The 62,398-nt window shown below is 43.9% G+C and overlaps 2 protein-coding genes across 2 annotated transcripts; one reads left to right on the top strand and one right to left on the bottom strand.

Moving 5' to 3' along the window:
• The first annotated feature begins 26,171 nt into the window (after nt 1-26,171).
• LOC130123675 (dual specificity protein phosphatase CDC14AB-like) lies at nt 26,172-48,688 on the top strand. The gene is made up of 14 exons (XM_056292919.1): nt 26,172-26,655; nt 27,391-27,481; nt 34,861-34,936; nt 35,252-35,344; nt 35,694-35,773; nt 38,865-38,931; nt 39,706-39,768; nt 39,937-40,024; nt 41,745-41,975; nt 43,228-43,366; nt 43,729-43,942; nt 44,490-44,578; nt 45,232-45,366; nt 46,448-48,688. The coding sequence occupies exons 1-14, from the start codon at nt 26,610-26,612 to the stop codon at nt 46,494-46,496; spliced, it is 1,461 nt and encodes a 486-aa protein (XP_056148894.1). The 5' UTR covers nt 26,172-26,609; the 3' UTR covers nt 46,497-48,688.
• Nucleotides 48,689-50,154: 1,466 nt separating this feature from the next.
• bpnt2 (3'(2'), 5'-bisphosphate nucleotidase 2) lies at nt 50,155-61,794 on the bottom strand. The gene is made up of 8 exons (XM_056293335.1): nt 61,170-61,794; nt 58,496-58,568; nt 57,981-58,127; nt 55,715-55,874; nt 54,765-54,860; nt 53,868-54,029; nt 53,457-53,591; nt 50,155-52,849 (listed from the first exon to the last, which is right to left on the bottom strand). Exons 1-8 carry the CDS (start codon nt 61,286-61,288, stop codon nt 52,716-52,718), a joined length of 1,026 nt encoding a protein of 341 aa, XP_056149310.1. The 5' UTR covers nt 61,289-61,794; the 3' UTR covers nt 50,155-52,715.
• Nucleotides 61,795-62,398: the final 604 nt, after the last annotated feature.

Below are 62,398 nucleotides of genomic sequence, written 5' to 3'. Positions count from 1 at the left end.
AGCCATCACATTTATATAGCATTAAAACACAATGCTTTAATATTAACATTAAGTGAAAGTGCACAGATAAAAAGGTCATGGTAAAACTTTATTCATAGGTCAGTGTGCTAAAAAAAGAAAACATGCAGACAGAAAGAATGAATAAATAAATAACTGTTCGAATTAATAAACAAATAAACATCTAAGAGACCTGTAGAGTTAAGAAGGTATTTAAGAGATATAGAAGTTAAAGACATAAAGAGTTTAAGACATATAAAGAGAAGTAACTGTGCAGGCGGGGAAATGTATGGGAAACTGCTTGTAGTGAGAACACTTTCTCAGCCTAACACTTATTCACTGGCCCCTGCATTTAACCATAACTGAACAAATAAGAATGAGAGTTTATCATAATAAACTTTGTTCCCTAAATGTCTTGCCTGAAACTTCTTTCCCTCTCAGTTTCTTTTTCTGTCTCTCAACCTTTGTCTCTCTCTTGCTCTCTCTCCCTCCCCCTCTCCCTCTCTGTCTCTCTCTCTGTCTGCCTGTCTGTCTGTCTCTCGCTCACACACACACACACAAAACACCATGCATCTTGGCCATGGGTAAGTTCACTATAGAGCCACTCTGTAGTATTTATTAACAAAGGATAAGTGGAATCCTGGGTGAATATGTGTGTGTGTGTGTGTGTGTGTGTGTGTGTGTGTGTGTGTGTGTGTGTGTGTGTGTGTGTGTGTGTGTTTGTGTGTAACAGAAACATGGGTGCTAAATTCAACAGTAGTCAGAGTCAAAAGCACTTGGATAGCAACTGCACTCATCAGTGTGTGACGGTCTTCTTTTGCTCACATGGCGGTGACTACTGACGCTGAGAGTAACACATTCAAACAAATACGCACACACACATAGTAGCACGTATACTTTGTATAGCTTACTAAGGCCCCAGTCTGAGGTTCCACATTCCACACAGTCTTGGGAAGTTTTTTTTCGCAATTTCCCCTTGTAAAGTATTTCAAATCAGGGTTGTTTTTACTTTACTGTTTTTAAAGAATTGCCCACATTTACCGACCTTACCCTGACTTAAAATGCATTAAATTCCTATTTAGTACTCCCATACTTTCCATCTTGTGTCTGCAGTTCAGTCAGTCAGTCTGAGAAGTAGAACATGTATGTAATTGCATGCATATTCGCACATAAATAGAGAATAACTGCAAATACAACTTGAAACCTCTGATGCCCCGAGGGATAAATCAAAATGCACCTCACTTACTGAACTATGAGTCAAATTTAAATGTATATTTTTATTATTTGACCTATTTATACTTTAATTATAATGATTATTCTATAATCATTTCATAATTGAAATAATAATTATTGATTATTCTAATGACTGCAATTTAGATTTCATTTATATCATTTAGGGAAGTGTTACTATTTCTAAAAATGTAAACCACAATTCTGGAAACTGTCATTTTCTACGGTGATACGAGAAGTTGAATTGGTGTTTGACCACTCCAAATCCCAGAGGTGCATTTGAAATGCAGCAGGATTGCCAGTGCTGCAGAGTCGGCAGCTTCCCCACCGCTAAGCACAACATTATTCCACATTATTGCACCTGGGTCTTAACTATTTAAACACCTACTATGTTGTAATATTTGTTGGTAAAGGTCTTCTACAGGCTTGCTCTGCATGTGTGAAGCAAGTGAAAGGCTGGGTGAGTCATTCCACATGCCCCCCCCCCAAAAAAAGGGTCCAATATATATGACTGGGATAGTGTACAGAAAGGTGATTGAGAATGGCAGAGCTAAGATCCTGTGGGACTTCGAGTTCCAGACTGACAAGCAGGTGCTGGCTAACCAACCAGACAGACATTGTGATGGTTGACGAGGAACAGAAGACAGCAGTAGTGATCGATGTAGCAATCCCAAGCAACATCAACATCAGAAAGAAAGAGCATGAGAAGCAAGAGAAATACCAAGGGCTGAAGGAAGAACTAGATCGGATGTGGAAGGCGAAATCCACAGTAGTCCCAGCGGTAATAGGAGCACTAGGGGCTGTGACCCCCAAACTGGGACAGTGGCTCCAGCAGATTCCAGAAACAACATCTGAGGTCTCTGTCCAGAACAGTGCGGTCCTAGGAACAAAATAAGCTCATGAAATATTCACTATTTGGCAACCCGTTACAAGTTTAAGTATACTATAAAACATAGTGTAATTGTAGTCACAGTAGGTCAAAGGGCAGCTTGCATATGGTATCCTGTTCTCAGAATAGAAAGGTCCGCTTTTAGAGAGAAAAACACACCCATCTCTTTCAGTAGGCTGACTACAGCCCTGGTTGGTTTGTTGGCCAAACAACTGCTTCTTCATAGTCATACCTATCTGCATCTGTATCTGACTAATACGGAAAGTCTACCTGACGCTGTAGTTTCTGTTTCTATATGCCTCGGTCAAGTAGGACTGTCCCCAGATGGCAAAATTGCTGTGGCCCGGACCCGTCCCACACCCGCTTTCATCTTTCTTTCATCCGGCCCACATACCGCATGGAATGATGGCACTTGGGCGGTCTGCTCCTGTTTGCCAGATCTGGGCCAGAACCAAGCCATAGCAACGCCGCATGTGCCACATATTTGCCAGAGGTGGCCCATATTTGTTTTGTGATATTTGGGCCATATTCACCATTTACCACACGGGCCACTTCAGGGTAACATCCAGATTACATGTTGCCGAGAGCACCGCCTCTTTCCCAAAAAAGGCCCACATTTGATTTGGCATATTTGGACCATATTTGCCATTATACACGTGGGCCACTTCAGGCTCACATCCATTTTGTCAGGGCCAGAAGAAGGCCATCAGTGCCGCATCATTGCCTGAAGTGGCCCGCATCTGGATGCCGTCTGGGTCTTGCGCATGAAATTGCGCACCAAATGACGTCACGCCAATAAGGTACTTGTTTCAACAAGAAGAAAGAGCGAGGGAGTTGATGTGCCGAAGAGAACGAAACTCTAATAACACAGGTGACAACAATCAGTTGTGTATGGTTAAGCTGCTACACTCACACGCCTGGTAAGATTTCTATATTTTTTAAGAGTACTCCATTGATAAGGAGTCTAATATTGACATTGTGTACACAGAGGGATTTCACAGTATCACGAGTATATAAGTCAACCACATCTACTATGGGCAACAGAGGATATGCAGCTTATTCACAACTCTGGAGGAGACAGGGGCTCACTCGCGCGAGTTCTTATTTCATATTCCAAACCCTTCAACGTCCTCCTGACATGGCGCTCAGTCATTATATATTAACCTGTAGTGCCACCTAGAGGTTGAAACAACAGTTACCTAAAGGTCAGTTTGTTCGACGCTTATCCACCAACACACGCGCGCGCGCGCGTCCGCACACGCACACGCATGTGTGTTTATATAGTTCAGGGTGGTAAAGCAAACCAGACACTATGGCATATTTTCTGAACAGAATGTGAGTCTGTAGTAGAAAAGTGACGCTTTGAATTTCTGGGTAGGTATGCTAACTCCTCGGGAGTGTGCAGGAAGCGGAAACGCCGTTCTTCCTATTTCATTGGACGTCTTTTGAAGCGGCTTTTGTCACAGCTGGCGAACATGGCTGCTACTCATTATCACTGAGTTAATGTGGGCTGCCTGAACCCGAATCGATCGCCAAGTCACCCCGTAAGAAGAAATCCAATTCCTGAAAAGGTTTTTGGAATACATGAGCAGTTGGAAAGGTATGCTAAGCAACTGCAGGTTATGATGCCTGTGACTCGTGGTTGCATAAAGCAAAGCACCAAACATTACTCACCCAACTTCCCAGTAAAGTGAGGAGTAATGAAGAGCAAGCCTTCAGAGAGACTCTTCATACCGTATATGTGGACATTACACACTTAAGAAATATCCTGGCTTAGCTGCATTTATTCTTTTCTCTCTAGTTATATATATATATATATATATGGATGTATAGTTTTGTGACCTAATTCTTAAAGGCAACAATTCCATAACACAAAATTCTCATGGTTATAACGTCTAAAACGGATGCAATCGATGCATAAAATTGGATCTGATCAATGGTGAATGTGATCAATGATCTGACCACTGTCTGCATTATCTGCGCGCGCGCGTGTTGGGAGGAGCATCAAACACTACCTTGTAATAAAACAAAGTCATCTTTATTAAATGTAGTGCCTGACATGCTAATGAGACATCATGATAAGCCAGTGTATCTAGGGCAATCGTTAGAGGAGATTAGAGACACAGGGATCAGATTAGGTTAGCTTTGCCTTATATAACAGGACTGATGTGATGTAAACAAGATGGCGCTCGCAGAGCAGCAACAAACAGAAACAACCTTGTCCCATTAAGACGTCCTTATCTCTCGCTATTCTCCAGGGTTACAGAATAAAAGGTTTGGCCTTTGCAGTTCGGCAGCCATATTAGCCCCAGACCCTGCTTCATACTGTCTTTATGTTGATATACATTGTGTACGCATTTAATTCAACAACCTTGTAACCTGGTCGGCACCTATTTTCTTTATTCAGACAGAAACAAATTCCAGATTTTTGTTCCTTTTTGGCATTTTCCGCCTTTATTGGATAGTGACAGTAGAGAGGGGCAGGAAAGGCAGGGGAGAGAGTGTGGGATGACATGCAGCAAAGGGCCCGGGCCGAATCCGAACCCAGGCTGCTGCGGTAAGGACTCAGCCTTGTGCTGTACGTGCTCTACCAGGTGAACCACCAGGGGGCATCATTTCCACTTGAAACAGCCACCACATTGATGACGAACGTGAAACGACGTTAAAATTGAGATCACGCCACAAACAAGTTGGTTTTGTGGGGGCTCTATTCGCTGCCATTTGGCGGTTGAATGTCACAATAAACAACCAAATTAAGTTTAAAAATCCCCCAAATTAATTTTGGTTTAACGATTTTGTCCTTGCACAATAAACAGGTCAGACTAGCTCTTGCCACCGAAGACGGAGGACTACAGAATCTGAAGATATTGATCCCTGCCAGTCCAGGTTTAAGCTCAGCCGCTGAATATTGGGTTGTGGAAGCCTTGAATGATGTTTGATTCCAATAACAATGCTGCTATGGATTTGTAACCTTTTTTTTAATGTAACAGTGGAGAAATGAATAAAGATTCTCGGGAATGCAACAACTATAAGGCTCAGGTTTTCACTTTCCCTCCCTATAGTCTGGGGCTGCTACTGTCAGGGTTGATAAGAGGCCCTCAAGTGCACGGTTTCGGTGACATCTTCGTCCCGGTCACAAGCATGGTAATAAATAAACCAATGTGTTTGATGACCATCATCAGCGTCACTGGTAGATTTCAGATTGATCAGCTCATCATCTAGAAAGCACTCCAAGCCAGAAACTCAAGAAAAAGATGGGACTTGGAGTATGTCCTCCGTGGGACGGGCCGTGATTTCATTCATCATGGAGTTCATTCAAATAAATATTTCAAGCAGTCTATGATGGTCTGTACAGGCCTATCCAATCTCTCCTTTCAAGGAGAGGCACTGCCCTCCCGCCTACACCTCAGCAGAGGTATTGTAAAGCACATTGTCAACTGAAAGCCTTGTAAGAGGGATGCTATTACCGATGCCAAGGCTCCCTCTGTAGAGACGTGATGTGATTTAAAGCTGTTCTACATACAAGAAGCCATGTCCCAAACAGCGGCTTTATTGAATTCCTCAGAACAATAGAAACCTGACAACTGAATGCGGATGTAAGGATACAGCGCAAACAACCAATAACCACTATATATAGAGGTGATTACAAAGCACACACTACACGGTTTACTATAGTATACACAATAGTACTGTCAACAATACCATGGTAATTGTACCATAGTAGTACTTGATACCATGGTCATACATGGTAGTACCATGGTAATTATACCATGGATTACTACGGTACAATTACCATGGTAAACTTTCTTATGGGTAGTGATCGAGATCATGCAAGACCTTTCGCTCATCTCATCTCATCTCATCTTCAGCAGCAAAGTAGGGCACTCCAGACGTCCCTCTCCCCAGCAACGCCCTCCGGCTCCTCCTGGGGGATCCCAAGGCGTTCCCAGGCCAGATTGGACATGTAGTCCCTCCAGCGAGTTCTGGGTCTACCCCGAGGTCTCCTCCCAGTTGGCCGTGCCCGGTAAACCTCCAAAGGAAAGCGCTCAGGAGGCATCCTAATCAGATGCCCGAACCATCTCAACTGGCTCCTTTCGATGCGAAGGAGCAGCGGCTCTACTCCGAGCTCCCTCCGGATGTCCGAGCTCCTCACCCTATCTCTAAGGCTGAGGAGCCCAGACACCCTACGGAGGAAACTCATTTCAGCCGCTTGTATCCGCGATCTCACGCTTCCGGTCACTACCCAAAGCTCATGACCATAGGTGAGGGTTGGAACGAAGATTGACTGGTAAATTGAGAGCTTTGCCTTCCGGCTCAGCTCCCTCTTCACCACAACGGTCCGGTGCAATGTCCGCATTGCCGCTGATGCTTCTTTCGCTGATGTGCGGTTAAAGCAGTTGTTCTCCAGGACCGTCAGATGGAAAAGAAGCACAACGGTGTCAAGTGTATAGGGGCCTGTTGGACAGGTGCCTATCCAGGCACTGCTGGCATGCATGGAGGGTTTCCGTTGCAGGGGGTTGTGGGGAATTTGCAGTCTTTCTGAAGGGATTAAAAGTTGCTATATACGCCATTCACCAGCATCTCAGACAACCCCCCCCCTTCACGTTGTTATATTGATTTTTACAGGAGTAATTTTATTAAAATTAGCAACGTATTTAACTTGATAAGGAGCCATTTCTTCGATCTGCCGAGGGACCTACATCCATGCAACGTACGTATTAGCTGGCTAGCTACACTGCTAGCGCTAGCTACCGCACGTGCACTATAATGCACGCACGGCCGGACCGGCTTCCAAAACAGAGCAGAGAAACTCGGATTACATCACGCGCACACACGCGCGCGCGCACACACACACACACACACACACACACACACAGAGGGAGTGTGGCTTCATTCTCTGCACAGGACGCGATTACTCCATATCTCTTTACATAGCAAATAGTGGTTTGCTATTATATTATATTCTATTCATGTTCAAAATCTCATATATAGCACATTTAAAGACCCAGTGGTGTCTTCCAGCAATGACTGTGTGAACTGATTGGCTGTATTTGATGAGTAAACCCCCCAATGTGATGTCCAAGTGAGCTAATGTTGAAATGGCCTACATGGCTTCATGCCAGCGCTCCTGGTGGCAGGATACCAGGTATCTAAAGTCTTCTGGTAAGAGGAGCCTCGAGAATTCTCCACGTAATGTCTCACCGACCGCACGATCCCGCTCAAATGCTGCATCTGAAGTGATGAATCGTTCAGACCTTAAGCACGTGTGGCAGAAAACAGTGGCATGCAGATCACATCAACACCTAACATTTGATCACGACGTCTCAAGATCTATTAATACACAATGCCCTCCCAATCGGTACATGCTTGGTTAAAATGAATGAAATTTACTTTTCCTTATTGGCATTTTGAGGCATTAGCAGAAATAATTAATTTCAATTGTGCAATGACATTAAAGAACACTTGAAGATCTACAAAATTTTCATCAAATTATTGGATTTCATGCAGAGCTGATTGAGGTCCAAGTCAGTAGGTTGCATGGCAAATTTCCTTTTGACATGGTGTTTAACTGAGCGATAACGACTCATATACATAAACCTTGTTGACATCATCCTTATCAAGGGCTCCAACAATCATAGAGAGCATTGTGCAGATAAAGAAATGTACTTTCCCCAAAAACCACCCCTTCTGAAGTGTCGAGGCATCTCTCTTGGCATTCACCGCGTGCCTTAATTGATTCATTTTAAATCAAGGTCCACTGTGAACACTGAGAGAGCGAAAGCACGGGAGCTTTGCCTTGGCTGTTTCCTGGTGTATTTCCGACTGCTGACGTAACGAATATCAGGTTGCACGTTATTTGTGCTTGTCTGGGTAACGGGATCAACCGACTGCCATACTTGTAAATTATAACATGAATGATTTGCATATTTTTTAATGTTCCGAGCTTTACCACTCCACATAGCAAGTTATGATAGCTTGTTCTACATTACAATCACACCTGCTGTTTAGCCATCATCCATCCATCCATCCATCCATCCATCCATCCATCCATACATATATACATACATGCAAAGATAAACACATCAATAACTATCATCTATTATCCTGAAACCAAAAGGTTATTTAAGGCTGAAATTACAGTGTGTCGCCCCCCCCCTTATGTAATTTAAAAACCCATAGTGACATAGGTTAGAAGGAAATATAGGGTGAATACTGAACGGCTATCTGCTCTCAATCCCATTGTTAGAGCAAATTATGGAGTGCATTCCTTGGTGAGCATTATTTTTTCGAAGGAAAACAGGGAAGGAAAAAAATGTGACCTGCCTAACATTTTACTGGCAACTTATCAACAGCAACACCCTTATTGAGGCTGAGGGTCCACCAGTCACTTGTCAGGATTCACAGCTGCATCAATATAGAAAGAGTGCAACGAAAAGACGGAAGGGCTCCGCTTTGGAGAGGCACACCAGGACATCTGGTGACCGGTTTAAGCCTCGTCCTAACGGGAAAACCTCTATCAGGTCGAAAGCGACGTATTTCGTTCCCCTCATTTAAGACTGATGTGCTGCAACGAGCCCCAGTGTTGGCAGATGCGGGGATAATAAGCACAGATCTCTCTTCTCTCTCGTGACACATGACCGTATAGAATGGGAGGTCATTTAATAGCGCGGGGTGTCACCGCTCCCGGTAGAAAATGGAGATTAGTCTACTATATAATATCTGCGCCAGGCCCAGCGGAGCTCTCTCCTCTCCTGGAAGGGTAAACCTACAACGCTAACGTCGAGATTTCACACACACACACACGCACGCTGGGGAGAGAAAGGCCAAATCGCGTCGGAGAATATCAAATCATCCAACATCATTAATTCGTTGACACGCAACAACAACGGAAATTAGGATTTCGCTCATCCATCCATTTCGCACACAAAGGCGCCGCGCACCGACAGGACATCAACAATACGCGAGCCTACAACAGCCTGGATGTGTGGAAGCCTGGCCTCCCCCGTTACTGTCGCATTACATCTCCTCCAGCAACCATTTGACCAGCTCCTCTCTTCTCTCTCATCCTTTCGTCCCGGCGTCTCGTAGCGCATCTCCAAATGATCAGGGGGGGGGAAATACCTGAGGCCAAAAAAAAAAAAAAAAAGGAAAAACGATTTCTCTTCGAGTAGCATCAGCCTGATTAATCTTCCAGTTGTTTTTTTTAAAGACTATATTTTGATTGAATACGATTTAAAGGAGAAAAAGAAGAAGGTAGCCAGATTGCAGCGTCTCTCACAGCGAGCGGACGGCGGCTTTACGCTCACGCGGGCTAGGATCGGTGACGTCACCATGCAGACACGCTCTGAAATCGCTCACCAAAAAAAAAAAAACCCCCACTCATCTTAAAAAAACACTCGTCTTAATAAACGATTCTCTAATCCCAAAAATAATAACGTTTCCTAAGGGAAAAAAACTAATCCAAAAAACAAACACTCATCTGAAAGACATTTTAAAAATCTAATCCTAAAAAAAATAAAAATAAAAATCACACCCATCCCACAAAAGGATAAAAATCACTCATTGTAAAAAAAAAAAAAACAACCCCAAAACATCACACTCATCCTGAAACAATCACTCATAAAAAGTCACTTTCATCCTAAAAAAAAACGTGTCTGAAAAAAAGGACCGTTATCCTAAAAATCCCTCATTCTAAAAATGAGTTTTCTCATCCTGAGGAGAAATATCTCTTATCCTAAAAAGAGGGAAAGAAAAGAACATCACTCTCATCCTAACCCCCCCCCAAAAAAACCCTTTCATCCTCTCTGACCTTGAGAACATGACCTGTGAAAGGGACACATTACCTCACTCCATTAATCCATTACTCAGCAAAAAGACACAGCAGCTCCTTCACCCAGCAGCATTTGCTTACGTCATTTGCACCTTTTCTTACTCGTCACGCTATTCATTTTGGTTCCTACGTCCATCTACTGTATTACTCCATTTTTTTCTTATATGCTCTTGAATTATTTTATCAGTTCCATTCTCTGTTGTAACACTTATAAACTGCATGATCATTGTATATACATATATATATATATTGCTTTTTATTGTTTTAATTTGTCTGCTTCCTTCTAACATAAAGCACTCTGAGCTTCATTACGTTTGAAGAGTTATGCAAAGACTTCACTATTAAGTTTATTATAACGTACATTTCTGTCTGTCTGTCTCTCTATCTATCTATCTAGCTGTCTGTCTGTCCATCTGTATGTCTATACAATCTTATGATATCATCTGACAGTGGTTGAAGTTAAAGCTGCAGCCAGCTGATTATTTCTCGGGTGTTTTCTGAGGCATGAGATTAAATAAACCCATCTGTTGACAGGTGTCAGCACTGCTCACAGACGTCCCGCAACGTCCTTTGCAGAGGCCAACGTTCTGTCCCCTTGGGCCTCTCCTGCATTGGGTGAACGATGCTCATGTGGGGCGTCCTCCTGTCTTTTCCAAAACGCCACTGTGTTTCTGGAGGGACGTCCCGGTGATGTGGTGAGGAACAGGAGCACGTGTCAGAAACCTTGCAACATAAAATCCGAAGATACCATTAATATTTCCAGAAGAAAAAAAACAACTTTGTTAAACAAATAATTTGTTTTGTAGATGGTGACAATGTTATCGTCCTTTCATACTCGGGGGATTTTGTTTTGTTTTGTTTTGTTTGTTTGCATGATCTTTAGAATGACGTGGCGACTTGTTGTTAAAGGATCACCAGCATTTCAGGAATTGCTTTGCATTCAGGACTCTTTAGATATCAAAGTGGCAAGGAAATCTTCTGATCATGACATTATTCTTTCTGGGGCTTTTTTTTTCCTCATCCGAATCGAGGGTCTAAAGATAGAGGATGTCATGCTTTGGCTCCTATTCTTTGTTCGAAAATGAAACGTGAATGCCAAGCCCTCTGGGACTGGACTCTCATTTAAGGGCTATACAAAGAAAATCTGACTCGCACTGTTGGCAGACTTGGGAGTCAGTCCAGGAGTAAGAAGGTTGGGTTTATTACAGGGAGTGATGCTTTACGATATGCTCACACCCTCTCCCTGACCTGACAGGAGTTATGGTGCAGAGATGAAGAGATATGAACATGAAATGGCTTCAGTTGTACAGTAGGGGCTACTGTAAAGATGGAGCCAGACTGCAGTGTCACTACACCACCAACAGAGGACAATCTCTGCTCTGTAAATAGTTGTACTATAGACACACATCATGTAAACTTGTATAGAAAAGGACATTTGATGATTTTCTTTTTTTTTTAAGGACAAAATCTGGAATCATTTCCATTGATAAATAATTGTTTTGTCCATCTGGACCATAGAGTCAGGTGACATCATACTAACTGGCATCTTTACTATGGTTGGAGTCTTGGAGATACTCTCCATATACAATATAATATACAAATTTTGACTGGGTAGGACGAACACTGGTGCAACAGCAAACACCTTCCTACTCCAACAGGAAAAAGGAGTGAAACGTAATAACGATGTAGTGATGCTTCTGCTGGACAGCTAAGCTACATATTCTACAATCAATATTACAACACAACAGTGTTCCCCTATAGTTTGATGTAGTTTGTCATACATTAGCTCACCTATATTAGCTTTGGTCTGAGGATGCCAGTTTTACAAGGGTGGGAACTGTTTACTGCTGAGCTGACAAGAGACAATGGCTGGTACAGAGCTCTCGCTGCCATGCAGAGGAAGAGACAGAATCACGGATTCTGGTTTTAAAATATTTCCTCAGTGAAAAGAGTGACAATTTCATATTTTTCGGTGTAGCTCAAGTGTGGCAGACAAAAAAGTTTCAGATTTCAACGCTAGACGGGTGAACAAGGGGACCAGTGGTGTCTGGTGACAACGCCGGAGGCTGAACTTGGGTGTAAAATTTCCTTGTGAGCCTGTGTTTCACCTGCATGCTGGCTTCTCATTATACAGTACTGTGATGTCCTCAGAAATGTTGTCTTTAATGCCAATGTACTGCCTCTCAATAAATGAAGTTTGGGACAAGCAGCCAAGAGATACCTATCCCGCCCCCCCCCCCTGCCCTTTCTGTCTAGCCAGGTCAAGTATAGCCTTAAATCACAGTTAAGTCCCACATGGCCTTACAATCACATTACATTCACGTTATACTTTAGCAGTAGCACTTTAAAGACCTGTCAGGTATGTGCACATAAACACACACGCACGCACGCACGCACGCACGCACACACACACACAGACAGACACACACACACACACACGCACACACACACACAACTTTGTGAGCAAGACGCACCTATTCCCGGTCTAAGCTCCATTTGCTCCACTTATCCAATTAGACACTAGATTAACAAGAGGAAGGAAATTTGACCATGGTCAAAGCTGAAGACATTTGCACAGTCAACACCCACTGACTCACAAGATTATAATCGTAAAAATAAACTTCGGTTGTACGTCGCTTTTCAAAACAGCCACAAAGTGCTTTTACAGACAGTGAAACAACAAACCAAAGCCATTAAGAATATAATTATAAAATATCAGATGAAAATGCCAAATTAAAATCTGTATCAATAAAAACAGGAAAATATACCAGGAATGAATTAGCCTGGTTATTAAAAACTACAGAAAAAAGGTTATGTATGAAGCCACGAGGTCTATCTATGAGGCCTGTCTGGGAGCTCAGGGGCCTAGACAGGAAAGGTCAGAGGACATTGGTGTTTAGCATTAGACATGGCTAGGAGCCAGACCTAAGCTCGACTTAAAAGTAGTCAGCACATTTTTAAGCCACTTCTAAATCCAACAAGTAACCGTGGGACAAAAACTAAAATTAAAATGTTTCAAATGAGGTAATATGCCGCATGACATGTGCTGGTCTGCTCTTCTACTAATCTGGTACTAATACTGCATTAACCTGTGCCACAGCTCGTCTATTGGGACAGGAAACTCTTTGCAGTGTAATTGGGTTGGTAAACACGTGACTGAACCAACATTCTGACATGTCAACCGCAGTTTTAAATAAGACCAAAATTTTTCGACAGAAAATTGGTGCACCGGCAACACACTGGATGACGTAAATGGTTATAATAGTCACAGTTTCGCTATCACAACCAGTTTTCCAGATTGAACCCCAAGTTGGGCACAGTTATGACAGAAGACATCAGCGTGTGTATGGCCTCCTCCCCTTTTCTCCCCAATTGTATCTGGCCAATTACCCCACTCTTCCCGAACCTTCCAGTCACTGCTCCACCCCCTCTGCCAATCCGGGGAGGGCTGCAGACTATCACATGCCTCCTCCGATACATTCTGGAATCACCAGCCGCTTCTTTTCACCTGACAGTGAGGAGTTTCACCAGGGGGACATAGTGCGTGAGAGGATCACGCTATTGCCCCCAGGTTCCCCCTCCCCCCTGAACAGGCACCCCAACCGACCATGGGGTGAAAAGGCCAGTCATTTTGGAGGCAGGGTGTGATAGAGTAAAATTTGTTCTCATTGGTGATGGTTGCCATGGTCAAGTCAAGTCAAGTGTAACGGATTGAATTATGCTTTTGTACAGTAGCAACAGAACATGTAATGAAAAATAGCTAATTTGTGGACAATTCGACCATTTTAGTATTGTTTTGACATTGCTGCACATTCTCGATCAGGATAAGACTAGGCGTCCATTGAAGCAGCCTCGATGTTGAGTACAGTAACTTAATAAATACTTAATACCATTACACAAAAGATTGTTGTGTGTTTGAGAGTGAATGTTGGACTCAATGATCTGAATCTATTAGACCCAGTGGGTTCAGATAACTGAAGTGGATGTGTGAGTTCAGGTCAGGTGCTCAGGTCAAGTTACCTCATTACCAGGAAATGGGGATCAATTTCTCTGACTGAGCTGAGTTGGCATCTGTCCGTCTACTGGATGCAGCCTAGACACCACACACACACACATACACACACACACGCCATGTCATCCTATACTTGTGGGGACCCCTCATTGACTACATTCATTCCCTTACCCTTAACCATCATAACTACATGCCTAACCTTAACTCTTACCCTAACCTTAACCTAATCGTTAGCCTAAACTTAACCCTTAAACCAAGTCTTAACACTAAAATAGACCATTTTCCTCGTGGGGCCCCATAAAATGTACCTACAACGTAGGTGGTTTCAGGTTTTTCAATCCTAATGGGTACATTTGGTCCCCATTAGAATAAAAATACCTGGTACACACACATACACCACACATTGATTGAAGGGCAAGCAACTGGAAGCAGTTTGTGACTGATATGGTGTTTTTCATGTTGTTACTGTTCTGCCTGGAGTTTAGAGAAGGTAATGTAAGTGAAGATTGACATTATCTTCTCTAGGTCTCAGACAGGGTTCATGGTTCTCAGGATGTGAATAGCCACCAAAGGTCAGCCGTTGTTTGCTGTAAGGGCTCCTGGACTTCAGAGCGCTCTGCCAGGGGACCTGAAAGAAGTCAATGAAGGTTTTCAAATCACTGCCCTAAGAGCAACATTTAAAAGAAGTCTCATTGAACTTCTAACAATATAAGTAGCCTGAACTCCTAAAATGGTCTGATGCAGTGAAATCCTTGGTTCACGAGGGTGTCACAATTTAATGGAGTTTCTCAAAAAATCTGATTTTGTGGCTATGAGGTTCGATTAAAGGAGAGGAAATGTTTTGTGTGAAATTTTCTGTTGGTGTGAGAATTCTCCTTTAAACATTTGGGATAAACTGCAGCCTCATCAGCCTCAACCATTAGCAAATCTGTGACCCTCTGAACCCTCGTGGAAAGAATAGGATAGGTTTCTTCACTCTCAAATAACTGGTATATGAATAGGTCACAATTCTTGTTCAAATGTGTTATGTTTTCCAGAAATGTCTTGCTTGTTCAGGCCTATGACTAGGTATTTAGGATCAAGTCAGTGGTCTGTGAATTTAGTCTCAGCAACCCTGCCATTACACACCAGGGTTGTTAGTGCTCTCTCAGAGCTATGATAATGATGATGATGTGTGTGTGTGCGTGCGTGCGTGCGTGTAGGTGTGTCTGTAGGTAAAATTGGCTGTGAACGTGAGCTGTCTGGCGTCACTGCTGAGCTGTATTTGCGTATGAGACTGACCTCCCACTGGGCCGACAGTGTCTGCAGCACGTGCTAAAGAGATGGAGACACCGGTGTGAGCTGGCTGCAGGTCCAGGCTGCATGACTACATGTCTCTGAAAACCAGCCAAAACACATTTCCAAAACCTGTTGACAATTTAGGCTAAAGGGAATCAGAGCTGTGGAAAACAGACATTACTATAACAACTACATACAGAAGGTTTTAACAAAGAAGAAGAAAGCCACTTTAGTTTGTCATTGTTCAGTTACAATGAAATTTGTTCTCTGCATTTAACCCATTCTATTGTATAGGAGCAGTGGGCGGCTGCAGTGCCCGGGGACCAACTCCAGTTTTTCTTTCCATTGCCTTGCTCAGGGGCACAGGCATTAAACCCTAACATGCATGTTTTTTTGATGGTCGGAAGAAACCCACGCAGACACGGGTACCTGGGACGGCCTGGGGTTCGAACCCAGGACCTTCTTGCTGTGAGGCAACAGTGCTAACCACTGGACCACCGCGCCACCCAGCATATATGCACTTATAAAAAATGTTTTTTTTCCTTATTCACATGAATATTATTTCTGATAGAACTTGTTTCACTGAAAAAAACATTACTTAATTTACATTTTCTGTATTTGATATTGAACTTGTGATACACACAAGAGGTTGTTTGTGTGTGTGTGTGTGTGTGTGTGTGCTATGCAGAAATGTGAGTGTAAGGGTTATTCCAAATATCAGGCTGCAAATGATAAATGTAAATGACTTTTATCATTCTTCCATTCTATATCTATTGTCACCCAGGGAACCCATAATCTTATTTTACCCATGTTCCCCTCAACACCCTCAACATAGCTTGCTTATGGTGCTGTTTCCCTTTACAGTTTTACATCGAGCAAAAAAATAAGCAGAGCAAACAGGTTTGAGATCTTTCCTGATGTGCTATTTAGAACACATCTCATCTCATCTCATCTCATCATCAGCTGCTTCTCCAGGGTCGGGTCGTGGTGGCAGCAAGTTAAGTCGGGCACACCAGACGTCCCTCTCCCCAGCAACGCCCTCCAATTCCTCCTGGGGGATCCCAAGGTATTCCCAGGCCAGACTGAACATGTAGTCCCTCCAGCAAGTTCTGGGTCTACCCCCGGGTCTCCTCCCAGTTGGCCGTGCCCAGAAAACCTCCAAAGGAAGGCGACTAGGAGGCATCCTAATCAGATGCCCGAACCACCTCAACTGACTCCTTTCGACGCGAAGGAGCAGCAGCTCTACTCCAAGCTCTCTCCGGATGTCTGAGCTCCTCACCCTTTCTCTAAGGCTGAGCCCAGACACCCTATGGAGGAAACTTGTTTCAGCTGCTTGTATCCGTGATCTCACCCTTTCGGTCACTACCTAAAGCTCATGACCATAGGTGAGGGCTGGAACGAAGATTGACAGGTAAACAGAGCTTTGCCTTTCGGCTCAGCTCTTTGCCACAACGGGCCGGTATAACGTCCTCATTACTGCTGATGCTGCACGAATCTGTCTGTCAATCTCCCGCTCCATCCTACCCTCACTCGTGAATAAGATCCCAAGATACTTGAACTCCTTCACTTGAGGCAACAACTCATCCCCAACCCAGAGGGAGCAATCCACCATTTTCCGGTAGAGAACCATGGTCTCAGACTTGGAGGTGCTGACTCTCATCCCAGCCATTTCACACTCAGCTGCAAACCGCCCCAGTGCGTGCTGAAGGTCGTGTTCTGATGAAGCCAACAAAACCACATCATCTGCAAAGAGCAGAGATGCAATTTTGAGGTTCCCAAAACGGACACACTCTTCACTTTAGCTGCGCTTTGATATCCTGTCCATGAACATCACAAACAGAATCGGAGACAAGGGACAACCTTGGCGGAGTCCGACACCCACCGAAAATGTGTTTGACTTTGTGCTGAGAATGTGGACACAGCTCTCACTTTGGTTATACAAGGACCAGATGGCTTGTAACCACTGCCCTGGTACCCCATACTCCCACAATACCCCCCACAGAGCTGGTCAAACGCCTATGCCTCTGTCAGCACTTCCGCAAGGGTAAAGAGTTGGTCCGTTGTTCCACGGCCAGGACGGAATCCGCATTGTTCCTCCTGGATCCGAGGTTCGACTATCGGTAGGAGCCTCCTTTCCAGCATCCTAGAGTAGACTTTCCCAGGGAGGCTGAGCAATGTGATGCCCCAATAATTGGCGCACACCCCTTTTTTAAATATGGGAACCATCCTCCCAGTCTGCCATAGTACTGTCCCCAACCTCCACGCGACACTGAAGAGGCGTGTCAGCCAAGACAGCCCAACAATGTCCAGAGCCTTTAGCATCTCAGGGCGAATCTCATCCACACCCGGTGCCTTGCCACTGAGGAGCTTCTTAACTACCTCAGAAACCTCTGCCATGGGTGGGGCTTAGCCCAGTCTTCAGACGCTACCTCTTCCACTGAGGACGTGTTAGCCGGGTTCAGGAGCTCCTCGGAAGTGTTCTTTCCACCGCCCGACAACATCCGAGTCAACAGTTCCCCTCCCTGACTGAACACGGCCTGAGTCAAGCCCTGCTAATGTTGCACCCCCGTAAAGGGGAATAGTAAAGGAAATACACGAGACACGACGTCGCTTCAGTCACGTCCAGTGTTGTAATGTATTTTATTTTTAAAAACACAATTTTCCCAACATTACATTGCTTTAAAATCAGCAACTGTTATTGCGACTATTATATCAGAATATTACTCGGAAAAATAAACATTGTACTGGCAACACTATACATCTTTACAATGGCTTAAATCAGGATTGAGAAACTGTACATTCAAACGGGCAGCAAACTGTATCATCCCAATACTCTCACATGTTACGTCTGCTTCAGTTCAAATATAAATGAAAATAACTTCACATCGGACGTGTATAGTTTTCATAACCAAACTGATATCTTAAAAAAAAAAGAAAGCTATTAACATCACTATTTTACCCATCCAAAATACAAATATAACAACAGGGCAACACGTTTTATCACCAAAAATATCCTTATTAAATACCAAACATCACAAATACACCTCCAAAACAATGGCGTTCGCGCCACACGGCGCAGGTGGCTAGCAAGAAAGCTACGGCGAGTGTAACATTCAGGTATAAGTAAGCTTATTAGCGCTCAAAGTTACTGCAGACACCAATAATTTACTTCCTACTTATCTCCTAAAATACCGAAAACATAAAAAATGTGTCACGAAACGTAATACAATCAGTTTTCTTACCTGTAAAGGGGAATAATAAAGGAAAAACACGAGATACGACGTCGCTTCAGTCACGTCCAGTGTTGTAATGGACGAACGAAGGCCACGTGCTCCCGTCTACCGATAGCTCAGACACAAGCAATCAAGAACCAATCAGGGATTAGCGGAACACTTTCAAAGAAATAAACTTTGAAGAAAAGAATATTGTAGAAAACGATATAAAACAGTAATCAGGGAGATTTTCCCAAAATACCATCAGAAATTAGTTATGTTTTAAACACAGATTATAATGTTTAGTTTATCACTCTACGCTTATTTGCCTTGGAGACCGGAGTAGTAGATTACCGACCACTTGCCCAGCAGATCACAATGGATTTCACCTTAATCAGTTTTTACCTTTGTAATGAATTGTGTTTTCTTTTTAACCACGTACTGTCCCGAATTAAGCATTCTATTGCTTACTGTTCTTAGCATATTCACATAAACATTTTTAGCATTTTAACGGCACATTTATATTTTAACGGCACATTTATAACCATTACACTAACCCTTCCTGAGTCACCGGATGGTTTGCCAGAACTTCCTTGAGGTCAACCAAAAGTCCTCCTCCATAGCCTCGCCGAACTCATCCCACACCCGAGTTTTTGTTTCCATGACCACCGAAGCCACAGCCCTTCTGGCCTTCCGGTACCAGTTTGCTGCTTCAGGAGACCCCTATAGGTCAACCAAGCCCGAAAGGCCTCCTTCTTCAGCCTGACGGCTTCGCTCACCATCACCTTAAACCCTCCAGTGAGGCCTTATAAGCCTGTAATGGGGCATTTATAAGCTCGTGCAACACACGTTACCATTAGCAGACGGCTTAAAAATGTTTGAAAAATCATTTTATTAATACTGCTTGCAAGCTTTTATCTACTGCCGTCTTCCTTTTAAAAAAATAAATAAATCTAGACTTCCTACTAATAGCATTTACCAGACCACACTGTCTAGACCAGTCGGTTCTCCACCCAGTCCTCACCTGCTGTGATTAGATGGCTAAATACCCGACACATCAGGTGAGTGTAATTAACTACCTGGTGTAATGTTCTGTGCCCTCTGGCTATGTTAACTTATAACATTAATAAAGCAAGGACGACTTCTCTCGTGCTGGGTGTTTATTCACCGACCGGATTCCGACTGACGTTGTTACGTACATCACGTGACTTTGTTGTGGCGCTACGGAAAGCCGTAAGGGACATTAGCAAATCAAATATTACTAGCAAATATTACATCTCCCTTTTTCTGAAAAGTGCTGCTTTCTCTGCAGAGATACAGACCACGTTGAGCACGTTTATAAACGAATACAATCTTAATAAGAAAGAATATGAAAATGGAACTCTTATATAACTGGACTGCAACAAAGTAGTGTAAAACATTTCCTTCCCTGTCTAAATGTGACGCCGTAATAACATTTCATCTTTTTTTTTTTTTTTTTTTTTTTTTTATAAGTCAAGGATTTGTCTTGGTTTGACCGTGCGACCTGACCTCGTGGTGTAACCAGGCTGTGTGTCTGGTTGTCGCTGATTGTTCGTGTCTGGAGGTTCAGCATGCTCTTGCTGATGGGCTTGTGTGTTGTTGTTAGCGCTGGTAACAGTCTGCTGTGAAGTGTGTGTGTGCGTAGTGTGAGTGTTCACTCTGCTTTGTCGCAGGTGTTGACGGTTGCGTTGGTAGATCTGACCTTCTTTGGTTTGGATGTAGTAGCTCCTCTCTGTGTTCGCTGGTCTTTCTACAGTTGCAGGTCTCCAGGATCCATCCTCCTGCCGGAAGCGGATTGGTGTGCCTGCGGGCAGGTGGGGCAGAGGTTTGGCTGTTCGGTTGTAGTATGCCTGCTGGCGCTGTTGACATACCTCTCTCCTTTTGTGAACATCCTCCTGACTGGCGATCTGTGGCTGCAGGTGTTTTGCTGTTGATGGGAGAATGGACCGCAGCCTCCGACTCATCAGTAGCTGTGCCGGTGATTTCAGGTTGTCCACCGGTGTGTTGCGATACTCCAGTAAGCTCATGTAGGGGTCTTTGTTCTCAGCTTTGGCTTTGTCCAGGATGCGTTTGGCCGTCTGGACAGTCTTCTCGGAGAGGCCGTTGCTCTGTGGGTAGTGGGGGCTTGTGGTGGTGTGTGAGAAACCCCATGTCTGTGAGAAGTTGCGGAACTCACCAGAGCTGTAGCACGGACCGTTGTCGCTGATGATAGTCTCGGGGATTCCGTGTCGAGCCATTGCTGCTTTCAGCTTCATGATGACGGCAGATGAGGTGCAGCTGTAAAGTCTTTCTAGCTCGAAGAATCTGGAGTAGTAGTCCACAGTGACTATGAAGTCCTGTGAGTTCCATGTGAATAGGTCTGTGCCTATCACTTGCCACGGCCGCTCGGGTATGGCGTGTGACCTCATTGGTTCCTTTGCATTTGCGCTGCGCCGTTCTTGGCATATGCTGCAGTCTGCTACCGCATCCTCGATCTGTTTCCCCATGCCAGGCCAGAACAGTAAGTCTCTTGCTCGGCATTTGCTTTTTTCCACGCCAAGGTGGCTGGCATGGATGCGCTGTATCATGTCCTCGCGAAGCTTTTGGGGGACAATGATTCTCTCACCTTTGAACAGGATACCGTCCATTTCTGAGATTTCTGCTCTGTGGTTCCAGTATTCCTGGATGCTGGGCGGGCACTTTTTCTTTGTGTCTGGCCAGCCAGTGAGTGTGGCTCGTCTGAGTGCAGTGAGCTGTGGATCTTGCGCTGTTTCCTGCTTGATTTCTGTGAGTCTTGTGTCGCTCACAGGGATGTTGCTGAGGACTGTGTGCACTTGGGCCTCCATCCCTTCCTGTAGGTCACTGTCGTGGTGTTCTATTGACTTGCGTGACAGTGTGTCGGCCACCGGTATGTCCTTACCGGGGCGGTGGATGATTTGGATGTCGTATTTTTGGAGCGCCAGGATCATCCGTTGCAGCCGGGGTGGTGCTGCTGCCAGTGGCTTTTTTAGTATTGCCTCCAGAGGCTTGTGGTCTGACTCCACAATCACTTTTCGTCCGTACATGTACTCGTGGAACCTCTTGCAGCCGAAGACCACAGCGTAGAGCTCCTTCTCTATCTGTGCGTAGTTTTCTTCAGTGCTGTTGAGTGACTTGGACGCATAGGCAATTGGTTTGCCATCTTGGAGCATGACAGCCCCAAGGCCACTTTTGGATGCATCCACTTGGAGTCGCAGCTCTTTCTGCGGGTCGAAATATGAGAGTACTGGACCTGGGTGCTGTGTAATGAGATTCTTCATCTCTTGGAACGCCTTGTCGTGGACTGCATCCCACACAAACTCACTGTCCTGTTTCAGAAGCTGTCTGAGGGGTGAGTTTATCTGTGAGAGGTGTGGAGCAAATCTGGCGAGGTAGTTGATCATGCCGAGGACTGTCTCCAGCTCTGCTTTGTTCTGTGGGGGTTGCATGTCCTTGACCGCCTTCACCTTGTGTGGGTCTGGTTTGATGCCTTCGTGTGAGAGCGTGTGGCCGAAGTAGCTTACCTCGGACACGCATATGTGACACTTGTCGGGGTTGAGCCGCACCCCTCGCTCCCTTGTGCGCTTCAGCATCGCTCTGAGACGCTGGTCATGTTCCTCTTTAGTCTTGCCGAACACTAGTATGTCGTCCACTATGGCCGTCACACCGTCCAATCCTTCATATGTTTCATCCACGCGTCTCTGGAACTCGTCTTGAGCGGACACGATTCCGAATGGCAGTCTGAGGAAACGATACCTGCCAAACACTGTGTTAAATGTCGTCAACATTGAGGATTCGGTGCTCAGCTTGATGGCCCAATAGCCTGACCGCGCGTCTAACACGCTAAAGTACTCAGCTCCAGCGAGTTTTGTGGTGGCGTCCTCCAGCGTGGGGAGGGGGTAGTGAGGTCGTTGTATCACTTTGTTAAGAGCTCTGGGGTCTAAACACACTCTAAGTTTGCCTGTCTTTGGCTTCTCAACAATGACGAGTGCGTTCACCCATTCTGTGGGTTCTGTTACCTTACAGATTATGCCGCCTTTCTCCATGCTGTCAAGCTCGTCCCTCAGTTTGCTGCGTAGGGCGATGGGGATTCTGCGTGGCGGGCAGACGACCGGCGTTGCATCTGGTGTGACGCGGAAGGTGCACTCGCCTGGGAACTCTCCTATTCCCTGGAAAACATCTGCATACTCATCCATTATGCTCTGTGATGTGACATTGTTTTCCTTGCTCACAGCCATCACTATTTTTACCAAGTTTAGGTCACGGCATGTTTTCATTGCCATGACTGGTGGGGCGTTTGTGTCAATGACGTAAAAGTCCAGCATCATTGCATTGTCTCTGTACTTACATTTGAGTTTGCATGTGCCTTTCACGCTCAGCGCGCCTCCTCCATATTCAGTGAGTCTGTGTATTGCTGGTTTCAGTGTCACATTTTTGAACAGCGCCAGAAACAGGTTGGTGGGAATAGTATTGGCCTGTGCCCCAGTGTCTAGTTTAAACTTTACCTTCTGTGGAGGTGTGCCAATTCCAACCTCTACGTAAGCCTGCTCGTTGCTTTTTCCGTTGTTCTCTATTGAGATGCAGTCTATGTACAGCTCTGTCTGTTCTCCCACAGCGGTGCTCTCCACTGTAATGTTGTCGAAGTACAGTTCTTCCTGCTCTCTGTCAGTGGTGTACTCTTCTGGGTTCTCTCCGACGGCATGTACTGTGCCGCGGTAGTACTTTGTCTGTCCCTGGGAGCTAGACTTGCATACTTTAGCAAAATGATTGAGCTTCTTGCATTTAATGCATTGTTTACCCTTAGCTGGGCAAGTGGCTTTAGCGCCGTGTAGCCCTCCACAATAGCTACACGCCCTAGCGGCGGTGCTAACGTTACCCTCCCTTTGTCTGAAGTTAGCGTTAGCTGCTTTGGGTGCGTTCGGTTTGTAAGTCTTTCTGCCTATTGCGTGCACCGTTTCATGTGTGCTGCCCTGGCCCATAGACTTTAGCTGTTGCTTTGCTAGCTCGTGTGAGCGGGCTACATCTATGGCCTTTTCTAGCGTTAGCTCAGCTCCCTGGCTAAGTAGCTTTTCTCTCACTCTGGGTGAGTTGGTGGCAAACACGATGCGGTCCCTGACCATCTCGTCGGCATTTGGGTAGCCACAGTCTTTGACTAGGAGCTTTAGCTCAGTTACAAATCGTTCGAAGGATTCACTCTCTCCCTGCATCTTTTCATGAAATTTATATCTGGCATAAATCGGGTTTGCTTTGGGGGTGATGTACTCAGTGTACTTATCGTAGTACGTTTCTAGCTTCTTGGCTTGTTCTCCGCTGAGTGTCCAAGTGTTGTGCACATCGCGCCCTTTTTCCCCTATCCAGAGCAGGAGGTAGCTGCATTTCTCCTCTTCGTTCTTCCCGCGCAGGGGGCCCTTGAACATTAGCTCCGTTGTTTGTCGAAATCGTCTCCATGCTTCAGGTAAGTTCGCCGATTCCCAGTCCATCCGTGGAGCTGGAACGCCGTACGAATCCATATTGGGTATTTAAACTCCGCTACTCTGACACCATGTAATGGTCTGTGCCCTCTGGCTATGTTAACTTATAACATTAATAAAGCAAGGACGACTTCTCTCGTGCTGGGTGTTTATTCACCGACCGGATTCCGACTGACGTTGTTACGTACATCACGTGACTTTGTTGTGGCGCTACGGAAAGCCGTAAGGGACATTAGCAAATCAAATATTACTAGCAAATATTACACCTGGTTGAATAGAAAACCAGCAATACCTGAGGACTGGCTTGAGCACCACTGGTCTAGACAATCTAGTCTGGTAAGTGCTGTTATATTAGTAAGGAGGTCTTGATCTAGACTAGACCCAGAGATTTGCCCTTACTTTAACCATCAGGTTCAGAAATGTCAGGTCAAGGGTGCGCGGTGGTGTAGCGGTCTAAACATCGGCTTTGTGTCGATGCAGTTACCCACTGGGGACCGGCGTTCGCGCCTCGGTCTCGTCAGATCCGACTATGGCCGGATTCCATGAAGCAGCAATAATTGGCAACGCTGTCATCGGGAGGGGGGCGCAGTTGGTGTGTGTGTGTGTGTGTGTGTGTGTGTGTGTGTGTGTGTGTGTGTGTGTGTGTGTGTGTGTGTGTGTGTGTGTGTGTGTGTGTGTGTGTGTGTGTGTGTGTGTGTAAAAAGCAGTGCTTCGGCCTGGATTCGACTTGTCCCGGAAGTGGCGAGGCGTCTCCTTCGAGACTGCCGGCCGGAGAGATGCAGCTGGCGAACGCATGCAGTACGGGGTGGGGTTCAACAAGAATAGGGAAGCGATTGGCCACTAAATTGGGAGAAAAAGGGAAAAATCAGAAATAAATTTAAAAAGAAATGTCAGGTCGAAAAAATGTTCCTTGTTTTTTCTTCTTCTTCTCATAATGGTATTATCAACAGTTATTTAGAAATTTACAAGACAGTTATGTAACACTAAAGCCGTTTGCTAATGTAAACAAGCGTGTTGTAAGAGCTTTTATGCAACAGCTGATTGTGATGGAGCAATCTGGGGAAAGCCGTGAGTTATTCACGTTGTCAGCAACGGATATGGGTCAAAAATATCCATCAAATATCCAGACAACAAACACAAGACTTGTGTTTACCTGATGCAAACGCACGTCCTGCCACACACACCTTCTGCTCCATGAACAGCAGTGTGCAGATTAACATACACGTTAGCAGCAAGAACACCTCCATACCTAGAGAGCAGAGAGCTGGCTGGCAGAGTCTGCTAACGGTGTCAATGTTTACCACCTTATTTCATTATGACGTGGTCATTTGTAGTCTTACAAAGCGTTAGCTAATCTGCAAGTGTTTCGTTTTCTTTATTTTGAAGAGCTTGCGTGGCTATAAAAGCGACAGCTGCGATCACAGTGCTCCTCTTGTTCTGGAGTTTAAATCAGTGCCCGTTACCAGTATTCGCAGCGACACTCGTGCCCAACTCTTCCTATGTACCGCGCGTGTGCGTGTGTAAACTATCCGGCCTGTGGAGAACTTGGCCGGTGGACGCCCGACTTGAAGACCCTCGGTACCCCGTCAGTGAGATGGGGCTGTTAAATACCCCAGGTCACACCACAGGTTTATTTACCCCATCCACCCAAATACCCACCCACCCACACACACACAATCACGTGTATACAGACAAACGCACACGGATTAACAGATCTGTGTTTGTGTGTGTACCAGACTTTTTTTTTTTTATCCTAATGGGGACCAAATGTCCTGTCCCCATTAGGATAGAAAAACATGGTTTTAAAAACCCGAGGTTCACGTTTTCAGGTTTTGAAAACCTGAAACCCACCTACCTTGTGAGGACATTTTATGGGTCCCCATGAGGAAAAGGGTCTACTTTAGGATGAGGATTTGGGTTAAGGGTTAAGGTTAGGATTAGGTTAAAGTTAGGGTAAGGGTTAAGGTTAGGCGTGCATTTATGATGGTTAAGGTTAGGTTTAAGGGCTAGGGCATTGAATGTAGTCAATGAGAGGTCCCCACAAGTATAAGGGTGACACGGGGTGTGTGTGTGTGTGTGTGCGTGTGTGCGCGCGCGCGCGCGCGTGTGTTATACCACTGACTGAGCACAGGCTGAATGGACGCCAGATTATCATCATCAGCCCTCCCCGCGGTTTTCTGTCTCGGAACAGACGCGCCTGTTTTGTTCGTGTCTCCTTGTGAACGGCGGCTGGAACATTTTCGTGGCGACTGACTTCCTAACGGGACAATATGACTCCGCCGAGAGAGAGAGAAACAAACATCTGAACCAAGTGGGAAATAAACTCACCGAGTGAAGTTCGACGCGTGTGGACCATTCTGAACAAGTTCACGATCTCGATTGGGACGACCGCAGCCCAGTTTAAAAGGCTTTTTGTATAGTTGAGGAATATTCAGATTGATAGCTTCACCCCCCCCCCCCCGTAATGGGAAGCTTGTCATAGAAGTGCGAGCGATGCGTTGTCTTGCTGTCTCGGTGCAGGATCTCGTTGCACGAAAACATATTTTGGACGCGTCTTCACCGGTTCTGGCGGCACACATCGGAATAGTTGTCCACAATACGACTCGTTGACTTCTTTTTCAAAGTGATCCAAAACGGAGATTTAAGAGAAAGGTGTTTTCAGTGAAGTCCAATGGCAGAGGAATATGAGCAGTGCAGTGCGTCAGAGTTTGTCAAGGGTAAGTTATACTACACTTCATGTTCTGTAACCCATTACAGTTACAGTCATACAAGATTTGCAAAGATGTTCTTTTATCTCACACTGTATTTTCTTGTATATTTATGTGTATTTGTGTATATAATGCACGTATTTCGGAAAGTGGGTTGTCACATATTAAAACGCGTATAACGAGTCACAAAGAAATGAGCAAATTGCCTTGATTGACATTTCATATCGTACCTGTTTGATAATCGACTGGTTTTTATGGACATGTAATCTGTAATCAGATTACATTGTGAGCAATTCCCACACTGGTTACACGCGCACGGTTGGGATTAAGCAAATTAAGTCATACGTTTATTAACAGACAGCTACAGACTTTTAGGGAATGAATAAGTTCTTAAGCACGTTTGTTTAAGAATCTCGATGAAACGTGGAAACGTTCTTGTACAGATAGCTATGTCTAGCCTATCCTTGCATGGGAAATAAAAACAATCCTTTCACTAAAACACACAAGTTTAAACATGTTTTTTATTTTTGTCTCTTTCTCTATGTCTGTCTAATACATTTTCTATGTCTTATATATATTCTACATCTATATCTGCCTTGGTCCATCTGTCTGGCCTTTTGCTCTGTCTCTCTGCTTGCCTGTCTGCTCTTATTATATTTATGTCCGTCTGTCTAACTACTTATGTGTCTTTGTTCCATTTGTGTGTCTGTTTGTCTGTCTGTCCATGTCTGTTGTGCAACACAGACCGGCTGTACTTTGTCACTCTTCGTGTCAAACCAAAGAATACGTCCAACACACACTATTTTAGCACCGATGAAGAGTTCCTCTATGAGAGGTAAGCATAGAATAAGACACTGTTTTTCCAAGCTTGGTTTAGGACCCAAAACCAGGCCACAGTTATGGTTAGTATGGGTCTGGAAGTTATTCTGAAGAAATGTCTGACGACCCACTGCCTTAAGTAAGGCCAGATTTTTGTATGAACCAAGCAAGTGTGCTGCCATAGCATCCTCAATCTCCTGCAACAAAGGCAGGCCAAAACCGAACTGTGGCTGGTGGATCTGTTGCCTACAGACAGGGTTCATTGTGTTATCTTAGTTGGTCTAAGTTACAGCTACTACACCAGTATAACGTGATAAATAAACGAATACTGATGCTATGTGCAGGATTATGGAACAGGTAGTTTTACCTTGCCTGATATCAAACAGAACTGTCAACTCGTTAAACTCCATTTCCGTCTTCAGTTTCACATTGCCTCCACGTTGACCGATTTCCGTGGGGGAGGGGCATTCGATTCTCCTTAACCAATCACTAGAGACCAGCATATATAACGTCTTTTTAAATCGACGCCCACGTGTAGCCATGCCAACACACGGGTTTTGCCGGGGGTTTTAAGAGTGGAGCGAAGCGGAATAAAAACAAATTTCGATGTCGGGCGAGTTTGAGAAGTCTATGTGAAATAACATTTCTAACCAAGGAGGTCATATTAAATCTAAGAATATTATGGTGCATTCTCGTGCTCCTTGGATGTTTCCATTTCCCGAGTTGGGAAGTAGTTCTTGGTGTGATGAGCTTTTTAAGTCGTAATGTGGAAACAACAAGGACGCAACAAAGATGTGTTGTATTTTATTGCCCGGACTTGTTGCTGCATCAATACATTCCCTAAAACCACTAAAATATTGCTGTCGGGGTTAATGCTAATAAATAACTTCTGCCTAATTTAGATGACTCTACGTGGACAGCAACGCGGTTACAACCTAATACCATATGGCTTACATTACAAATTACACGCGGGTAAAAAATTGATATGCAACACGTGAATTAATAAATATTTATTACCATCAACAAAAAGTTTACGTTCCTCCGCCATATTTCAGCGTTATGACGTAACAAATCGGCAATTCCGCCGACTCTGAGTTATTGTTCCGACTTGAGGGAGCTTTCATGTGAATTTTCCCGGTCAGGAACTCATTTTTACAATCATTCTGATACTACACGACTGCACTGATGCTATGTGCACATTCAAGAACCCAAACGCGAAAGATAGGACATTAAATGAACGTTTCCGAGATGTCGGGGTAATCCTCCCATGTTGATGACAACAGCTTGTCAACAGCGTTAGTTCCGCCCGTGGCGCTGATTGGCTAATCGTTAGTCTCTCCCCCTGCGCGGCGCTCATTGGATAATCGCTTTTTCAACCGAGAAACTGCTGCTTCATGTCATGACGCCAGACCAGAAGAATCAGTCATCAGCTACTGGTGGAGTGGGCGGATTCAAAGGCGTGGACCCAGGCAAAGTTTTACCCAAAAGATTTGGTGGAAGTACGCCTCGATTACTGGTTGATCATATAATAAATATCTCCAGGAGCCACGGGATCTTTGGAGACTCCAAAAGCTGAACGCTCACAAGTTGATAAATTTGCAATATCTGTTGACTGCAGTCAACAACAATCTCATCTGAATGTATGTAGACTGATGCCATTTGTTAAGTTAATACAACCTTTAATTTCCAGGTGAGACGTCATTTTCTGTAACATTTGTAAATTAAATAATGTCGTCATCAGTCCTTTAGTGCTGCTCTCCTAAGCAAAATCACAGCAGCCGCTGCATGGTCCTTTTCCAGTGTTATGAGCACTGTTTGTTTGTTGCCTGCGTGTCGATGACAACACACTGCACATCTCCACGTAACAGTCTTTTGCTAAATTGTTATTGGTTGACTGCTACAAATGTATAAATAGCCATATGGAATTTATTTTATTATGTTTCAGACTTCATAGCAATCTGTTCTGGCAAGTCATGACGTTGTTAGTGACGAACTCTCATCTTGCCGTCTCCATTGAGTCACTTTGTGAGGATTACACATTCTGTTGATATTGCAACCAGCTGTTTGTAGTTTCTTTTTCATGCAAGTCTGAATTCTTCTTCAGCTTTGATGCATATTAAAACCCTGCTGATAATTCCTATAAAAAACAGCTAATCATACATTATCCAAAATCAAAGTGGTTGCCCTTCTTACTGTGAAGGTACTCAGGGAGCTGGCTATCAATCTTTTTTTTTTTGCTCTGCTTTTTATATGAACATTACAGGGATTTGGAGAAAAATTATCAGACAGTGCATATGCAATGGTAACTATTAAATAAAAAGCAATAATACCAGAAATTTTTTTTTCCTTATTGCCATTATTGTATATTAATTAAACACCATCCCAGAGAGAACACAACTCGTTTCTGCTGGGACCGGCTGTTTGTAAAAGTCTACCCAGCCGCGGTGACACTTGTCCGGCCTCACTTCACGGGAAATTCCACAGTCAACCTTGAAGTTAATAATAAATTATGGAAACGAACTCCAGGCCCTATGAACCACACTACAGTCACTCCGCCCTGTGATGGCCTGATGGCCTGTCCAGGGTGTCTCCCCACCTGCTGCCCAATGACTGCTGGAATAGGCTCTAGCATCCCCGTGACCCTGAGAGCAGGATAAGCGGTTCAGATAATGGATGGATGGAATGTATATTAATTAACAGAAAGTTTCTGTGCCTTGTACCTCTTACTTTACCATCATACCCCTTATGATAATAAAGAACAGACTTTAGGTATTATTACTGTGTTGGCCCTGTGGGGGATGCACTGGGGATAGATGAGATCATACTAAAATTCTGAAGTCTCTACTTTGCTCAGGTGTCATGGCTGACATACCCCTTAAGTGTCATGTGGATTTTGAGAGCAGTTCTTCCAAACTGGCAGACGCATGATGGATAACAATATTTACCCCCCTGGAAAAGTTGGTGCCTGGTGCTGGAAATTAGCCATCATGGGGTATCGGGGCTGTTGCTGTGGGAGAGTCAGTCAATATTTCCTTAGATTAAGAATAATAATCCCACTCTTGGTGTTAATTCAAACCTTCTGCGGTGGGGGCTAAGGAAAGGAGGCATCTTGTCTCCCCTTCAGTTTATAGTTTCATAGAAACAATACTGAGGCACTGTCAAGTCGTGGAAATGTGCTGTTTGGTGTCTTAAACATGCCATAACTGATGCTTGCTGGTGTTGATGACAATATGGTGCAAAAACAACCATTTTTATTGTTGGACTTTGTGGAAAATAAGATGTTCATTTTCAGTTTTGTTTATTGCTTGTGAGAAGTAAGCCATTCATTCTGAAATAAGCAATTCATTCATTGCTCACAGTAAGACAAGTAAAATCATTCATTTGAGAGGAAAGTCTGTTAATTTATATTCACAGCCCACTGATAAGAAATTAGCTGTTTGTTCATTTGGATTCTGGACCCACATGCAAAGCAAGCCATTTGTTTCTATTTGAGTTTAGTCAATGGTTCTGATCCTTCTACAAGATGTAGGTCAAGATGAGATCAGTGGCCTTTCCCCGGTGATGGACAGGGATTTAGGACGAATGGTGGATGACATCATTTGGACTGGACTGCCCATCTCTATCCTCTGTTCCATATCACCATCTACTTTATAGCAGCTGCTCAACAACAACAGTGACAATAATTACAGTAATAGCAACAACAAAACTTGAGGTTTATGGTGGTCCTTAACATCTTGCACATATTCACAGATTGACAACAAAAACAATGTAGTTGCATCTATGTAATAAATACCAGGGCCAAGGCCATTACTCATATATTTAAATATGCTTGCTTATGGCATGAAACAGGCTTGTACTGTCTCATAAAGAATTTACTTGACTCTTTGGATTATTATACATATTATATATATATATATATATATGTTTATATATTTTTTATATTTATATATGAGTTATTTAGCAAAATCATGATGATATATGCGTTATTTAGCAAAAGCGGCACGGTGGCACAGTGGGTAGCGCGGTTGCCTCACAGCAAGAAAGTCCTGGGTTCAAGCCACTGGGTAGTCCAACCTTGGGGGTTGTCCCGGTTCATCCTCTGTATGGAGTTTGCACGTTCTCCCCGTGTCTGTGTGGGTTTCCTGTGGGTGCTCCAGTTTCTTCCCACAGCAAAGACATACGAATCGGCCGTACTAAATTGTCCCTAGGTGTGAATGTGTGTGTGTGTGTGTGTGTGTGTGTGTGTGTGTGTGTGTGTGTGTGTGTGTGTGTGTGTGTGTGTGTGTGTGTGTGTGGGCCCAGTGATGGACTGTCAGCCTGTCCAGGGTGTCTCCCCTGTGGCCGCCCAGTGACTGTTGGGATAGGCTCCAGCATCCCACAACCCTGAGTAGGACAAGCGGTTTGGATAATGGATGGATATTTAGCAAAACTCAGGAACATCGTTAGGTCCAAATACTACATAAACAGCACTGCTAAAGTACATTGAAAGGAAAAATAAGTTGTCCGTTAGATGAAAATTGATAAATAACTTCTCGGTTGACCTTTTAAATAAAATACATAAAATACTGATTGTGTAGCCTTTGGAAGATTCCTCCAGTATCTGATGCCAATATAGATGGACAGCCATATATAGGGTATTGCCAGGCTGTACAGTGTGTGCCATGTCAATTCCAATTGGTTGACAATATGTAGCAATGCTCTTTGTGACATTAACATGGTGGAATGCCTAATATTCATCTTAAAATAATCAGCTTAGAAGGAACCTCCCACCAAAAAAAAAACCCAAAGCCATATAAAAGCATAGAACATGGCTCTGATGGATTTTGTCCATTTGACTCTGCAAAAATTTGACTATTTCTTCATCATATCTTCTTGCAGACTGACTTTATGAAATCATGTATAACATGTCTGCGGCTGTACAGCATAATCAAAATACATCTTCAACCCCAATGTGGTAGCATAGGTTTGAGTGGTCCTACACATTAACTTTTCCACTGCAGGGTGGAATGGGTCCTACCAGGGTCAGGGCCGAATCAAATCAAACCAGATTAAATGCTTTATTTGTTCATATGAATCCATAATAATCGTCTCTTCTGGGAACAGAATGCATTTCCAGAGGGGATTTGGGGGAAAAAAAAGTCACATGAATAATGAGCAAACTAAGTCTTGACCTGTTTGATCCTGAAATGAAAAACAGCCTCGTGTTAGACAGCAGCGCTATTCCAACTTTTCATGTCAATAAGATGATCCGTTCATAAAGGATCGTGTGCAAAATGCACAGCGGCCTCCCAAAGTCCAGCATCATGTACCCAGAATTTCCAGTCAGAGTTGGACGCCGCACTATAGGATCAGTGGGGAGGACTAAATGATGTCAATCCAGTTGGTGCAATAATCTTACATTTTCATAGCCCATTTTCAAGAGGGATTTGAGACATTATTTTAACTATGTGTTGAATATGATGCTGCTGCACAATGTTATGTGATCATATTCTGTGCTTGCACTCAATAATTTCTTTAAAATAGAATAAAATTTAACTACTTGTGTTGATGGCGGTGTTTTTGAACCTATGAGAGACAGAGGAAGAAGCAATGACACACAGTGGAGGTCATGACTGGAAAATTAACACAAACATTGTAAATATACAGGAGGCAAACCAGCCTATAGTGAGGCATGCTTCTCCTGATTTCTGCAAATGAGAGATGTTCTCAGATCAACATTTGACACGATATCCTCATGCTGTCATACTATTTATCCAGTCAGATACAGTTGGGGTCAGGGTTAGGGTTAGGTTTAGGGTCAGGGTCAGGGTCAGGGTTAGGGTTGGGGTCAGGGTTAGAGTCAGGGTTAGAGTTACGGTTAGGGTTAGTGTCAGGGTTAGGGTTAGCGTCAGGGTTAGAATTTGCTCTGTGTATCAAATGTTGATTTACAAGTCTAAAAACCTTCTTCCCCAGGCTTTGATTCTTAAATGGGCTCTAAGAAAGATTTGTAAACTGACTAGAGGCACTTTCCAGCTAATATGAATCATCTGATACTATCATTGTTTTTGGCTATGCTGTCATGCATTTACTCAGTTAAACACCATCACTGGTGTCTACTATTGTGCCCCCCTTCTACCCACACCAGACATTTTATGCTCTTACATTGTCTTCACTACAAGCTGCAGCTATCTAACTAGCTAAACTCTTTCTTGCAAAATGATGACTTGAGCCATAATATGCTTTACTCGCTGTTTACTGTGGCTCGACATTGCCTCTGTGGAGTTTACAGTGTGGGTTGTCTCGTATTTCCTTGGGTTTGTAACTAAACGCACACAAACGTTATACAAATCGGCTCTGTGCATAGCTGTAGTCCACTGACTTCCGGTTTCTACTGCAAAGGTCATACCAGTTTCCTGTTTGTTGGTGTGTGCTACTGAGATAAGTGAAAAATATGGCATATTTTTCGTGATGTCTGCAAGATTTACCATAGATAAATGTCAATGACATACAAATTATGTCCACAATTACGAGGATGAGCAGACGGATGGACGGATGGAATTGTGGACATAACTTGATATGTACAACTTGAAACTTTACACCCGTTTGCTGGTAGGTGCAGGGGAAAGTTTGTCGATAATTCTGTGCATGTCGTTGAGATTTATCCATGGTAAATCTTGCAGGCGTCGCGAAAAATATGCCATTGTCAATAGCACACGCCAACAAACAGGAGACTGGTATGACCGCTGCAGTAGGAAAGAAAATGTTGCTGACAGGATGTGATGACTAACACTTATCAAAATAAAAGTCTTGTCAAAATAAAAGTCCACCCATAATTGTGCCTTAAAGGCAACACAGTAAGTAAGTAAAAATTTTGTTGCCTCACAGCAAGAAGGTCCTGGGTTCAAACCCCAGGGTTGTCCAACCTTGGCGGTCATCCCAGGTCGTCCTCTGTGTGGAGTTTGCATGTTCTCCCCGTGTCAGCGTGGGTTTCCTCCAGGTGCTCCAGTTTCCTCCCACAGTCCAAAGACACGTAGGTCAGGTGAATCGGCCGTACTAAATTGTCCCTAGGTGTGAATGTGTGTGTGTGTGTGTGTGTGTGTGTGTGTGTGCGTGGGCCCTGTGATGGACTGGCAGCCTGTTCAGGGTGTCTCCTTGCCTGCCGCCCAATGATTGCTGGGATAGTCTCCAGCATCCCCACAAACCTGAGACCAGGATAAGTGGTTTGGCTAATGGATGGGTGGGTGTAGTTTGGAGACAGGGTGAAAGAGATTGGGAAGCGGGTACATGCAAACGCCAAATATCCACAATCACACTCTGTATGACTGACGTTCTCACGTTTTGAGACACCTTCTTCTAGTATATTACCTCCAGTTATAATACCAACTGAGTGCAGCGCTCCTCTGCTGTATTTTTCAGCTTCTATGCCGACTTCGGACCCCTCAACCTGGCCATGCTGTACAGGTACTGCTGCAAACTCAACAAGAAACTCAAAGTAAGAATGACTGACCATCCGTAGACTTTACAGACTGGTCAACAGTAAGGCTCAGCTCACTCACAACACAGCATCATAGACCAGTTGCCATGAACAAGTACATAACAAGTGTGTTGGTGTGTACAGGCTCAGCGTTTTGATCAAATATTATAGAGGCCATATTAACTTGCTCTGCTGTCCATCAGATGTCAAGTTCAGTCTATATTGGGTAATACAGAGTAATAATCCCGTCCGTTTTAATTTTCCCATGGACTTGCTTTTAACTGTGGTAAACTATGGGGTGTTGCTGATGGTTATCGGGTTTGTTTTCTTCAGTCATTCACGATGTCCAGAAAGAAATTAGTCCACTACACCAGTTATGACCAGAAAAAGAGAGCTAATGCTGCTGTCCTCATTGGTGCCTATGCTGTGAGTACATCTATCTATCTATCTATCTATCTATCTATCTATCTATCTATCTATCTATCTATCTATCTATCTATCTATCTATCTATCTATCTATCTATCTATCTATCTATCTATCTATCTATCTATCTATCTATCTATCTATCTATCTATCTATCTATCTATCTATCTATCTATCTATCTATCTATCTTTCTATCTATCTTCTGTACTTCCCTTTTTATCTATCTGCCTGAATCTCTTTCTCTCCCTGTCTTTTTTTTGTGTCCCCCTCTTCCAGTCTCATCTACATACATATACTGTATCACACATTGGCTTTAATGACACGTCTCTCTCTCACCCCCCCCCTTCTAGGTAATCTATTTGAAGAGGAGTCCAGAAGAGATCTACAGGACACTTATCTCAGGAAACAGCCCAGCTTACCTGCCTTTCAGGTAGACCTACACCTGAGCGCGTGCGAAACACACACACACACACACACACGCACACACTTGCACAACATGCAACCCACGTCCATGGGTTAATGTGGGCTGGGTAATGTGAGCTGGATAAGGTGGGCTGGGTAATGCCAGCTGGGTAATGCGGGCTGGGTAAGGTGGGCTGGTAATGTAGGCTGGGTAATGCCGGCTGGGTAATGCGGGCTGGGTAATGTGGGCTGGGTAATGCGGGCTGGGTAATGCCAGCTGGGTAATGCGAGCTTGGTAATGCGGACTGGGTAATGCGAGCTTGGTAATGTGGGCTGGGTAATGCGAGCTTGGTAATGCGAGCTTGGTAATGCGGGCTGGGTAATGTGGGCTGGGTAATGCGGGCTGGGTAATGTGGGCTGGGTATGGTGGGCTGGGTAAGGTGGGCTGGGTAATAATGTGGGCTGGGTAATGCCAGCTGGGTAATGTGGGCTGGGTAATGCGGGCTGGGTAATGTGGGCTGGGTAATGCGGGCTGGGTAATGCGGGCTGGGTAATGTGGGCTGGGTAATGCAGGCTGGGTAATGTGGGCTGGGTAATGCGGGCTGGGTAATGCGGGCTGGGTAATGTGGGCTGGGTAATGCGGGCTGGGTAATGCTGGCTGGGTAATGCGGGCTGGGTAATGTGGGCTGGGTAAGGTGGGCTGGGTAATAATGTGGGCTGGGTAATGCCAGCTGGGTAATGCTGGCTGGGTAATGCTGGCTGGGTAATAATGTGGGCTGGGTATGGTGGGCTGGGTAATGCGGGCTGGGTAATAATGTGGGCTGGGTATGGTGGGCTGGGTAAGGTGGGCTGGGTAAGGTGGGCTGGGTAATGCGGGCTGGGTAATAATGTGGGCTGGGTAATGTGGGCTGGGTAATGTGGGCTGGGTATGGTGGGCCGGGTATGGTGGGCTGGGTAATGTGGGCCGGGTAATAATGTGGGCTGGGTAATGTGGGCTGGGTAATGTGGGCTGGGTAAGGTGGGCTGGGTAATGCAGGCTGGGTAATGCAGGCTGGGTAATAATGTGGGCTGGGTAATGCCAGCTGGGTAATGTGGGCTGGGTAGCAGGTCCATTGTGTAAAGAGGGAGATTGAAAACAGTCTCTTGTTGACTTGGAGATTTTAGAGATATTCTGCATGCTGATACTGCAATAAGACGATGTTGTCCTGATTCAAAGTGAAACTGAAAAAATGATGATAATAATAATAATAATAATTAATAATAATAACATTAATATGATACGATGTAAAAAAGTAAAAAGTATGGAAACATTTTGTTTTCCAAATTAGTGTGACAGGTAACCACAAGCATAATATTAAGAATAACTGATATTGTTTTAGTTTTTACCATGCACAAAGTGTGCGTGTGTGTGTGTACACATGGCCATATCAGGAGAGTTATACCACACATGGCTGGTATAACTCTCCTGGCTCCCGAGCCAGAGATGCTGGGAACCAGATAATCCCTGCTTAGCCTCCGCCTGGTGCTGACAAATAAATGCACGCACGCACACACACACATACAACACACACATACACACAAATACCCACTCTGCTTCAGTCACTCACTCACCCATGCACAAACATAGCCTCATCACGCACTTGAATTCTCTATCTTAGACATACAAACACCAACAGACTCACACACACACACACACACACACACACACACACACACACACACACTGAAGTCTCAGTATGTTAGCATTAGTGAAGCTGATATATAGATAGCCAAGTCGAGTCAATTTTATTTGTGTAGCCCAATATCACGAATTACACATTTGCCTCAAGGGGCTTTACAGCAGCACAACATCCTGCCCTCAGACCCTCGCATCGGATAAGGAACAACTCCCTAAAACAGGGAGAAAAAATAGGGAGAAACCTCAGGGAGAGCAACAGAGGAGGGCTCTCTCTCCCAAAACAGGCAGATGTGCTGCCATGGATGTTGTGTGTACAGAATAAAACACAACTTACAGAATACAACACTGAGAGAGGATAAAAGAATTATAATGGCAGAGTGAGAGAAGGACACAACATTGAAACAGGATAACAAAATTATATGGATTTATAAGATATAGTATATAAAAAAATGTGATGAGGTGGATGGCAAGCAGTGTCCAGGTGGTGACCACCGTAACCATGGAGACCTGGGAGGAGGACAGACTACATGTGCACATGGGGGAGACTCACATCATACCATTCACACACACGGGAGAAGAGAAAAGAAAAGACACCAGTCACACATCAGAGTGAGAGAAGGATGCAACATTGAAACAGGATATGGATTTATAAGATATATATTTACAAAAATAATAATAATAGATAAGTGTGGTCAGGCTCCATGCCTCTGAGGTGAGTATCGATGACTGCCCAGGTTAGGCCAAATATGTGGTTCTGTATCTAAGGTTTTGTTCACCAGGACTCCCAAACAATTAAACCAGACAATTCCAGCACAGCAGCATTTCACATGAAATCCTGGTCCCCTTTTTTTTCTCGACCATGCTATCAACATCTATTTTTGTCCCGTTTGTTCACTCCCACATCCACATTGCCTCAGAAGAATGTGCTTTATGACCACATTTATGGGGCAGCAGCTCCTCATCCCTGCACACTCCTGTGTGTAAACCACGTGTTTTGTTCATCAAGCCAAGCGTTTAAACATCTGGTCTCATGGTACACGCCTCACGTTGTTGAACTCCGACTGTCTTCACTGTCAGTGCACTGGAATGGTGAGAACAGACGTCTTTGTGACGCTGTCGGACAATCAGAGAGACCAAGTGCTTACAGTTCAATTAACACTGACAGTAAATACCCTGCATGAGGGCAAGTTGGCTGTACGCATATTTTCAGGGGTTGCAGAAAAGAATGGAAAGTTAAGGTTTGGTTTAAAGATTTTTTTTTTTTAGGTAAAACTGTATGTTAATCAGCTAATAATAAATTGCAGAATAAAGTGTGTGTGTGTGTGTGTGTGTGTGTGTGTGTGTGTGTGTGTGTGTGTGTGTGTGTGTGTGTGTGTGTGTGTGTGTGTGTGTGTGTGTGTGCGTGTGTGTGTGTGTGTGTGTGTGTCCGTACGTGTCATAGAGATGCAGCAGTGGGGGAGTGCTCCTATAACCTTACCATCCTCGACTGCCTACAGGGAATACGTAAGGTAAATTGCAATCAAACTTGAACTAAATTCAAGTAAAACTAGACTAAGCAAAACTCAAAAGCCAAAATAAAAAGTGCTGGGAGTCAGTATTGTTCTGATACTGGTCCTCCCTCTCTCCCTCCATCTGTTTTCCCATCGTTAATCCTGCAGTCTACTGAGAGTTTATTGGGAGAAGTGAGAGTGAAACCTGCAGAGGACAGGGAGAGATACAAGTGAGAGGAGAGACAGGAGGCAGGTGAGACAGTACGGAAGAGAGACAGGATGGAGGAGAGACAGGAGGAAGGTGAGACAGGAGAGATGAGACAGGAGGAAGAGGAGAGAGGAGAGACAGGAGGAGGGGAGACAGAAGGGAGGAGAGACAGGAGGGAGAGGAGAGACAGGAGAGAGGGGAGACAGGAAGGAGGGGAGACAGGAAAAGGTGAGACAGGAGAGATGAGACAGGAAGAAGAGGAGAGAGGAGAGACAGGAGGGAGGGGAGACAGAAGGGAGGAGAGACAGGAGGGAGAGGAGAGACAGGAGAGAGGGGAGACAGGAAGGAGGGGAGACAGGAGGGAGGAGAGATTGGAGGGAGGGGAGACAGGAGAGGGAGAGACGGGAGGGAGGGGAGACAGGAGGGAGGGGAGACAGGGAGGACAGAATAAGTGAGGGAAAGAGGAGAGGCATTATGTCATAGAGTCAGACCACATGTCACATTTGATAACATGCTGTTTGAGTCATTTTATAACACAACCCCCGTCCTGTCTCCTCGTCTCTAACCCTGTCTGTCTCCTCCAGGCATTACAATACAGCTTTCTGTACTTTGAAAGCTTTGACGTGGAGGAATACGAACATTATGAGGTGAGGGTGGACAAGAAGACAACGTTTGCCATTGATTCACTATTCCCCAGCTGTAAAACTCAAATCACCAATAGACTCTACAGAGCTGGAACGACTACAGATTTTAACTTGCACTCTCTCTCTCTCTCTCTCTCTCTCTCTCTCTCTCTCTCTCTCTCCCTCTCTCAGCGGGTGGAAAACGGGGATATGAACTGGATCATTCCCGGAAAGATCCTGGCGTTCAGTGGCCCGCATCCACGCAGTAAAATAGAGAGCGGTGAGTTTGATTTTCTCCAGATCAACGATCGCTATACTAGAGACAAGTGAAGTGGTCTTTGTGTCCGCCTTGCCTCGGGAAACCACCAGAAACAGGCTCCTTTAATCATTTGCATTAGCCAGCAGAAAACTGCTCTGACAGGCTTTGGGTCATGAACTGTTGCGTCCTGAGTCCTTCACGTCAGCCTGTGAGGACGAACGCGGACCTGTTCTGAGAGCTGATTTAGCCGCTCTGACTGATTTATTCAAGGCCGGGCTGACTCCACACTGACGCTGCAGAACAGGGTTGGCTGGAGTCGAGCCCAGCACAAAGACCAGGGGGGACTAAAACCTCCTCGGAAGTTTTCATTGTTAAAAGTCGAGAAACCTATTCGCCTCCTTACATTAATGCCAAAATCAGTGATCTCCTCAACCCGTCCCTTATTCTGACAGCAACAACTACAAACAAGGTGTAGCAGCCATTGTTCTCGGGGGGGGGGGGGGGGGGTGTCAGGCAGCCTTGGACCAAAACAGGCAATCCTAATGCATGGCAAACTACATCAAACCACATGGGAACACTATTGTACTGTAATACTGACTGTAGAGTTGGTAGATTACCTGTCCAGCAGAGGCGTCGCCACATCGTTGTCACGTTTCAATCCCGTTTCCTTGTTTGAGCAGGAAGGTGTTTACTGCTGCACCAGTGTTTGTCTTATCCGGTCAAAAACGTCAACAGCATCTGTGACCTGTGATCATATGAGTGGGTGGGTTGGTAGTGATGGGAATGGGGTTTTCAACTTGTTAATACATGTGAGGAATAATACTTTGTATCTGGGGATGAGTAGCTGATTTGACGTTATACATGTTTTGTTATTCTCGTGGGATAAAACATTTCAAAATCAATAAAATGTATTTACAAAAAAAAAAAGAGAAAGAAAGTCAACAGCGGTATATGAAGAGTGTCTCCAACCATGATGAAGATGCATGTTAGCATTATATAACACAGTCCAGATGGACAAAATTAAATATTCATCAATGGAGGAAAATCCCGGATTTCAGCTTTAAGTCATTACTGCTATATATAATACATTTTATCCTATTACTGTTATACACTGCACATAGCGACAGGCATGGGCGCAAGTCCATGAATACTGGGATGGCATCCAGCGCTTTACCTGTGCCCCCGTCCATAGGGTTAGTGGTTGTGTCAGGAAGGGCATCCGACGTAAAATTTTGCCAAATCAATATGCAGATTGACAAGACCATACCAGATCGAACAACGGTCATTGGCACTGTGCCCTCACAGGCTCCTGGTGGAAACTGTAAAATCTGCTGTGGCGACCCCTGAAAAACAGGGAAAAAGCTGAAAGAAGGAACTGTTATACACTGCACATCATCTTACTACTGTTTGTTCTGAGCATTGTTATATCACTGTTATATTTGTACACTTTTGGTCACTGTAGTGTCATATACCGTGCATTCTGCCCTTTTTGTCCATATTGCCCCATACACTTTGTACATATATTTTAAACTCTTTGCTCGTATTTGCTTGTACATACTGTGTTTTGTTTTTGGCGAATATTTTTAGTGTTTATTTTATTCTTACCTATTTTCTCTTTGTTCCTTTTCTGTAAACTGCTGTGTCTCTCGTGGCCACTTTATTTATCCTATCTTATTAAAATGACATTAACTGGCTCAGTAACGCGGTCTTAAAGTCAGTGAACTGTGATGTTTCCTCCCAGGCTATCCTCTTCATGCTCCAGAGGCGTACTTCCCATACTTTCATCAAAACAACGTGACGGCTGTGGTCCGTCTAAACAGGAAGCTGTATGATGGCAGGCGGTTCGAGGATGCAGGATTCCAGCACCACGACCTCTTCTTCCTAGATGGGACCACGCCCTCTGACATCATCATCAGACGCTTCCTGCACGTGTGTGAGACAGCTGAAGGAGCCGTGGCCGTGCACTGTAAAGGTGAGAGGGAGGAGATGTGGTGTGTGTGTGTTTGTGTGTGTGTGTGTGTGTGTGTGTGTGTGTGTGTTTTGTTTTGTTTTGTTTTGGGTCAAAGGTTAAGTGTGTACTACCGGAGTCATGTACACATGTTTATACAGTTTATGTGAGAGGACACAAACAGAAAATGCAGTGAATGAGAGAAAGACAGCATATATTAAAAGCGAGGACAGTTAGAAAATACACTTTAAAATATTTTTTAGAACATATGAATAAACTGCATTATCTATCTATCTATCTATCTATCTATCTATCTATCTATCTATCTATCTATCTATCTATCTATCTATCTATCTATCTATCTATATATATATATATATATATATATATATATATAATACCACTACCAGCCAATATTACACATGCATTTCAGTTAAAAATTGGATCTTTTCTGGACTTTATATCCCACTGACAGATAAGCCTGTAGTATGAATGCTGTCTCCTGATAGTAATTAATACCATCATACGTTGCATGGATATTCTTCCTAGTCATTCTATTAGTATGTCCCTCATCCTATTGATTTTATATCTTTTGTTTTTCCTTCTGATGTTACATGTATTGTAAGCGACAAGAAACGTCTCACAACGTGAAACACTGTACTGTCATGTACCAACGTTAAAAGCAATGACAATTTGAATTACAAAAAAAAAAAAAGATCTCACAGGTCAAACAATACACCAGTTAGCATCCTGCCTTGTGACAGCAATGTCAGTAAATCTGTCAGTAAATTAAACAAAATAGTCTGGGAGGGGGGGTGTTTAACAGAGAGTGTGTGACGTATGCACTAAAGAATAAATAAAGTGCTGTCTAGGGCTGGTTGGTACAATTAGTATAATTAGTATGATTCTGAAAATGTCAGAATACATCGGGGACACGAGCACATCCTGCTGTAAATAAATCAACAACGTTTGACTGGTTCTCTCTGATATACAGCTTGCGACATATGGCTGAACAATGTGTTTAAACCCTCGAATCGATGAGTGTAACTTAAAAAAAAAAGAAGGTGGGACGATGTGGTGAACCTGACCCCTAAACCTGACCCGTGATGTCTGAGATGTTGGGCGTTGATGGACAGGTTGATGAGCCAGTGAGAGACTGGTCCACTACCCCATAGTCACAATCTGTTATCTATCATTACCCATGCAAAGTATGACTACATGGTGATGTCTGTTTGCTTCGTCTCTCCTCTCTCTTTCTCCTCTTAACCAACCCCAGCCGGTCTCGGCCGTACCGGGACTTTGATTGGTTGCTACCTGATGAAACACTTCCGCTTCACGGCGGCTGAGGCCATCGCCTGGATCAGAATCTGTCGGCCCGGGTCGATCATCGGACCCCAGCAGAACTTCCTGGAAGAGTGAGTCTTAATGTTTTGTCTGTTTTATTTGGATCTACTAGGATGCAGCTACGCCTTTATTAGGATCCTGCCAGCAGCGTAGACAGGTCGGCCCCATCAGCAACACCATGGCGAGGACTCAGTCTAACCACCTTACGGAAGAACTACACTGTGTTGCATGTGTGAATAAACTATTCTATGTGGTTGGTAGTATGTCACGCTATGTTGTAGTTTTTAATTTGCAGTTATAAACACAGTAAGTCTGTCCCTATCAGCACGTTTACAATACACACAGTCCATTTAGGATGTCATTAATGTGTGTGATATGTCTGTACTCACTCGGTTGTGGACGTGTCTTTGTGTGTTTGTTTATTTGCGTGTAGGAAGCAGCACAGTCTGTGGGTTCAGGGCGACGTCCACCGGTCCAGACAGAAAGTCCTGCAGCAGAGAGTGAGCCGCCGACAGCACCTACAACAGCAGCGACAGCACAGTTCCTCCTTCGAGGGGGCGAAGCAGGAAGTGATGTCATGCCTACTCTCCAGCATGGATGACCTGTCAATCAACACCACGCTCTATAAATCATACAGCCTTGATGAGGTGAGGGGCGGGACTTGAGAGGTAGCGTCCATCTTGGGTGAGGTGCATAGAAACCTTGTGTGGTAGCTAGCTGATTTCCACCCGGCAGCCAGGTGGACGCCGGGCCCGGCAGCCAGGTGGACGCCGGGCCCGGCGGGGGAAATGTGAATCTGTCGACTCAACACCTGGAGTTTTGCCCAAAGGTTGAGTTTCATATCTAAGCGGCTGGTTTTGATTTGACATGCCAGGGCCCCTCTCTAGAGAGTGACATGGCAAATGGCAACGCAAAGCAGGTCCTTGGCCACTTCACTAGTCACTTTACTTTTCCAACGAGACAAAATTATGTTTTTTCCCAGCAGACGTGTTGGGGGAAATGGTTTGGTGTGATTCCTTTTTTACCAAACCTGTCCCACAACACAAAATAAGTCAGTATCTGCTTGAAGCAACAACAAAAAAGTGTCCATAACTTAATTTGTTTTTGATATGGACGGTCTGTGTGTGTGTGTGTGTGTGTGTGTGTGTGTGTGTGTGTGTGTGTGTGTGTGTGTGTGTGTGTGTGTGTGTGTAGAATAACTGTAGGGAAACATGTCTAACTCAAGGAGACAAGCTCAGAGCGCTGAAAGGTCAACGCCCATCAAGATCTTCCTCTTCCTCAAGGTTTGTGTGTATGTGTGTGTGTGTGTTTATTTCCCACGTCATGAATAAACAATAATGAAAAAGAAATGTAAATCAGTATACACAGGTCTGCGTACTTGTTTAGATGTATACTGTTTAGATGTTGGAGTCCACTGGGGGCTTGAGTGTGTTGAAAGTACAGACCGGGCATTCGGCTAGTGTAGCGGTCTATTCCACTGCCTACCAACATGAGGATTGCCGGTTCGAATCCCCGCATTACCCCCGGCTTGGTCGGGCCTCCCTACAGATACAGCTGGCCGTGTCTGCGCGTAGGAAGCTGCACTAGCGCCTCCTCTGGTCGGTCAGGGCGCCTGTTCAGGGGGGCTGGGGGGGAATAGCCTGATCCTCCCACGCGCTACGTCCCCCTGGTAAAACTCCTCACTGTCAGGTGAAAAGAAGAGGCGTTTCACCAGCCTCTCGGGATCAGCAGAGGGGGTGGAGCAGCGAGTGGGGTAATTGGCTGGATACAACTGGGGAGAAAGGGGGAGGGGTATAGACCAAGTCCGCTGGTCCCCCCCCTCCATCCACCCACTCTCTAGTAAAGCAGACGTTCCTTTAAAAAAAAACTTCTTGTAAAAAGCGTGTTGTTGGCAAACGGTTTCTAATTATCGGTGGATTTATTCACGTTCATCCAGATGTAACATGTTGAAGCCCAGCGCCGGCTCCATCCTTCCTCCCCCCAAGTCCTCCAGAGTCCCTCTCTCCCTCCATTCTTCTTCCTCCAAGAGGCTGATACGAAGCTCCTCCTCCTCAGCTGTTCACCTCAAGGGGTGAGTGTCCACGTTGTCCTTCCTTTATTTTGTTTTTTTTTATGTGAAGATGAACCAGTACGTAATGAACCGTGATGCAAAATTTGTTTTTTTTTCAAATTATGGCGTCCCGCATTGTCCATATTCTGTCTACAACTGGAAACACGTCCTCTGATTACCAAGTTTCTCGGCAGTGTGGCAACGGAAATGAGTCCACATCCGTTTTTCTTCACCACAAATTAATGGGAAACGGTGTGTTGGAATACGCAACAACAATAACAAGTAGAAACAGAACAGGGGTAGTTTGTGGTGTGGTGTTCCCCGTTTCGGTGGATGACCAATCAACTGAGAAGGTAAAGAAACCGGTTACAGTGACAGAATAGACAGGATATTGCACCGTATAATGTCCCGCTGAAATGTAGTTTGGTCTACCAGTGAAGTAAGTCAAACATGTTATGCTAATGTAGCTAACGGTCGCCACACAGCAAGAAGGTCCTGGGTTCGAGCCCCAGGGTAGTCCAACCTTGGGGGTTGTCCCGGGTTGTCCTGTGTGGAGTTTGCATGTTCTCCCCGTGTCTGCGTGGTCTCTGGTTTCCTCCCACAGTCCAAAGACTTGTAGGTCAGGTGAATCGGCCATACTAAATTGTCCCTAGGTATGAGTGTGTGTATGTATGTGTGTGTGTGTGTGTGTGTGTGTGTGTGTGTGTGTGTGTGTGTGTGTGTGTGTGTGTGTGTGTGTGTGTGTGTGTATGTCGGCCCTGTGTGATAGTCTGGCGGCCAGTCCAGGGTGTCTTCCCGCCTGCCGTCCAATGACTGCTGGGATAGGCCCCAGCATCCCCGCGAGCAGGATAAGCGGTTAAGATAATGGATGGATGGATATTTGGATTCATCTTCAGATAAAAAGTGGATTGAGAGTATCTGCACGTGGTTAACTTACATTAAATTCCTCCATCTCACTATTTATAACTGAATCCCTTTCTGACTTAACGGCTCATGCTTTTCATTAGATGTCCCTCGTTATGCAGGCTAATCTCCTTCCTCTCTCTCTCTCTCTCTCTCTCTCTCTCTCTCTCTCTCTCTCTCTCTCTCTCTCTCTCTGCAGCCCTTTCAGTCTCAGTATGTTCAGCACCAAGCCGGCTGTGATTGGCTGATGCCCCGGTAATGATGTCATGACATTTTAAAACCAGGAAGTGGGAAATAGGTTTAAGCTGCCTGCTGAGCTGACAACTAGCAGGCAGAGTCTATTAAAAACCTTGAGAGCCTGACACGGCACCAGCAATTACCAGCGCTCATTTATTTAAGTATGGAAATCATTTCTTTTGGTTTCGTCTCATTGCTTGCCGCTGTACTGGCCTTATTCATCGTTCTGGCCTTGGCAAATGCATGGTTTTAAAAGTTATTTTAATCTATGTTGCAACAGAGTTTATGTTACTCTTGGATCCCACAACATGACTGAGACCTTTTCTTGGGTCCGAAACACTTGGTTTAAATATTTGGTTTAAGGTCACTTTCACACCGAATGGTCCATTTTCTAAGTTCGAACCCTTTGTGATGTTGGTATTTTTTAACCTTTTTCAGTTGGTCCGGTTTGCTTTTCCATTATTAAAATTAAGCGAACCTCATTTTGTAAACCCAAATCATGCAATGTCATCCATTTCATGGTCAGGGTGTTAATGGGGAAAGGAAAAATGAAAAATACCTACACGTAGTACCCTCACAACTGAAAATCCTGGGTCTGTTCTTTGCATCTCTGGCAGTTATTCTCATTTGATATGTTAGAGGAGCATTCATGAAGATGAATGGAAAGCATCTTAAGATCTGTAGCCCACATAACTGTAGTACATTCCCATGAAGATGTTGCTGTCAAGTTTCAACACAAGCGCAAGACGGCTGGAAATGTTTTGACCAAATTAACTTTTTCCATAAAAGAAAAATTTTGCAATCCTGCAGTCGGTTAGAAACGCTTGAGTCCATGTAGCCTACAGATGGTGCATTATATTTTGAAGTTACTTATAAATAAAGCTGATTACAAATGGCGAAATAGCAACCAAAAAGCACTTCAGTGGTTGCAGTAAAGTTTTTAAACCTGCTTTACAAAAGTTGAAAAGTCGATATTTTAATAACAGTGATAATAGTAGTTTGAGTCAACCGAGCTAAACATGGCGGCTGTGAAAGTGACCAAAGAAACACTAGTGGACGAGGGGGGGGGGGTGAATCATGGACACTTATTTGTCATCAGTATTCAGGCGCTTTTGTAACTTTTAATGTTGCGTTCTCAGTTCCATCCATGTTAAACTGTGTAACTATGTTAAAACATGTCAACAGATTCTGTTGCCTACCATTACGAGGCTCGCCGGTTCAAATCCCCCTCTCACCTCCGGTGGTCAGGTGTCCCTACAGGCACAATTGGCCGTGTCTGCAGGTGGGAAGCTGGATGTGGGTATGTGTCCTGGTCGCTGCACTAGCACCTCCTCTGGTCAGTCAGGGTGCCTGTTTGGGGGGAGGGGTAACTAGGGGGAACAGCGTGATCCTCCCACGTGTTACGTCCCCCTGGCGAAACTCCTCACTGTCAGGTGAAAAGAAGCGACTGGCGACTCCACATGTATCGGAGGAGGCATGTGGTAGTCTGCAGCCCTCCCCGGATCGGCAGAGGGGGTGGAGCAGCGACCGGAACGGCTGGGAAAATTGGGTAATTGGCCAAGTACAATTGGGGAGAAAAAGGGGGGGGGGCATGTCAACAGGAAAGTGGACCAAGTTAAAATGTCTTGATAAAAGTCCAGGGAGTGGGGCTGGAAAGAAAGCTATGGGCACACCCCTCTCACTACTGCAATTGCACTTTACATATCATTATAAGTATGTTACAGTATATTCATATTTCAAGTATTACTTGTTTGAACTATGCAAATAGCCTCAACTTCTATGTAAAGAGGAGATTTTAAGAGAATATTTTAATGCAAAAAAACATATATATCGTCCAGTTGAGCGAGGAGCACCTGCTGAGTGGCAGGGGGACAGGGAGTGCAAGCTTTTATCAATGGACTACACCAAGGTAAACTTTATAGCAGACTTCTCATTTCTGAATATGTATATTTTTCTTCTTCCAAGTGTGAATGCTTATCTTTCTATGCTTCTGTTCAATCAATTTCATGAAGTACTTCAATTATTATTAAAAACACGCCACGCTTTGTCTGTAAGCGTTTTTGCAGGTTATGTCAATAACCTATGTGCTATGTGAATGTGTAGCTAGATCAATTTATTCACCCGGTCTGAGAAGATGTTGCACCAGAGATTGCTATTTTTGAAATAAAGGTGTCTGATGGCAAACCGAATTACCTGCCTAACACTTTACGGTCCATAAACAACCGTTTGAAAAAGGTGTTTTGTGTGTCTGTTGTGTGTGCTCAGTTTAGGCGGATGAAAGCCTGCATACACAGTATCTGCAGTAATGCAATTATAAATAAGCATTTCTCGGCTCATTGCTGCCGTCTTCCATTTGCCTTGGACCAAACTGGAATAAAGGAAATGCCTTTCTGCCACGTACAGGTCAGGAAAACAAGTGGTTGAAACCTCATAGATTTCTCTAGAACTGAAAAGAGATTTACAGTGATATGTATAGTTTTTCGTGTTTGGTAGTACATTTTGTGAAAATTATAATTATTGCAGCATTATTATTACAAATCGATGTGTCTGGTGCTGCTAAACTGCAACTAAACAGCGTTGTCTTTCTGTTCGGCCCATTCGTTGTGGTACAGCTGGTACTATTGCTGCATTCATTGAAATATTGTTTTTCTTATGAATTTCTTGCCAGAAGACCCATCAAGGTAGCCTATACATGGCATTTTTTAACCATAATACACATCCTGGACCCGCTGTTAAGATGCTATGCCTGGCATCATTTATGATTCACAGTATGAACTACAGCATCCGATGCATTTAACTGTCTTTATACACACAGACGGATCAATTTCTGTCCTCCATCCTAGCTTGTGGTTCCGTCTCATTAATATCCTAGTTTCTGACAGCAAGCAGCACAATATGGCCAAGTTTGAATTTCATATGTAGATTTTAATTTCCATATTTACTGTAATCTTCATCGATCCATCCCAGCCCCTTCTGTAATCTCGAATTATTGAAAACGTAATTCTTCCAGATTAGTAGTTTTAATTTTTGATTTTGAGATACTATATTGATCCCCGTGGGGAAATTACTCTGCATTTAACCCATCCTAGCTGTGTAGCTAGGAGCAGTGGGCAGCCGCTGGGCAGCACTCGGGGACCAGCTCCAGTTCATCTTGCCATGCCTCGGTCAGGGGCACAGACAGGAGTATTAACCCTAACATGCATGTCTTTTTGATGGTGGGGGAAACCAGAGAACCCGGAGAAAACCCACCACAGACACGGGGAAACATGCAAACTCCAAATAGAGGATGACCTGGGATGGCCCCCAAGGTTGGACAACCCTGTTTGAACCCAGGACCTTCTTGCTGTGAGGTGACAGCGCTAACCACTGGGCCACTGTGCCACCCTTAAACTTTTAAAATCTAAATTTTAAACTGTTAATGAATTCTCCCAAGTCGCCGATATTATTTTTCTACTCGTACTGTATCAGCACAAAACTCATCCATGTCTGTACAAGTTTTTTTTTCTTAAATCCAAGGTTAGCAACAATGCACAGGCTAGCTAGACACATTTAATAAGCTAGTCCACTGATGTTTAGCTAGTTTAGGACAGATAAAATGTATTTTTTGCCAGTGTCAGTTTTAACAGTTTAACAGCAAATGAAGAGTCAATTCTGAAGTTCAGTCTCAACACTCATGCTATTGTCTATTTAATGGTCACTTAAAAACAGGCAGACACAATTATGGTCGACATTACAGCAAGACCTGGCCAATTCATCCCCACAGGAAAAAGGGTTGTTCAAACCCGTGAGATTTTGCAGTCAACTTTGATGAGCTGCAACAAGGGGTCAAAGGTTACTCAGAGGTATAAAACATGCGTCTGCATGCGCATCACAACTTGCCGTACCGTCCCGTCTGCTGAAGCTGATTTCAGCAGAACATGTAAGGAAATAAGAAATCAGCACAGTTGTGTACACTTTAAATATTTCTCCGCTACCACGTTTCCCAGGGTTAGATAGTCCGCAGTACCTTTTGAGTTATAAAAAATGCTGCGAAACACGAGATGGGAATCAAACCAGACTGCTATTAGGGCATAGCCAACCAGGGGTTGTTACACTAGCCACAATATGACTAGTAGCTTATGAAGACATAGGAAGAAGCCATATCCCATAAATACCCACAAATGCAGGATAATCCACAAACGCCATTAAAAATTGGTTATAATTCCATCACACCATTGTTATCTTCAATTATACCCATTTACCAGAGACCCGCCAGGTTTCTCAGTGTGCGTCTGAGATAAACGAGTCTCCATATTTTGGACTGGGACAGGTTGTCCGCTGTACGTTTCCTTAAGAAGGAGGTGCAGACAACACTATCATTCCGTTCTTCATCTGCTTTAAAAGGGAAATGCAGCTCGATCCTCTGATCCGTTGTGTGTCAGCATTGTGTGCAAGTCTTGCCAGTACCATCAGTAACGTAGACGAGTCCCTGACCTTTAAGGCTCAATGCAGCAGCATTGTGAGGTTGTGCACTTGAGTTTAATGCTTGATCTGCATACTTGAAACAACAGGAGTTGAAAAAAATAAAGAGGTTACATAATCTTAAATCCCCCCCCAAAAAAGAAAAAAATTCAAATGAGGGGGATGAAGGGCTGTATACTGCATCTAGCAGGGGAAGAAAAAAAAAACCTCCCTGGATATTTCAACCTGCCACCACATTCACCCAACATGAACACAGGAGCATTTCACCCATGTTTTTTCCCCCATCTGGACCTTTTTTCTTTTTTTTTTGTAAATTCTATTCTTGTAAATAAATGGCTTATGTTGTAATAGAATTTACTCAAGAATTATAATAGTAAGAAAATTTCTTTGTAATCATCTTCATTCACTTGTGCACTTGTACCACTGCAGGCTTACTGCTGACGTCTCTTGTCCAACATCAGTATCTTGCATTGAAGTAAACAGTTTTATTTGACAATTTAAACCCAGGACCTAAATTAATAAAGTTAGCCTGGGGTCCAGGGTCATTAAAAACAATACGCTAACAATAATGCACGAGTGTCCCTGTGACCAATTTTCTCTTCCGGCTTCAGGAGAAACCAGTATGTGGAGTTGATGCTGCCAGTCCAGTCGAGAGTGCATTTCAATACCACACCAATGTACAGTTTTGTACACTGGGGGGGGGGGGTCCTGTGTCCGCGTAGCTCAGATGACACCTCATGATACAGTTACTAACTAGAAGTACATTGAAATCGTCCCTAACCACCACCAGACGACCGTTTTCGAGTAGCTGATCGAATCTGACAGCGTGAACTCCACTTCCTCTGTCCCAAGTTGCTGGTGAATGGAAGGTTGGTGGTTTGACTCCGGCTGCGTGATAATGCCAAATGGTCACCGATTACACGTGTCTTAAATGCTACCGAGGCCTTCACTCCTCCCAAAGTGAGGCACTCTCCAGTTTTAAATATAAATAATTAAATTTTACCCATCTATCTGGAACAAAGCTAGATGGCCAAATTCAATTCATTGGCCAGTCCATCACAGGGCTGACTTTTAACAAACATCAACTCTGTCATGGTTGGGCAGATGACGACATGGGCAGTGAGAACGACACAGTGCAAACGTGGTTTTGCAATGAGACTAAAATATACCGTGGGCTATTATTTGTCACTGTTTTATCACTTGACAACGACAAGGAGGATTAGACAATGAAGCAGATGTTCCTGTCATGTTGTTTGTCCCTGTAACAAGGATGGGACTGATGATGATGATAAAGATGTCCATATTTCATCTCTCCATTGTTTTTTTATGTGTCATTGTGCTGTTCATTTCAACCCCAAAAGCATCAACCAAAGTTATTCTGTAACAGTGTTAGGAGTACTGGGTTGGGAGTGCCTGTCTTCCATTGTTCACTGAGAGCATGGGTTTGTGTGTCAGTTTTCTTGAGATTTTGGATGTATTGGAGTTTTTCCTAGTCACGAGTACCTACAGTATTGTTGTGTGTGCTAGTGTGCTTGCAGAGCCATTGATAAGTGTCTCAGCATTGCAGCTTTGAGTGACCTCCATGTTGTCTACACAATCTTCAGCTCGGTGGTTGTTTAAGAAGGCCGGCCATCTCACCGAGGTGACGTCACAGATGGCCGTGTAACACGCGTGCAGCCAACATTTCTCGGAACCGCAACGGGGTGCCCGTGCTGCAATCTGGCCAAACTATCAATGGCTCTGCATGTCTGTGTGTGTATCAGTGCTTATCAGGGTTCCCAGCTTGGTAGTCGCTCCACTAGTGCTTTATGGTCCACACTAACACTGGCCACCAGTCCTTCTTTGTTGGCCTCTGTCCCACTGTAGTCAATGTCTTTCCCCTGAAGTGTTGTCATCTGGCCACCTAAAATGACGGCAGCAACACAACATTTGTATTTTGACTCATAAAACATTAAAAGATAATCAGAAAGATAGTGGCATCATGGAAACATAACTTGTTAGATAAACAAAGAAATCTTAACACTACAGTCATAACTAGTGTTTGAAATAATTCTCGTTGAATCCAAGAGGATGACAACAGAATTTCTGCTCGGGGAGATAATACTTCTCATCTCATTTTTGTTGTGACACATCAGTGTGGCACGATGTGTTTTTACCAGGTAACATCTTAAAAAATAAAAAGTTAAAACTACTCAAATGTTATTTTTGGGGAGGGGGAACCATCAAAACAAACTGAAGCAGTCATAGATCAAATTCCTGATCAAACAACCCCTCAACATTTGGGTGAGGAAAAGTCTTGCAGGTAAATGGAACCCTAAACCCAGTTTAACCAACAGAAAGATCAAACCATCAACAATGAGCAGCAATATAAAAAGAAAAAAGTAAATAGCAAAAATTATCCTTAGGATACAGAATTGAACATTAAAAAAAAAAACCAAGGAAAAGCCAAGTATTTAACTAAAAAACAAAACAAAAAACAAAACTAAGATGTCCAAAAATTATGTAATTACCCAGTGTTGCCAGTAACGCTGCACCAGCACAGATATCCCATTTCTTAATGTAGGTGACATGGATGTAAATATCTGCCTGGTCTGTAGACTCTGGTTCATTTGGAGGAGGCTCCAAGAGGGACAGGACCTTATACCCTGAGACACACCCACACACACCCACACGGTCATTTCTACCTTGCCTTAATATCGTCAGTACATTTCTTTGCTTAAAGAGCACTGGAATGACTATGGCAGAATAAAAGTTATTTGGATTGCATAGTTCATCACTGATGTACCAACATTTCCCCTGCCCCCAAATTTCTTCTAGGGAGGGTACCGAAGAATTAGAACTCAAATTAAACCATGGCATTAGCGTTTCATGCTTAGCCAATCAACCCAGGGTAAGCAATTATAAAATAAATCGCCACTGACCTGCGCCCCCTGCTGGTATGATGGTCGTATTGTTTCCAAATGCATCCTGAATAAAATTTTTCACCTTGCCGGCGTGGGAGCGCGACACTATCACCTTGGGGGGACTCACACTGTAGGATGACCGGGGACGAACATTTGATCCCTGCCCCACAAACGCCCACGCTGTGGGAGAGGAGACAGTGGAGAGGACAGAGAGAAGAGGGGAGACAGAGAAAAGCACAGTGGATGGTGGAGAGGTCACGCAGGAGTTACAGTAACACACGTTGATTTGTCAACCAATATTGTACATTTCAACGGACAAGAAGGGTATTTTAACCTTATTATATAAACACGCCTCTTTTGCCCCTGGGAAGCTCTACTTCTACCTGCTGTGGGAAAATGACTCGTTTCTTGTCTGAGGTGACAATAATTCCACTCACCGAAGAGGACCTCACCCCTGCAGCCCCCCCCCCCACACACACACACACTCACACTCATCTTGTTCTTTCACTGGGGTCTCATACACATGCACACACAAAACTATCCTGGTTCTAATTCCACACAACCCCCCATGTTGCAAAAACATGAACTCTTGTGTTACTACAACATGGAACCAAAATCAGCATAGCACATTTGGTTTTAAAAGAGAGGTCAAAGGTGCAACTCATGGGAAGATGCAACATAACACACATCAAACAGTTCAATTTAGCAATACTGAACATCATACTGAGGAAGAGGTAAGGCATAAAAAGCACACAATAAAGATATTCTTTCTCTACACTCTTCCCTCACACAAATTGCAGGAGTGCACTAAGACTTAAAGAGTAACTGAACTGTAGATAATTTTAGTGGGTTTGCTGACATCTACAGGTTGAAAACCATGTAAAGACTGGTCTTGGTACTCATACAAACACTTACCGGTGTATCCTGTGAAAGGTTTGTGTATGACTCCTAACACTGGTTTACCCTCCACGGCCACACACACCATGGTGGTTACATACTGCAACAGGTTCTCTATGGACAGAGACAGCAAAATGAGGACATGGGAGGGGAGACGGCGATGGGAAAGATGGAGAGAATAATGAAACAGATTGGAGCAAGAGATAAGCAAGACATGGAGAGATAAGAAGGAAAGAAGAAGAAAGAACTGTGTGAGGAGGAAGTAAAGGAAGAATAATGTGTCAAGTTCTTTCTGCATCTTTGTCCTCCCAAACACTGGATTTTAAGGATGAACCACAGCAGTCCACACCTTAAAGTAATGCCATAGATCATCATACTTTATATAACAATCACCTATTCATGTCACACAAAACAACAGATTCCATTCCACAACACAGATAATAAACATCCATTCATCCATTATCCAAGCCGCAATTGGGGTGGCGGGATGCTGGAGCCTATCCCAGCAGTCATCAGGCGGCAGGCGGGGAGACACCCTGGACAGGCCACCAGTCCATCACAGGGCCGATACATTCACACCTAGGGACAATTTAGTACGAACGATAAGCCTGACCTACATGTCTTTGGACTGTGGGAGGAAACCCACGTGGACACGGGGAGAACATGCAAACTCCACACGGAGGACGACCTGGGATGACCCCAGCACCTTCTTGCTATGAGGCGACCGCGCTAACCACTGCGCCACCCCAGATAATAAACATTTTGGACAAAAAAAAATATTGTCCCTTTTACTGTTCAACATTGGGTTGGGAGGGGAGCAAAAACCAAAAACAAGTAAAGCGAGATCAAGATCACAGCAAGTCTATAAATCAATTACTACCAGTATCACATTTACTGAGAAGCTCATTTGGCAGTACATACATACCAGTATATTCCATACCAGTATACACATGTATGTATATCCATACCAGTATATTCCTGGGTAGCATCCAGGGGGTCTATCCATACAGTGATGCTCTCAGCAGGAACCTCATTGCCCTCCTCAATTTTCTGTTCGATGTCAGCATAGATTTCCCGGCTCCATACCGCAGCTTCATCCACCGAATTGTCATGTTCCTCACTATTCACCTGAAAAGAAAAGAAAGACACAGACACAGACACACAAAAGACATATTTTTATTCTGATCAACAGACAATGAATACACGCATGAGCCTGAATATGTCACTACAGAACAGAAAAGAACAGGTAATAAATACTGCCCACAACTTTGTTAGGCAACAACTGGTATTGGCATGTTCTTCTACTTCTTATCCATCGACAAAACTTTGAAATGTTGTTACTTGAGTCACCGACAAAATCAAACAATGCGTAGTGTAATGGGCTTCAGCTACCATAGTGATGATGACTGTACACGAGGACTGTAACGTTCTGCTGCTGGTTAGCCTGCTGCCACAGTATTTCAATGGTGTGGTATTATTTGTTAGCATGTAAACAACATTAAAAGTTCCTCAGTTAAATTTCAAGGTAGTTTCTATGGACAGGAAGCAAAATGATTTGCAGAAGCTGTTTTTAAATGGTAAATCGGCTGCATTTATATAGCACTTTTCTAGTCTACCAACCACTCAAAGCACTTTACAGCGTGTGCCTCACATTCACACATTCATTCACTGATGGTGGAGGCTGCCATGCAAGGAGCAAACCTGCTCATCAGGAGCAGTTAAAAGTTCAGTGTCTTGCTCATGGATACTTCGACACGCTCTCCACAGAAGCCGAGGATTGAACCAGCGACCTTCCGATTACTAGACGACCCACTCTACCTCCTGAGCCACGCTGCCCTTTTACTGCCTCAAGGCTTTTGTCTGTCTAGGTCAACCGATCAATGCCTTAATAAGTGACATAATAACCTTGCAATGTAAGAAATGGTGTCACAGGCGGCATTCCCAGCTCTGTAGGGAAAAACTCAGGCACACACCCTTTTACATGAGCCTTCCAAAGCTAGTCATGTTTCTCCAAGTGTGAAGGACAAGCTAGACGTTCTTTGAGATGGACCTAGGGAGAGCTTTTTTTCCATAAATCATATTTCAGTTTTAACTGAAAATCCTGATTGGTTGAAGTAAACTGTGTGCAGTCTATGAATAAATCATCTCTCTCTGGAACAGTGGCTGTGGCGAATGACTTACTGTTGGGTTAAAAAAAAACAAACAATGAAAGCCTAACTGCTGTCACGGAATTTTTGATTTGCAAATGTGATTCGTTATTTATACAAACCCCCTCCTTCATTCCACAAGAAGGTGTTTCTGTTAACAAATGTTGATTGAACTGCAAACTATTAGTGGCCACTGTAGACAATTTTCTCTGTATTCAGTAAGGCAAAGTTTGGGATAAGGGAGCACAAAAGTTGTGCCTCCAAAAATTCAGGGTTTTTTTTTTCTCTATCTTTACATCAGACCATTAATTACACCTTCTGGCGGCTGAAAAGAGAGATCAGTTTGGTTTTGCGAGCAAATTCTTTCGAAAGTCGCAAATCATTTCAGCTGTAATGTACCAAATAAACAAATACAAAACCCCACACTTTTTAGGCTACATTTGTAATATTAACAATTATTATAAAAAGTCTGCTAAAACTAAAGTATATAATCTGCTCAATGATAAAAGACAGAGAAAGAGAGTTAAACACTAAAAGGACAGTGGCTGAACTAAGATATAGCCATCAGGGCTGGTGTCAGTGATAACACCAGTTATACCAGACAACACATTCATGAGACAATGAAGACATGGTGGTGGTGCTGCTTAGGGTAAAGATGAGCTTTCAAATTAAACTAAGTGGATTTCAAGAGAAAGATACGCGCTGACCCATGCAAGTGAAGTGTCCATAATGTCAGCCCTGGAGTTAAGGTGATCAATAAAAACATTGTAATTTACAGTGTCAGCGGTTGCATCGTCATTTTGAAGGATTCAAATAAAGTGCTCGCCCCTTATCTGCTCCCATTAGCATAACATTTACGGCCTTAAAACTTCTTCCTGCTTTTCATTGTACGTTTTTTGTTGAGATTTTGCAAAGATGCTATCTTGACTGGAGGAAATGGAGCGGAGACCATTTCTTCTAGATCTTCTGATAGGAATGCAAATTGGCAGTCAACCTTTATGCTGTTATACAAAATCTAGATTATTGACGAGTGTCTGGATGCCCTATATGTTTTAAAACTGAGGTTTTCCCAATCAACAGTGCTCACCGTGATTTCCGGGAAGGTGTTCTTGATAAGGTAGTACATCTTCTTATGCGACCTCAGGTCACCCTGTGTAAGCAACTCAACGACTCCCTCTTTGGTCTTGCCCTTTGACCTCTCCTCCAAGGTGTTCTCCTCATGCACCTTCTTCACCTGGGAATAAAATAAAATGAAATAAAAAAATATCAAGTTTAATCCAAGCCTGGAATAGCAAATTAATCCCTGATCTAGCCCAGCACTTTTTCCTCTGTGGACTCCAATAGAATTTGCCGTAGTTTTCTAGATGAAGAAGTTGGTGCAATATATTTCCACACACACTGGGCATGCACTGACTTGGGGGGGAAATCAGCTGTGTGAGCTTTTTTTCTAGAGTATTAATACAAAATGTAGGACCCCTGCTCATAATACCAGAATCATGTAACATTAACTGAACAGAAGTTCTCAGATTCATGTCCATATGGGCACCTGCCTAACAAGCCTATGTTGTTGTAAAAAGCGTGAATGTTAACAAAATTTCTCACCTCTTTTCCTCCTTGCACTGCAGCCTCCACTGACAGAGCCAGCAGGTCCCTCAGATCCACTTTCCTCTTCGGTCTGAGAAGAGGTTAGGATGAAGGCGATGGGAAGAATTCACAGCATGGTGAAGGGAGTACAAGATAGAAGGATAGAGATCAAGAGAGGGAAGAATAAGTAAGGAAGGGACAGGGTTTGAAAGAGGAAGAAAGGGAGGAAGCACAGGAAGAAGGAGCTTGATCAAGTCAGTCTAAATACAGAGCCTCAAAAAGGACTGCTTAAAAAGGACAGCTGTTATGGGCCTTCAGATGACAGCAAGCAAAATAAATAAATAAATAGAGAGATAAATAAATAAGCAAGCAAAATTTATTTATATAGTACTTTTAAAAACATAGTTACAAAGTGCTTTACACTCAAAACACAAAATATGAATAAATACACAAAATAAACAATGCATATAAAGGACAGGAGTTGTACCCAACAATACCAGTGTCACACTCCTGTGCAACATTTTCACCCTTTTGTACCTGAGGGGTGGAAACAGCAGTTTTTCAACACCATCCATAGCTTTTCCCTACGGGGAAGGAAGCCGTCATAGAAGCTGGTGCTGACTTAGTTTGTCTGGCAAGGTCTCAAAAAGGACGCTTGTGACTGGACCAATTCCTGCATGTTATGCCAGCACTCAAAAGTACATTGCCATCTCAATGTTTCTCGGTGTCCAAAAGGCATTGTGACCTTGTTAACGTGAACCTGGTAGGACCCCTGCCACCTGCCTGTGGGCTTACTCACATCCTCACGATGGTTAACAGAACTGCTCGTTAACCCGGAGCCACGTTATTTAAAGCCACGTTATTTTGTCACTGTATTCTTAGAAAAAATTATAATCTTATAATGAATGTGTTCTCTCTGCATTTAACCCATCCAATTGTATAGGAGCAGTGGGCAGCTGTAGCGCCTGGGAACCAACTCCAGTTCTTCTTTCCATTGCCTTGGTCAGGGGCAAAGGCAGGAGTATTAACCCTAACATGCTTGTCTTTTTGATGGTGGGAGGAAACTGGAGCACCCACAGCAAACCCACGCAGACATGGGGAGAGCATACAAACTCCACACAGAAAAGACCTGGGATGGCCTGGGGTTCGAACCCAGGACCTTTTTGCTGTGAGGCAACAGTGCTAACCACTGGGCCACCATGCATCATCCCTTGCTCGGGCGAATGATTCATTGCTCCATGAAGGCTGTAGTCCATGTCAGTCTCCAGGATGACAACTGGGTCAACAGAGTCCTGTGGGTCATGCTGGGGCTCAGGACTGTCCCAAAAGAAGACCTCCAGTCCTTGTACAACAAGCTGGTTTAGGGACAACCCCTGTGGGTTCGCAGGGATTTTATCCCCAATGTCACAAGCTTTTGGTCCTATGTCCCACCCAACCTTTATATAGTGCAGTACATTTTCCTCCACCATTAGATCAACCAGGGTCCCCCTCAACCCCTGTACGACAGACCATTCCACGTCCTCGAGTCCAGGGACAAGGCCTTCGTGGTGGACATCAGTGATAAACTGGACTACATTTCTGTAGACTGTCTTGTCTTGTTGCTTGCTAAATAATCCAGGTAAGGAAATCACAGAAAGTTGAATCGCCATCTTACAATGCTGTGATTGCAACTATTCCCCAATCCTCTGTGAATAGTACACATGGCCATTGTAACTCTAGTTAATGATCATGGCAATCTATATATGAAACCGATCATTGGTTCGGTTGTTATGAACTGTGCTGTTTATAAGGGTGGGGATACCTTCAGTCAGTTGAGACTGAAGAGGTCACTTGGGTGAGTGAGTGATGAAACCTTTCTCCTAATAAACAGTGTCCAGACGAACTGATTCAACTTTGATTTCTGTATACTCTCAGCCCCCTTGGAACCATTCTGTGATGTTTGCTCACTTAGTTTGCCCACTCAACCCAAGGATCCCCCTGTGCCTCTCCCAGTCCCCAATCTGGATTTAATGACTGTTTGATCCATAGCTGTCAATAATTGACATTGCCAATCCTAAGTGTATTCTGGGTGGTCAAGTCACAGGTTAAACATGATTTGTACAGTATTACCTTGAAACAAAAGGGGCTGTTTGTAACATAAGAGAGGATGAATTTCAACATTATAATATGAAAATTGCCAATTTTGACTCCCAAGAATTTTCATGTGATTTTGACGGTAGTACGCTGATAATAGCCTACAATATTGTGAAAACATCAATCTATATTACTGTATCATCATCAGGTCATTACCCCATTAATTTCCCCATATTACCCTTTTTAATCTAAATATTCCACCGATATAACCATTTTATTGTTAGCAGGTTACCATAGTTACAAAATATTACTGTATTATTGCTAATTTTTTATTGCCTCGTTGCTATCTTTAAATGTTTCCCCATTTTTACCCTTTACTTTTGCCCCTTATTACCCTGTTACATAAATGTCGGTCTAATACTACCCAGATATACCCATTGTTAATACAAAGATTATCTGGTTATTACTTTAGTAATGTCATGGTATTACTTAATTTTTACCTCTTTCATAGCAAACTATTACCCACTACTACCATGTTATTACCGAGCTTTAAGTGCTACCAATTATCTTATTTTTTAAAAACAACAACAACAAAATCCAGATTTTCTTTCCAACCTACCTGAAAGCAGCCAGGCGGCTGGAGATCACCCCGGCATACAGATGGTAGATGACCCCCAGTCCCAGGAGGCAAAATACGGCTACACCGAGGGGCGAGAGGCGGATCCCCATTGGAGCCATTGCAAAACTTCTCAAAACAAAAAAAAAACAAAAAAAAACGCTTTAATATCGAACACGGCTTACTTTCCAAATCACACGACTGAACTGGAAAGAAACACGCCACACCGCTCACGATTGACCAGGCTGGAGAAAAACTCGTTGGCTGACGTGGTCACCGCCGTCCCCCCCAAAAAATAAATGCCTGGCGTTGACACCAAACGTTAATTAAATGACGTTTTATCTGCACAAAAACAGACAATGCTCGGTTACTAGGTAGGTTAGATAAAACCTGTAGCGTTGTTAAACTAAAGATATTTGGGGGGGGCGAGCAATCGTTTACTTGACAGCTGTTTCGTCTCGTTAATAACGTCCTAACATATGAAAGTTAACCTAAACAGTGGACGTCTTTGCTATTCATTGTGTCATTTCTATTTCTTGAATAAATAATCTTGAATAGACTCGCCGACTGTCTTTCCAAGTCGTTCATTAAAGCCATTCCCTGACCGGTATCAAGTGGAACAATCACATCCCTGTTCTGTCATTTTCTTTCTACGTACACAGCGGAGGCGGTTAAAGGTCGTAGGTCACAGTCTTGTCTATTTCTTTTCCGGGTCATTATCGCCGTCATCGTTTCTTTTTAAAATGTATTTATTTTTACGCTGACAAACACATATACATGGTGTGGTGATATATTCAACCGAAAAATAATATTGTTGCTAAAAATATCTGTTGAAGAACTCACATGTGCGCGTGCGTTCTGGCAGCTGGGAATTGCGAAAGTCCCCACTTCCTAGTCGGGAGCGTTCACACGTAGTGGTGGGCGAAGCGGTCCTTATTAGTGTACGGAATCATTGAAATCAGTTCATCAGAAAGATTCGTTCGCCGCTTAACCGGAGCTCCGACTCACTGAACTGAAACACGGCCGAACGTTCGGTTCAGCTCGCTAACAAGTGAATCTAGAACGGTCGTTCGTGAAGGATGAATCAGTGAGCTGTGAATTTAGTTGGATAAAGATACCGTTTGCAAACTGAACGCTGCTATAACAAAGTCCTACCCTATTATATACAGCACATATACACTTAGCACAAAAAAGTAAGGAAATGTGTGTTTGGTAGATTATTTCTTTGCTGT

This window comes from Lampris incognitus, chromosome 14, assembly GCF_029633865.1.
Source record: "Lampris incognitus isolate fLamInc1 chromosome 14, fLamInc1.hap2, whole genome shotgun sequence".
Classification (NCBI taxonomy): Eukaryota; Metazoa; Chordata; class Actinopteri; order Lampriformes; family Lampridae; genus Lampris; species Lampris incognitus.
This window is presented reverse-complemented; position numbering and strand designations above follow the sequence as displayed.

What these genes read in the sequence shown, in the direction of transcription:
- LOC130123675 (XM_056292919.1), top strand. Translation starts at nt 26,610, where the DNA reads ATGGCAGAGGAATATGAGCAGTGCAGTGCGTCAGAGTTTGTCAAGG. An exon ending in GAAGAGTTCCTCTATGAGAG is followed by an intron (nt 27,482 to 34,860) that starts GTAAGCATAGAA and finishes TGTATTTTTCAG; the next exon opens with CTTCTATGCCGACTTCGGAC. An exon ending in TCAGCTGTTCACCTCAAGGG is followed by an intron (nt 45,367 to 46,447) that starts GTGAGTGTCCAC and finishes CTCTCTCTGCAG; the next exon opens with CCCTTTCAGTCTCAGTATGT.
- bpnt2 (XM_056293335.1), bottom strand. Translation starts at nt 61,288, where the DNA reads ATGGCTCCAATGGGGATCCGCCTCTCGCCCCTCGGTGTAGCCGTATTT. An exon ending in ACACCTTCCCGGAAATCACG is followed by an intron (nt 55,875 to 57,980) that starts GTGAGCACTGTT and finishes TTTTCTTTTCAG; the next exon opens with GTGAATAGTGAGGAACATGA. An exon ending in AGCGTTACTGGCAACACTGG is followed by an intron (nt 52,850 to 53,456) that starts GTAATTACATAA and finishes CCGTCATTTTAG; the next exon opens with GTGGCCAGATGACAACACTT.